This window comes from Lissotriton helveticus, chromosome 5_1, assembly GCF_964261635.1.
Source record: "Lissotriton helveticus chromosome 5_1, aLisHel1.1, whole genome shotgun sequence".
Taxonomy (NCBI): Eukaryota; Metazoa; Chordata; class Amphibia; order Caudata; family Salamandridae; genus Lissotriton; species Lissotriton helveticus.
Window position 1 is genome coordinate 1461700816 of NC_136065.1, and position 72089 is coordinate 1461772904.

Sequence of the window (72089 nt, forward strand, 5' to 3'; positions counted from 1 at the left end):
CCTTCTTTGAATATCTCTTCTATTTGAATTGATACTTTAAGCAGAATGAAGTCCATTCTTTTACAGACAAATGTGCCTTTAACCTCGTCCAAAGAGACGTATGATCTGCAAGTTGCAAGGACAGCAGCAGAGATACATTCCCTATTATCAACAAATTGCCCCGTGCCTTTTGTAGAAATGTTAGGTCAAATCTTAAACATGTCTGATACCAGTGGCATCGCACATGTATTTAAGACAATTTTTTCGGGACTGTTAGCATCCTTTGAAACAGTTCTGGGCATTTTCCCGAATGTTGTCCATTCTTTTTTTGGCGGCCTGCCTCTTCTTTTGGGACTCGGAGCAGGAATTTTATTTTTGATCCTTATGCTCCGATATGGCAAGCCAAGCCACAGACAAAACTCCAGCTACAATGGAAGAAATGATACGCTACCGAGACCAAATTACTAGAGTCCTCGGATTAGCCCGGCTCAGAGATCTGAGTGCAACCTGGTTTCTTTCATTCAGACCAATCTGGCAAGATTGCATCTTACCTGTGCTTCGATGTCTGCTATGCGGAGAAGAATACGTGTTGGACGTCTGTCTTACACTACCATCAGCAGTACCAATGGATATCGAAACTTTGCTAGGTCCGGTAACGACTTATGCAACATGTTGTCCCCAGCGGCTACCTATTCTGATGACGGCATTCAATGAGACTTCACCATTACGAGTAGGTGGCGGTGAAGTACGAGAGGAAAGCAGCACCAAACAGGTAAAACCTTCTGTGAGCATTGCTGATCCCGACATCGATGATAAAAAGTCCACATTTTGTAAAGCGCACAATCACCCGTAAGGGTCTCTAGGCGCTGGAGGCCGTCGGGAAGATTAAGCGAGCTATTGCCCAGAGTCACATGGTGATGGGCTAATCTGCCGCCGGAGCCGGGGATCGAACCGTGATCCCCAGACTCCAGCGTCAGTCGCCCTGCCCGCGGCGCCACACCTCTCCCTGATAGCAATCATTCTAACATATGCACAATTTCAGCATTTTCGAACTTGGTCGAACTTTCACCTGATGTTGTAGACCAATTTTTCGCAAGCCTGTCTGATATGATGTTCTCTCCTGAACAAAAAGAATAACTTTTAACACAACGAGTACACAGCGTTCTCCGAACTCTGAATTCGGCCTTCAATTTTGATAAACAAAACTACTGAAAACATTTGGAACTATTTTCTCTGAAAACGAAAATATTTCTTTTTCTATTTCCCAAAAATTTATCTTTTTTTGGCACTTGGTACTCTGCTTAAAGTAGAACTATTCTTAAAGAACAGAGCTTCTACTTTTTAGAGATACTAGAGACAATATTTTACCTCAGCCTCTAGCACATGTACAGTATTTTGTAAATATGTGATGAAATGGTCTCGACCTTCTTTTCTGTATTTAGAGCCATTTCATGTGTAATTTTCGCAAATTCATTCAGCTGAGATATATATATGCATTTTCTGAATGATATCACTGCTTAAAAAACGTACAGTACCAATACTCATTTTCGTGTATATACAATACACCATTTCAAATGCAATTTAAGTATTTTGGGGTGGGTTGGAAAACACATGCATCGTTATATGTTTAGTATTGCTTAGTAATTAGTAATGATGGACATTAATACGTGGAGTGGGTGTTGTGAATCTATCTAGGACCCTAATCAGATATCCCCGATTCATGCCCTTATGTGGTTATAATAAAACATATCCTTATATAGGCATAGGAATCATGTCCATATCTAGTCATAGCTCGTGCAGTCCAAATACGGCAAGGCTACTCCCATAGACTCCTAGAAAGTACAACACGTTTTTAAACAAACCAAGCCTGCAGCAGCCCAGGAGTTCCCCCTGCTTTTGTTTTGATTTGCACAAGAACTCCTGGAGTCCAGATAGAACTGTTAGTTCTTAGTGACGTCTTATGTCCAACCTTACGTCAAACACGGCACCTTTCAGGTATAAATATACCATTGTTGCCTTAAGCAAACACACGGTGGTTTGGAGCAGAGTGGCTATCTCCTTGCCCGACGCCCAGCTGATGCGAGAGCCGAAGGAAGCCGACCCTCCCTTGACGCACTGAGAGAGACGCTGTCTTTTCTCTTGCTGAGAAATCCAGCTCCGGTGTTTCCAGTCACCCTTGCGGGTTGCTGGGAGATTGAGTCCTGAGAGAGTGATACAAGACCTCCTACATTCTAGAACCAAGGTACGGAGCTGACTAAACCCTTAAGAGATTTCTTGATTCAGTTTCTTGGCAAAAAACCAACTTAACTTAAACTGCAACTTACTTACACCTTCCCACGTATTAGGCTTAGGTCAGGTACAACGGGGTAGGCGTATCTTAGAAGCACCAGTTGAGTACGATAGTCAATGTTTTTATGTATGTATATATTTTATCCGTTTTAAAGTATCATATGGCTAAGAAACCATATCAATGCTTTTACAGTATTATTTCATAATACTACTGTTACTGTACGCACTTTACTTTATGATAAGTATTGCAATTGTGGCAATTCATTTCTCTTGCATGAGAAAGAAGACTTCTCAATAAATAACAACTTTTATTGAAAACGCCCGTCTCTCTATTTCTCTGCACTCTGGTGAAACTAAGTATGCACGATTGACTGAGTGAAATATTTGTCTATTGTTTTCACACAAATCTAGAGATATACTCTTTATTCTGAGGGAGCAAAGTTGTCATGTTTATGCGGTTGTCAGAAACTAATCCCTTCTTGTCTAAATCAGGAGAGTTCACTCTTTCCTGAACATTCGAGAAAGTTTCTAGTGACCTCTGAGCTAGCTGGCAAAACTAATTAAGTCTAATACAGTCAGTAGAGACCTAGATGACCTCAGTCCTACGTCTACACTGCTGTTTATATTATTCCAATGCGCAGAACCTATTGGGAATATAGGAACTACACTACAATGCTCCCAAATCATCCACCCACCTGCCTATTTTCCGCAATGACTCTGATTAAGAATACACGCTCATGTAATGTACAGGCTAAGGCTTGAGTAACTACTGATTGGGAAGGTTCCATCAAGTCTTCCATTAGAACCTATGGTGGATGCATTACTCGATACCACACCTAGGGGCGCAGAAGTACTTTGCATGATTTTCACATCAATTAAATACTCACTTATCCCAGTACAGTCTGACTCCTTTGGTAATTACGTCACACAGAAGCACCTGGGTAACTCATGGTTACAGCACTAAGAATTCAAACTAGTAATTAAAGACGCTCTCATTGCTGTATTAATAATGTAATCTCTGGTGGGTGTTTTTTTTACCCGCATTCCCCCTTGAATGTACACTTCATGATCACAAAGAAAATAATTTAAGTATGTTAATCCGCAGGTTTACTTAAATTTCAAGGTAATACGTATGGAAAATGTCACAGTTTTAATTTCATTAGATCACTCCACGATTTGCTGCAAATGTTTATTGAGTTCTCAGCAACACTAGAAGTGCTGATAAAAATCTGGACCAATAGTAGATAGACAAGAGTACTCAAATAACTAATATTAGAGCAACAAACATTTTATACATTTGCCCTTCTAACTTTCATTTTGGTATTCACAAGGAATATATATTTCATTGTAAAAAGACATTCAAGAAAATGCCCCTCCCACCATAGGAACAATGGTCCTAGACTAACGTGGCATGAACTTAAAGGAAAAGCATTGAATGGTTGAAATGATATAATTCCAATAAGGCACATATAGTGTTTTAGGCAATAGAAAAATAGGAAAATGAGTAATACTCAAGGCCACTAGATTAATGATTGATAACACAGTTTTTTAATCAATCATATTTGGAAGAATTTCCCAAAAGACACACAGTAATTCAGAAAACAATGTTATATCCACATGGTTATCATCAGAAAAGGATGGGTGAAAGGTCAGTGCACATGTGAGAGAAAGTAGAAAAAGGGAAAAGGAAAAGCAGTTATTTTTTGCAATAAGAGATTTCAAATGACTTCCAGCATATGAGATCCAATACAAATAGAAAAAGTCTCTCTTCAAAACTCAAGCCTACCCCTATACACACAGTGAGACATAGTACATATATCTGTGTTTCCAGTGTGTGGGGGGGTCAGTTGGAGGGTGTCTGACAGATGCGGCGCGCTGTTTAGAAGCTTCGGATTTTCTAATCACTAAGATTGATGCCATCTATGACTCCTACCATACAACGCCCCCATGCCGTCTCATCATTTACAGCGGCACTGGGAAATGTTCCCACAGCCTGATACATTTACAGGATTATTTATTAAATCAAATTTAGGACTGATCGACTATTGAGGACTCACCGGACACATTCCTTGATGCCTCTTGCCCCCGTCCTGAGGAAGACCCGTCGCTGAGGACCACATTAACCCTTATGTAATAGGGTTGAAACATCGATGCCCCCGAATAGGCCTACACCCTCCAACTGACCCCCCCTTCCACACTGGAAACACAGATATATGTACTGTGCCTTACTGTGGGTAAAGGGGTAGGCTTGAGTTTTGAAGAGAGACTTTTTCTATTTGTAGTGGATCTCATATGCTGGAAGTCATTTGAAATCTCTTATTGCAAAAAATAACTGCTTTTCCTTTTCCCTTTTTCTACATTCTCTCACATGTGCACTGACCTTTCCCACATCCTTTTCTGATGTTTACCATGAGGATATAACATTGTTTTCTGAATTACCTTGTGTCTTTTGGGAAATTATTCCAAATATGATTGATTAAAAAACTGTTATCAATCGTTAATCTATTGGCCTTGAGGATTACTCATTTTCCTATTTTTCTTTTGCCTAAAACACTATATGTGCCTTCCTGGAATTATATCATTTCAACCATTCAATGCTTTTCCTTTAAATTCATGCCACGTTAGTCTAGGACCATTGTTTCTTTGTACCGACCAATACTCAGGTCCTTTGACTTTACTGGGTAACTCCATTTTTTATAATGGCCTCCTACCATGGAAAACAGTTCCCATGGCAAAGGGCCATTTTTATTTTTATTTTATATATTTTTTTTAAATCAAAAACACTTTGTGATTTTTAAATTTCTGTAAAATAAAAAAAAGCTTGACGGCCCTCTCCATCATGTTGACGGAGTCGTGCGTCAAACTTAAAAAGGAATTGACAGGAAATGCTGAGACGGATTCCGTCAATGCTTTAGAAATGAACACCGGCTTAGTGATCATTTCTAAATTTGGCGGATGGGGACTCCTTCAGGCCGATGGAGTCATTTATCCCATCGCTCTGATGGACTTATTCTCCACCCGCAAAAGTTTAAATCAGTCCTTAAATGAGAGCCGGGAACCGCAAATTTGGCGGGACTGGAGCGCTGTCAAATTATGTTGGAGCTCCCACTCCTGTAACTTGATGGGATGCAACGTTCCTAATTTGTATAGCATATGATATTATATTTACACTATGCATCATCGTATGAAACAAAATTCTTCCAGGGCGCAATTGTGAAGCCAGACAGAATTTCATATTTCTGACTGTGACGAAATATATTTAATAGAAAAATAGAATATTAAATATACAGCTACCAAAGCTCCCTGTGCATGTTGCAACGGTAAAGGTCCTTTTAGGTTACCTTTTAATTAAACAGCGAGCGACGCGAATTCTTGTAGTTTAATCTTTAACACGCTACTGTTTAGTAAACATCCCCGCTTCCCAGGCAGTCAAGCACACTTCTATGTCTTTAATGAATAGCACATCTTCAAAACATCAAGGATTCTTATTGCTAGTTCTGTGTAATCTCTTAAATAATGGGACGAAATCCAAGGGCTGCTGGTAGACTACTGCCCTACGTGCTGGAAGCAGCAGCCCAATGGAGGATTTCTTTTCTGCGAAAGAAAAAAAGGAAAAATGAACTAGTCTGTTTGCATTATTATTAACCCTATACCTAATTATATTTAAAAAAATTATTAGAAAGGGATAATGAGTTAGAAACAAAACAAAAATCTTGTGCTCATGACAATCGTCCTATGTCAAAAAACAGTGACCAGCATCTTGAATATGGAGCTATGTGGTGCAGTATTACTAAAAATATATGTAATAATCAACCAGAAGAATGGTAAAATACGAGTGGTGATTACCTTGTGGTGAAGAAAACAATTGTAATAATTCCGGTAAAGTAAAGATAATATATAAAAATCCAGTGAATAAAAAAGTCCAAACCCTAATACTGAGCAAGCAGCAAAATTAAAGGCATTCGATAAAGATCAGCCCTAGCCATGATTATGAACTTGCTAGCAAAATCTAGTGGCGATAGCCCTCATTACATCAAGATTAGATTATTGCAACAGTTTGTATGCAGGTACTAACAAGACAAAAATTACACTTGATGGACAGATTGCAGAACAATGTCATACATTCAACCCAGTAAAGAGATCTGGGCCTAAATCAATCGTTTTTTGCTCACCATGCCATTCCAGTTACGACCCAGGCATATGCAAATCAGTCTTGACCCTGCGTCCAAAGGGAACAGTCCAGTCGGAACTGCCAGGCCAGGTCCTCGCTGGACAGGAAACAAGAATCCTAGGACCGGTTTTGGGCTTTTAGCCCTCATCAGCCAGGATAGCTAGACTCCAGTGGCATGGAGAGCACAGGATCCATACAGACCACAGGGAACTCGCAGCAGCTCAGACCTATCTTATTCTGGATGCTCCAGATACACAACAGGCGCCCGGCTGGAGTCAACTTGATGAAGGTGGGTCCATCACCAGGGAGAGGCCTACACCAGTGCGGGACTAAACAGGTGAGAGCCCTCCGGTAACACTGGCGGAGGAGGTCCCGGAGAAGAAGATAACTTTTAAAATCCTTGGGGTGACGACCCATCCAGAAAGGAAAGCGCGCCCACTGCTCTTTTAAAGAGTCCTAGGACCACCCAAAGGTCGGGGTCTCAGACCGGCCAGAGGGTACACTGGTTCGGCTCTTGTGCCCTGGGGCGGTGCAATACATGAATCCCTGGCTGCAGGAGGGCACGCAGCGTCCAGGAGTGGAGCAGGTGAACTTTGTGGCTGTTCCTAGCCCTCTGCAGCAGAATATGGCTTTGCTACATGCCAAGACACAGCATAAGTCCCTGGGCTGAGACACCAAGTGAAGAGCAGGGCTGTGCCATACAGGGTCGCAAGGATCCTCAGACAAGATGAGCAGCCTGACAGCCCGCACCTCATAGCAATACTCCATTGCGCAACAGTGGATCCCACGCTAACGGGACGACAGGAGCGCCCAAAAAAGATAGTCCAAAATGGAGAGGCAGGGTGACCAATGTAAGGAAAACACTTCTCTCCAGGTATTACTGCCTATGGGTCTTTAGGGTCGCAATGGTTGGCCGACCACACAGTCCTCCCACATTTGCGTGGTCACTGCTGGGATGTCATGTTACCTTATTGGGGTATGTATCGTGCACTCTAGCCATTTGTATCATCTCATAGCGCAATAGTGTGAAGACCTGAGTGAAAAAAGCTCGAGCAGCGCTGCTCGCCTCTTCCACAGACGTTAATACCGTTCCTTTAAGTCCTTTCCAGCTAAACTGTTTGCCGTGATCAGAAAGGTCAGTCAAAAGGTCAAGTCATAACTTTGATATGGAGAACACAGGATTTCTGTTTTGATCTTGGCAATGGTAGAAATGAATGGTTGGAGCCTGAGAAGGACGTTGGGGAAGTCATCACCACATGTGTTATCGGACACTCATCCTAACATTCAGAAATACTTTAAAGTTTCTGTTTCGTGTACTTCTAGGTGGGACATCTGGGGGAGCAGCAAACACCCAAACTCAACAGATCACAGAAGTTCAGAAAGTTCATAAACTGGGGTTGCACATTAATATCACTATTTCCTCCTCCAGGGAACATTAGGTTTTGATGATATGCAATTGTTCAAATATGGCTTGCACAATGACATAGGTGGTGCTGCGTGTAAAAAGAGAACCAAAATCCAGAGTGAAAATTTCTCTCTTCAAAGGATTTGCCTTCCTGCTACAGTGCTCACCTCAGTGACGACACACGCCGTAAACAGTGCAAAGAGAGCATGTGCGCGCATGCTCAACCAGAACAATGAGAAACAGGGAAATTTCGGTGTTTAACCCGGACACTGTTTAAAAACAGGGACATTTGAGTCACTTGGAGAAAAGTGTTGGGACATGGGGATACTTCTCCAAAACGGGGACCGTCCTGGGAAAACGGGAACGTCTGGTCACCCTACACAAGGACAGAGAGGGCCTTGTGAATTTCCCTCTCACCAGCACTGCCAGTCCCGGGAGCTGAGGGACTAAGGCAAGTTCGGCTGAGAAAAATTAAAATGGCAACAAAGTGGATGAAGAGCCCAAGGGGCAGGAAAAAGCGAAGCATGCTCCCAAAGGTGTAGCCACTCACCACCTTGTAAATCCACACCAGAACAAAATCAAGGGGACCCTAGCCCCATAATGGGAAATAGCCTGCAGGTCCCCTGAGACCTTCCATGGTGCGGCACACAGGGATCCTCCTCACATCCTCAACACCCTGACCAAAGCAATGTGTCTCAAGGGGACACCAGTGGAGCAACAACCCTTTACTGAACCCTTGGACCAGATGGAGGGGAGACCAGGAGAGCCAAGAAATGACGTAGAGGGGAAGCAAGCGCAACCCAAACAGAGCAGGCATCCTGGTGACATGCTGAAGTCAAGGGTCAGGGACCACCGCAAACCAACAAAATGGGCAAATACACAGTCCCTAGACATCACCTGGAGGAGGCAGGCCAGTCTGTGGACCCATTGGCCCTCCCAGGGCCCGCCCTAGGGGCAATCATGGAGCAATACAGGACCTTAAGACCTACCTTAAATCCAAAATAGATACAGTCACTATTGAGGAGGGGCTTCTATGTGCAGACTTCCAAAAGATGTCTGAAAAGATAACAACGGCGCAGACCAACATCCGGAACCTCTAGACCTCTTTCAAGTCCATGGAGGAACAAATACGCAAACTATCTAAGCAGCAAGAGCTCTAGAGGCAACAGTCAATCAATCAATCAATCAATAAATCAATCGTATATTTGTTGAGCGCGCTACTCACCCGTGAGTGTCTCAAGGCGCTGACAGTCGAGGACCAGCAAGGGTGGTTGAGATGCAACAACATACGTATTGAGGGTTCCAGGGGAGGTGGATGCCCAGAGCCATGACCTCTTTGTGGAGGACCTGATTATAACGCATCTCCATCACAAACACCTATCAATGTTCTTCTCGGTTAAAAGGGCGCATAGGGCTCTGATCTCATTGCCGAGACCGGGGATCTGCCCCGCACTATAATTGCCCGGATTTTTAACCACAGAGACTGTGATGCAATCCTACATACAGGCAGCTCGTACACAAGGAGACGTAAAATATTACCCGACAGGTCCAGAAACAGCTTTGAGGAGGTTACGAGAGCACTCAGAGAAAATGACCTGAACTATATGATGTTATTCCCTGCCAAACTGAGAGTTCTCGCGGATCTGAAGTCCTGGTTCTTCCACTCGCCAGCAGAGGCCTGGGATTGGCTGGACGGGTGACGTACGCAGGACCGCAGAAATCAGAGGGATCCGAATAAAAAGAAACTATGGAACAGGTGAGATGGAGACCCTCCAAGTGGAGACGAAGACCAATAGGACTCAGAGCGGACCCCGGCTAATACTTTTTAAAATAATTTTTTTATTGGCTTTTTATAATATTGCATGTCATCTCACTGATTCATAAGACCTGACACAGAATGAAATTCTCCTCTTACAGGTGGTACATTTACATTTATCAGTATGTTTGCATACAATAGTTTGATCAACATATACAGTAGATGTCCACATCTGAGCCTCATAAGAGCTTGTGCTTATGTTTACCTGGGCAATGTTCACATGGTATCGGTGCTTGCTATAGATAGCTTCATAAAGTTTACTGGGATGCCAACTAAGTGTATAATATCCACAATTTAACAAAACATATAAACAAAAAGTTAAACAGTAACAATAACCAGTTGGGCTGTTGTATATGGGACTGTTGTCTAATGTCTCATCTCCACTGTGTCGCTGTCTAGGGCCGGATAGTTCTATATGGTTAGGGCAAGGTCCTCTAAATGGGATTGAATAGTTATGTGATCTCTCCATCGACTTTAGGATTGTTCAACATCATTTAACTGTCAGCTATTATGTATTTGTGTTTTCGGGGCAACTCTTGTCCTCCCTGTTTCCAGTCTGGTATCTGTGAGGGGAGTCCTTAGTCAGGGACCTAGAGTTCCTCATTAGTCCACTATCACCTCTTCTGTCCGTCCTCTAACTGTGGTTGCTTGTTCTTCATCTGACCCACCAATACTGTCTGTGGAGTCCTCTTCTCCACCTGTTTCTGGGTGGATCCACATTATCAGAACCTCTGTCCATAGGTATGCCATGGGTCTGGCTGAACCCCTCTAGCCTCCTCTTTGGCCAATGCAATTTCCACAGCTTTTGCCCATCTTGTGAAATTTTCCCTCCAAATCTGTATTCCTTGGGCTTTGGACAATTTCCAGGCCATAGCTATCCGTCTCTTTGGTGGAACCAGCCCAAGACCTATTAATTTTGTACCAACTTTGCAAAAGGTTGGTCTCTGGAACAACCCCAAAATACACCCCTCCAATGTGCAGGTGAGGTGCTTGCCTAAGGCCATCTTCAGGGCTTCAACTATCCTTTCCCAGGAAGGTCTCAGGCTAGGGCAGTGCCATACCATGTGTATGGATTCTACATCTAGTTGGCCGCATCTGGGGCATGGGTGTGACTCTCCACCCTACACCACTTTGGAGTCTAGTGGAGTCACGTGTACCTTGTGAGATAATTGAATATATTTTAATCTGGTGTTTTGAGAGATCTTTTGTGTGTAAGTCAGAATTCTCTCCCCTTCTAAGTCAGTCAATTCACGTTCCAGTATCTTATCCTGTTAGCCTCCTAGGGCTTGTAGGGGAGGGCATACCATTGTCACCATGGATTTATATATCCATGTTACTGGATGTCTTGTCAGTCCTAATGTAAAAAATAGCTGCAGGACCTCCAGTGTGTTAGGTTCCTCCCTGGTTCCCTCTCAGAGTTCTCTGAACGTTTGTAGCAATGCTTTATATATAAGGAATTGCCCTGGCGGCAGTCCATATTGTTCCATTAGGTCTTCTATTGACAGTAGAGCTCCATGTTAGTAGCAGTCGCCTACCATAGTACTTACTGCATCTGTCCATGACCTAAACTGCCCCACCGTTAAAAGTGTAATGGGTTTTCCATGGGGGAGGCCAACCAGGGGTAGTACAGGCACATATGATTTAGTTCCCATTGTCTTGGAAACACATCTGCGCCAGCATTTCAATGCTATGGAGAGTAGCACTCCTGGGTTTTGGGGGCACTCTGTGGAACAAGTAATCTATTCAGATTCTCGGTCCTAATCTTATGTCAAGCCACTTCCAGTCCTCCTTCTATCTTTCAAGCCATTGGAGGTGTGCAGCTAGAAAGTATAACTCAAAATCAGGAACTCCTAGCCCACCTTCCTCCGGATGGCATCTGAGTGTAGCTAACAACATTGTTTTGGGACCACCATCCCATATTAGGTATCTTAGTAGAGCATCCAGATGTTTAAACCATGCGAGTGGTATTCCCACTGGGAGGTTCACGAAAAAATATCATCATCTTAGGAGCATGACCATTTTGGTAAATGCTTCGCTGGTCATTACTGGTAGCTTGAGGGACCTCCAAAAGTCAACACAGGCTGACAGTTAGTGAGGAGCCATCCCCAGATTAGCCCCCCAGAGGTCCTTCGGCTAATGGAAGAACTGCGTCCCCAGGTTTTTGAAGGAGATGGGTTACCATGTCAATCCTGATGGGAAATCTAATGGTCTTACCCCTCTGAGTTGGACTGGTAAGACACAGGTTTTAGATTTGTGCTGGGTTTGCTTTGTGTAAAGCATCCTAAACTATTGTGCTGAGCCATTACGGTGCTCAATTCTGTTTATACTTTCTAGTGCTGAGCAGTTATGGTGCTCAATTCTTTGACTTTGTGGTGGTGAGCAAGTTACTTAGCTCTAACTGTTTTGACAATGTTTCTTTTATATTTGATGTTTTCTTATGATGGACCCTTAAGGTGCTGTTAGAAATGGGATCCCTGGCTGGCCAGGGCTTGCGCCAAAACCAGGCAGAAACCACCATTCCTAAGTCAGGGTAAGGAAGTCACCCGCCAAGACAACCCCTGCTCACCCTCTTGGTAGTTTGGCATGAGCAGTCAGGCTTATCTCAGAGGCGATGTGTAAAGCATTTGTGCACGCACCCACCAGCAAAAACATCCAAGGCCCCCCACAAAAGGAACTCCACACAAGGTATATGTAAAAATAGCCTTTGTATTGCAAAACACATTAGATAGAAACACACACTTTACAATATGCCAACAGGCACGGGCAGAATTTACAGGGGATTATGTACAGGACAGTGCCACAGGCACCACTGTCAGGAATATGCACTTAGTAGAACTAGCACTTAGGACATATAACAATCAGAAGCTTCACACATGCTGCATAGAACATTCAGAGGTGTAGGTAAGACACATGATGTATAAACATACATTCAGCGGTGTAAGAACAAGGCACATGATGCATCAAAACACATTCAGAGGTGCAGCACAGGAGAACACATGATGAATAAAAACAACACATTCAGAGGTGTAAGAACAGGGCACATGACGCATCAAGAAGCATTCAGAGGTGCAGCACAGGAGAACACATGATGCATAAACAACACATTCAGAGGTGTAAGCACAAGGCGCATGATGCATCAAAACACATTCAGAGGTGCAGCAAAGAACACTTTGCAGAAATCACATTAGCAGGAACTCATAACTATACCCAGGCCAACTGGCCTCTCTGGGGCTAGGACGCCCTGTGTCGCAATGTCAGGGGGGGCCTAAACGTAGCAGCTGCCCACTAAGTGCTGGGCAGCTGTAAGACCTGAGCCGGGCACCAGCGTGCCTCCTGGCTCTCTTCTGGGACTCTAGAAACAATTAAGGGGCCAAGAACCACCTGTGAGACTCGCAGGCTCGGTGGCCAAAAGAACTATGCCTCCGGGAGCCTCGTGGGCTCTCAAGCAATGATGCCAACGTTGGAGCCTCTCAGGGCTCGAGAACAATGTGGGGCCTTCGTTGGAGTCCCTCCTCTGGGGACTCGAGATCAAGGACTGCCCCCTGAGCCTCGTGGGCTCTCAAAATAATTGTGGCGCCTTGAGCCTCTCGGGGCTCTCAAAACAATTTTGGCGCCTTGAGCCTCTTGGGTCTCTGCAACTACTGTGGCGCAGTGAGCCTCTCGGGGCTCTGTGCAAGCAAGCCCCCGGAGCCCTCACACGAAGAGAGCACACTGGGGGGCGGGCACCGGTAATGTGCCACGATGCCCTCCCTCGGCACAACAACGGAGCCCCCACTCACTGGGACTCCTGATGCACCAGTCTCTGCTTCGTCTTCATTCAGGGCAAGGCAGGAGCGCGGAGTAGGCTCCCGCCGCTTCCTGCTTTGTCTCGCTCCCCGGCGGGGGCGGGACTTGGGAATCTCCTCGGGCCGGCAGCCAATCACGGCGTGGCGCGGGGAAAGACGTCACGGAGGAATCCCGGGCCGGCAGCCAATCCCAGCGCGGCCCGGGGAGGACATCACGAGGGGTCCCGGGCCAGCGGCAGTGAACTCGGGGATACGAAGAGGGGTAGGCTCCCTCGAAATAAGTAAATAAGTAATAAAGCAAGGTGGGCACTCGCCGGGGGCCCAGAAACCTTCAAATAAACGGGGCAAATGCCGGGTGGGCACCGGCTGAGATCAACAGCGCTCCCAAGCGCTAAGAAGAAGAAAAGCAATCTCAAGTGCTAGGCAAGAATAAAGCGATTCCAGGCGCTAGGGTCCCAAAAGTCCAGGGACCAGCACAAAGTCCTTCCAGAGTCCAGGACAGCAGTAGTCCAGGGGCTGGGCAGGGCCCAGGGAGGCAAGCCTTCCCCTGGGCCCCAGCAGCAGCATGCCCCTGGTAAATTCGAGTTAGAAACAAGAACATTTTGTAAGGGGACACAGCCCCTTTTTATACAGTCAAAACCTTTGTCTCAGGGTGCAGGGTGGGGGAAAAACCAGTCGCAGCTGGTTTTGGAGTACTTTGTTTTCCTCAGTCACCCTTTCCATTCACCAGGCAGGCTAGGGTCATCAGTCGCACCACAGGGGGCGGAGCCAGCATTGTGTGGGGAAAGCCCAGCCCTATTCAGGTCCCAGGTGCACCACTCCCTCGCATCACACATGCTAATCTCAACACTCACCACCGGTGCAGACCCATGGAGCCTGGCACACCAGCCAGCTCCAGCCAATCACAAGCCAGCACATTCACTGCACAGACAGGCACACTTCTAGAAGTGGCACTTCCATATTAGACACAAACACGCTGCACACACCATTGCGCAGCATTCAATCACAAGAGTCCGTACATACCAAACTCGAGCCTGCACACCCCACGCATCAGGAACTACCAGGGACACATACATTCCCCATGCATTCCTATGGGAGGGCAGGCCTATCTCACCACGCGCACTGAGTGCGCACGCACTTTCCACTGGGACACAGTGAAAGTGCGCAGAAACCAAGAATCACCATCCCCAGGTCACATATAAAAAGCAAAAAGTTCAGGGGTGAACCTGCCAGAAGGGCCAAGTCCAACAGGTGCCCTATCTTTTTTGTGCTGGGATTGCATTGTTCTTGTGTCCTAAACTATTGTGGTGGTAAATTTTTATTTTATTTTATTCAAAGTGACTTGTTGGGGGCATAATTTTTAAGCTCGTTGCGGGAGAACCTTACGCACTCATCATTATTTGCGTTTTCAAGTGATGAATTTTATTGCTTTTAATTTTACGGAGCACCTTCACTTCAACCGTCTTGTTGCCGGTTGTATTGGTTTGTGTTGTGCAAGTGTGGAATTCAATAAAAGCAGGGCGCTCAGTAGCTGTATCCAAGTTGAAGGTTTATTCTTTCCAAGAAGTTAGAGGTAGAGATACAGGATAAACAGCACAATAAGTAGAATCAATATAGTTAGCACCACTGGGAGCAGCAACCCTCCTGCTCAGTCCATATACAGCAACTGACAGATAGATTCAAACATACAAAAAGCGAAAATTCCACGACATCACTGAGACTGGCTGAGCAGCAGAGTACAGGACACAAAGAAAGGACTGAGAAGAGAAGAAAGCAAGATACTGCACCCTCCAAGCATGTCATGGCCCAACCGTCTTGTTACCGGTTGTATTAGTTTGTGTAGGGCAAGTGTGGAATTCAATAAAAGCAGGGAGCTCAGTTGCAGCTGTATCCAGGTTGAAGGTTTATTCTTTCTAAGAAGTTGCAGGTGTAGATACAGGATCAACAGCAAAATAACTAAAAACAATATAGTTAGCACCAGTGGGAGCAGCAACCCTCCTGCTCAGCCCACATACAGCAACTGACAGATAGATTCAAACATACACAAAGCGAAAATTCCATGACATCACTGAGACTGGCTGAGCAGCAGAGTACAGGACACAAAGAAAGGACGGAGAAGAGAAGAAAGCAAGATACTGCAGCCTCCAAGCACGTCATGGCCCACATAATTCCCCCAGTCCCATCTTGTATTTAAATGAGTATGTCATCTGCATAGAGGGAGATAATGCTCATGCCCACCAACCTTTATAATTTTGCCTCTGTACTCTTCTCTAATCAACTCTGCCAGGAGTTTGATATTCAGTGCGTATAATAACAGAGAGAGTGGGAAACCCTGTCTTGTGTCTCGTGCCTCTGCAAACCGCATACTGTGGGGAAAGGCTATTACCTGTTTTGATCTGGGCTGTCAGGGCTGTATACAACAGCCTAACCCTTCTGACCCAGTCCCGTCCAAGCCCTATCTTCAACATGACTTCAAAAAAGAAAATCCCATCGCACTGTGTAGAAAACCTCCCTAAGGTCAACGACAGCAGCAACGCGTTCTCGTTCTCTAGAGCTTAGGGATGGTGCATTACATGGTAGAGTCGCCTAAGATTCTGAGAGGTGTTACGCATGGGGATAAAGCCACTCTGGTACTCAGATACTGCATATGAGGAAGCAGATAACCTGCCAGGACCTTAATTAAAATTTGAAAGTCCATGTTCAGCATTGAGAGAGGGTGGACCTCAGTGACATTCGCTCCTTGTGTCTTGACCTTGAGGAGCGGGATAACTACAGTGTCTTTAGTGCATTCCAGATGTCGACCCAGGTCCTATTCTTCTGCATGCATTTTAACTAACTGCAGAGTTAAAGTACCAGCATAGGTCCCATAAAACTCAGCCAGGAGGCCATCTGGGCCCAGCATCCTACCCCTGGCGATATCCTTAATCGCATCTCTCACTGCCTGTTCTGTAATTGGCTTCCCAGTCCTTCACAATTGCCTTCTGGGAGAGTGGTCAGGGTCAGAGTGGCCAGATAATTCAGTTGTGTATCATGTGGGAGTGCGGTGGTACTGTGTACAACTGCATTTATACTCAAAGAACTCTTTATTAATAACTAAGGGTTGTGGAGAGCTCCGTTCCGCCCGCGGAGTGTGCAGAGTATTGCCTACTGCATGCTCTGCGAAGTAGGCAGAGTAGGCAAACCTCCGCACGCTCTGCAGTGGAGCGAAGTTGGATGACCCCCACCTCCCTCCCCCATATTAACAATGAAATTACAAGGTTTAAAGCAATTTAAAAGTAAAGTAAAATGGCGTACCTGAGCAGCTGTTCCCTCTTTTTCCTTCATCGCAACTTCTTGCTCAAAACTGCGTGGAGAGGCAATTAAAGAATTAAGTTTGATCTTGATTCGGTGCAAATAGGCACACCAGCACGATCTCCCATCCAGCTAGCCATCCCCCCACTAGGACAAATCTATCTTTTTTTGTCTAAAACTGAGGGTGCATGTTCAAATGGGACTCCTGTCCTCGCCCATATCAAAGCCCCTCATGCATATTCCAAATAGGAAGTGGCATAGAGTTGGCCCTCCACCCACATTTCAGCCTATCTATCTCAGCTCCCACTGAGTGTGCTTCTTGAAGCATAGCAATTTGTACTCTACTTCTACAAAGGTATCCATGCACATTATGCCTCTTAGTGGCAGAGCCCATTCCCCTGATGTTCCAAGGCAGAAATGCCAGTGCTTCCTGATGATCAGCCATAGTCTTTCACAATAAAGCAGTGTTGCCAATATCAGCCCAGGACCCCACCACCATGCCTCCCACTTCCACAACATTTCACCCACATCCCACAGCAACACATTTCACAACAAAGAGAGAGAGAGACTTTAACAGTTGTAAAGTTAAAAAGCAAATAATTGCAGCCTCTAACCCCAAATTCCCCAAACTAAGGAGAGCATGACAACTGCCGAACGTCCAAACTTAACATTGAACTAATTCCCAAATATGGGGCTCGTTATTATGGTGGGCGGAGGCACCCTTTGCGGTGCATGCTGTGGCAGAAAATGTCATTTTCAGCAAGCTAGTAGCGGTCCTCATTGCTGCCATATTACAATGGTTAAACAACAATGGGGTGACCCTGTGTCCCTCAGAACCTGGGGGATATATGACGTTAAAACGCATGTTTTTACAACGCATACCGTTACAACGGGACTTTTACAACGCCAATACTATTACCACGCATGTATTTACAACGCATTTTTTTACAACGCAGGTACCTTTACAACGCATACCATTACAACGTAAGTATTGGTAAGTATATATATTTTTTTTAATTGTATATTATTTAAAATTAATATAATGTAATGTAATTGTATTTAATTTAATTTAATTTAATTTAATTTCATTTAATTAATTTAATTTAAATTTAATTTTATTTTATTTTTACCCTGTACCCCTTTACCCAAAAACCCAAAACTGACCCTGAACCCTAATAATACCCCTTTACCCAAAAACCCAAAACTGACCCTGAACCCTAAAAATACCCCTTTACCCAAAAACCCAAAACTGACCCTAAACCCTAAAAATACCCCTTTACCCAACAACTGAAAACTGACCCTAAACCCTAAAAATACCCCTTTACCCAAAAACTGAAAACTGACCCTGAACCCTAAAAATACCCCTTTACCCAAAAACTGAAAACTGACCCTGAACCCTAAAAATACCCCTTTACCCAAAAACTGAAAACTGACCCTGAACCCTAAAAATAACCCTTTACCCAAAAACCCAAAACTTACCCTGAACCCTAAAAATACCCCTTTACCAAAAAACTGAAAACTGACCCTGAACCCTAAAAATACCCCTTTACCCAAAAACTGAAAACTGACCCTGAACCCTAAAAATACCCCTTTACCCAAAAACTGAAAACTGACCCTGAACCCTAAAAATACCCCTTTACCCAAAAACCCAAAACTGACCCTGAACCCTAAAAATACCCCATTACCCAAAAACCCAAAACTGACCCTGAACCCTAAAAATACCCCTTTACCCAAAAACCTAAAACTGACCCTGAACCCTAAAAATACCCCTTTACCCAAAAACCCAAAACTGACCCTAAACCCTAAAAATACCCCTTTACCCAAAAACCCAAAACTGACCCTAAACCCTAAAAATACCCCTTTACCCAAAAACCCAAAACTGACCCTAAACCCTAAAAATACCCCTTTAAAAAAAACCTAACATATAACATTTTAAATATAATTATATACTTACCAATACTTACGTTGTAATGGTATGCGTTGTAAAAGTACCTGCGTTGTAAAAACATGCGTTGTAAATAAATGCGTTGTAATGGTATTTGCGTTGTAAAAGTTCCGTTGTAATGGTAGTGCGTTGTAAAAAATGCGTTGTAATGTGTGTTTACCGAACCTGGGTATATATAAGGGATCACTGACATAATATCGAGTGACAGAATATCGACTAGCAAAAATATCGAGGAAAAAATATATACAGACAAAATATCGAGTTTGTATCTACAAACAGGTAAGTACAAAAATATCGAGTACAAATTATCGTTTACGAAAATATAGTTTTTAAAAATATCGACTTTATTAAAAACTGTTAAATTAAATTAAAATTAAAAATTAACTACTTAAATATACTTAAAAATACTTAAATTAACTTATAATAATTAAATAATGAATGAAAGTTATAAAAAAAATGTACAATCATATTTGTTAAAACATATATATATATATATATATATATATATATATATAAAAACATAATATAATTAAATATTATCCAATATTATAACCAGTACGATAGCAGAAGTGTAAAAAATACTATTCCCACTCCACAGAGTGCAACTGTAGGGAAAGCGTTGGATAGCGTAGGGGTAAAAATTACTATTCCCACTCCAGTGGGTGCAACAGTGAGGAAAGCGTTGGATAGCATAGGGGTCAAAATTACTATTCCCACTCCAGTGGGTGCAACAGTAGGGAAAGCGTTGGATAGCGTAGGGGTTAAAATTACTATTCCCTCTCCAGTGAGTGCAACAGTAGGGAAAGTGTTAGATAGCGTAGGGGTAAAAATTACTATTCCCACTCCAGTGGGTGCAACAGTAGGGAAAGTGTGGGATAGCGTAGGGGTAAAAATTACTATTCCCACTCCAGTGGGTGCAACAGTAGGGAAAGCATTGGATAGCGTAGAGGTAAAAATTACTATTCCCACTCCAGTGGGTGCAACAGTAGGGAAAGCGTTGGATAGCGTAGGGGTAAAAATTACTATTCCCACTCAAAATAGTGCAACAGTAGGGAAAGCGTTGGATAGCGTAGGGGTTAAAATTACTATTCCCACTCCAAAGAGTGCAACAGTAGGGAAATCGTTGGATAGCGTAGGGGTAAAAATTACTATTCCCACTCCAAAGAGTGCAACAGTAGGGAAAGCGTTGGATAGCGTAGGGGTTTAAATGAAAATTTCAAATCCAAAGAGTGCAACAGTAGGGAAAGCGTTGGATAGCGTAGGGGTTAAAATTACTATTCCCACTCCAAAGAGTACAACAGTAGGGAAATCGTTGGATAGCGTAGGGGTTAAAATTACTATTCCCACTCCAAAGAGTGCAACAGTAGGGAAAGTGTTGGATAGCGTAGGGGTACAAATTACTATTCCCACTCCAGTGAGTGCAACAGTAGGGAAAGTGTTGGATAGCGTAGGGGTAAAAATTACTATTCCCACTCCAGTGGGTGCAACAGTAGGGAAAGCGTTGGATAGCGTAGGGGTAAAAATTACTATTCAAACTCAAAAGAGTGCAACAGTAGGGAAATCGATGGATAGCGTAGGGGTAAAAATTACTATTACCACTCCAAAGAGTGCAACAGTAGGGAAAGCGTTGGATAGCGTAGGGGTTTAAATTACTATTCACACTCCAAAGAGTGCAACAGTAGGGAAAGCGTTGGATAGCATAGAGGTAAAAATTACTATTCCCACTCCAAAGAGTGCAACAGTAGGGAAAGCGTTGGATAGCGTAGAGGTAAAAATTACTATTCCCACTCCAGTGGGTGCAACAGTAGGGAAAGCATTGGATAGCGTAGAGGTAAAAATTACTATTCCCACTCCAGTGGGTGCAACAGTAGGGAAAGCGTTGGATAGCGTAGGGGTAAAAGTTACTACTCCCACTCTAAATAGTGCAACAGTAGGGAAAGCGTTGGATAGCGTAAGGGTTAAAATTACTATTCCCACTCCAAAGAGTGCAACAGTAGGGAAATCGTTGGATAGCGTAGGGGTAAAAATTACTATTCCCACTCCAAAGAGTGCAACAGTAGGGAAAGCGTTGGATAGCGTAGGGGTTTAAATTAATATTCCCACTCCAAAGAGTGCAACAGTAGGGAAAGCGTTGGATAGCGTAGAGGTAAAAATTACTATTCCCACTCCAGAGGGTGCAACAGTAGGGAAAGAGTTGGATAGCGTAGGGGTTAAAATTACTATTCCCACTCCAAAGAGTGCAACAGTAGGGAAAGTGTTGGATAGCGTAGGGGTACAAATTACTATTCCCACTCCAGTGAGTGCAACAGTAGGGAAAGTGTTGGATAGCGTAGGGGTAAAAATTACTATTCCCACTCCAGTGGGTGCAACAGTAGGGAAAGCGTTGGATAGCGTAGGGGTAAAAATTACTATTCAAACTCAAAAGAGTGCAACAGTAGGGAAATCGTTGGATAGCGTAGGGGTAAAAATTACTATTCCCACTCCAAAGAGTGCAACAGTAGGGAAATCGTTGGATAGCGTAGGGGTAAAAATTACTATTCCCACTCCAAAGAGTGCAACAGTAGGGAAATCGTTGGATAGCGTAGGGGTAAAAATTACTATTCCCACTCCAAAGAGTGCAACAGTAGGGAAAGCGTTGGATAGCGTAGGGGTTTAAATTAATATTCCCACTCCAAAGAGTGCAACAGTAGTGAAAGCGTTGGATAGCGTAGAGGTAAAAATTACTATTCCCACTCCAGAGGGTGCAACAGTAGGGAAATCGTTGGATAGCGTAGGGGTTAAAATTACTATTCCCACTCCAAAGAGTGCAACAGTAGGGAAAGCGTTGGATAGCGTAGAGGTAAAAATTACTATTCCCACTCCAGTGGGTGCAACAGTAGGGAAAGCGTTGGATAGCGTATGGGTTAAAATTACTATTCCCACTCCAAAGAGTGCAACAGTAGGTAAAGCGTTGGATAGCGTAGGGGTAAAAATTACTATTCCCACTCCAGTGGGTGCAACAGTAGGGAAAGCGTTGGATAGCGTAGGGGTAAAAATTACTATTCAAACTCCAAAGAGTGCAACAGTAGGGAAAGCGTTGGATAGTGTAGCAGTAAAAATTACTATTCCCACTCCAGTGGGTGCAACAGTGAGAAAAGCGTTGGATAGCGTAGGGGTCAAAATTACTATTCCCACTCCAGTGAGTGCAACAGTAGGGAAAGCGTTGGATAGCGTAGAGGTGAAAATTACTATTCCCACTCCAGTGAGTGCAACAGTAGGGAAAGCGTTGGATAGCGTAGGGGTAAAAATTACTATTCCAACTCCAGTGAGTGCAACAGTAGGGAAAACGTTGGATAGCATAGAGGTAAAAATTACTATTCCCACTCCAGAGAGTGCAACAGTAGGGAAATTAAATACTTCATATATAATTTCAATAAATATAAATTAATATCTATCAAAAATTAATTAAAAGTAATTACGAATTAAATATAATATAAAAATGAATCAATTAAAATTACAAATTAAATTTAATTATTACAATTATTTAACTATTAATACAAATTAATTACAAATTAACAATTAATAATTTAACATTTAAAAATTAATTTACAATAATTTCAAATTAAATACAATTAAATAAATTTATTTATTTAATTAAATATAAATAAATAACTTCCCATCCTATTCCCCTATAAACCCACAACCCACTACAGAAAATAAATTATTAAATTAACATATTTAGCAATTAATCAATTAAATAAAATTAATTAGCAATTCTAATTTAATTAATTACCCCAAAAAATTAATTAACAATTAATTCTAAAACAATACCAATAAATATGTTAGCATATTTAATTAGTTATAAAGAAATTACTTCCCACCCAATTCCCCTATACACCCACAACCCGCTACAAAAATAAATTAGTAAAATTAACATAATTAGCAATTAATCAATTAATTTTAATTAATTGCCAATTAAAAGTTAATTAATTACCAAATATAAATTAATTAACAAATAATTAAAAATTAATAATAATAAATAAATTGACATATTTAATTAATTATAATTAAATTACTTCCCACCCTATTCCCCTATAAACCCACAACCCGCTACAGAATTAAATTACGCAAAAAAAAAAAAAAAAATATTTCATTAATTACAATTATTTTTAAAATAAATACACACTTTTAACACATATAATAACATAAAAAACACTATAAATAATGTTTATTATTAAAAAATCGATAATTTTATTAACCTATATTATATACTTCGATATTTTAACTGTCTATATTTTTAACATTCGATATTACATTACTTACCTTAAAAAAGATATTTTTGATGTCTATATTCTGTCCAGTCGATATTTTGTCCTTTCGATATTTAAAACTCGATATTATGTCCAGTCGATATTTTGTAGTCGATATTTTGACTGTTCACCATATATAAGTAAGCAAAAGTAGGTTCTATCAGGTAGAACGTGCTTATATTCTGGAGCACTGTATGCCCTAATTTATAGCAACCATACCTCTATCGCCTGGACAAAAAAAAATGTATTCATAAAGAACTGAAACATGACTCAGGATAATTTCTACTATTTTTGTTTATCAGAATTAATTCATTCATAGATATTCACAAATGTAGTAGTTGGAGGCTGTCGACATACAATGAATATTTATATATAAATGTGTACAATATATACAAAGTGGTAGAGGGTTTATATACATGTGAGGGATAGGCCAGGCAATCATGTAACACCTATGACTGTTAACACTGGTAATATTCTCTTGCTATGTGTAGAGCCTTGATCAGTCTGGGCCTTGCGTGATCGTCGACGTTTCAACCCGTAATGTGCCCCATTTGGAAGTCACATAGGGTCTTCATCAGGACAGAGTGGGGGATGGGGAGGTAATGACAGCCTAAAAAACAGGAACGTTTTAGACTAGTTTTGAATTAGTATGGTTTCATGAGAGGCTACAGAGATACAGAATGAGTGGAGGGGCAGATTACTCACCCTGGACAAAACGGACACAGTCCTGGCTGTGGTGGAGGCCCACTGACTGTAGACTCAGAGTGGACCAAATTGTCGGTTTCTCTATGGAGAAGGAGGTGGTAGTGTTAAGAATTCCTATACTATTCAAAAGTTGGACCAATTATTATGCCAACTATGGCGCTTACAGGACAATCTCGTAGAGTGCTATTGGAGTGAAGGAGCCAGCGCAGCGCATACAGTTAAACGTCAGTGATGGTGGCCGTGAGAAGTGAAGGCACCAAGGTTGCGAGCCCTCATTGGAAATCAGCGCTTGATGTGAAGGGTTGGAGTCGATGGCTGTGGGGGGTGTAAAATGTCGATCCTAATGCACAAAGGTAAATTAAGCCTGGCAAAAGTACCGTGGTGTTGTATAAATCTATTTTTTAATGTTAAAATGTATGTTTTTATTGTATTTACACTTACTTTTAGGAGCAGGATGTAGGGTTTATAGGGGATAAGGGTAGGGAGTAATTTGAAAAAATATTTATTTAAAGTATTAATTATTATTTTATGATGAATTTTAGGAGCCAGATTTTGGGTTTATAGGGGATAAGGGTGGGGAGTAATTAAAAAAATATATTAATGAAAAATTAAAAGAAATTCTTAAATAAATAAAAAAAAAATGTAAATTATGAAAAAACTTTGAAGGTTTTTTGGTTGAGGTGTAAATATTTTCATGTAAATAATATAAGAATTAACAACAATGGGGCATATTACCAACAAATAGTGATATTTATCGCTAAGTAGGTTTAGCGGCAATATTTTTATTGCCGCGCATCACCGGTTTTTATCGCTGAGATAACTTGCTATTAGCAATGTTTATCTCAAAAGCGATAAAAATCCAGGCGATAGCAGCGAAATGCGTGAATATTGCTGGTAATACAGCGATATTCACGCATTAGCGACGAAATGCTCTTAGCCATGTTATCCACCTCCCATTGGATGACAAGGCTAAGAACTGGTCTGGGCAGGTGTTAGTATTTGGAGATATTCGCGCTTAGCGTGAATATTTTCATCGCTACGCCTGCCTTGCTAATAGGCGATAGCGAGATTAGCGACTGCTGTCAGTCGCTAACGGGTTGGGTACGCCCACTTTGCATGTCATTAGCGATAAATATCGCTGACTTGCAAAGCGGGGCCCAAACCGCTCGCTATCACCTACAAGCTGTCGCTAACTGCTGTTAGCGACAACTTGTTAATGGGGCGATAGAATTATCGATAGAAATATCAATAGAATTATTAAAATATTTTTTTACATAACAAAAGTAGAAATTTACATTTTTATAAAAATAAAGGGAAATTTTGAATTAAAAATGTACATTTATTACATTTTTGTGAGAAGAGAAAAACCCAAATTCTATTTACAATGTTTAAAATTTTTGAGTATTGTAACTTATAATATTCAGATTTTAATTTGTTTTTTTTCAAAAATGTTTTTAACAATTTTTGGGAAATGTTTGTTTTAAAATTTTAAATAAAAAAAATAGATTTGTACATTTTTATACATTAATGTATTTTTTTATAGTTTTAGAATTTTACAATTTGATATTTTTAAAATGTTTACAATATTTAGCACGTTCCCTTAGTTTATTTGTTTTGCAGTTTAGATTGTAATTTATTTTATTTATTATACAGCACTTTCCCTTAGTTTAGTTGGTTTGGAGTTGGAATAGTATTTTTTTATGGCTTATTATCCAGCACTTTCCCTGAGTTTAGTTGGTTTGGAGTTGGAATAGTATTTTTTTCAGGGTTTATTATCCAGCACTTTCTCTGACTTAAGTTGCTTTTGGAGTAGGAATAGTAATTATTAATGGTTAATTATCCTGCACTTTCCATGAGTTTTGTTGGTTTGGAGTTGGAATAGACATTTTTTATGGTTTAATATCCATCACTTTCCCTGAGTTTAGTTGGTGTTGAAGTTGGAATAGTAATTATTCATGGTTAATTATCCAGCACTTTTCCTGAGTTTAGTTGGTTTGGAGTTGGAATAGTAATTTTTGATGGTTTATTATCCAGCACTTTCCATGAGTTTAGTTGGTTTGGAGTTGGAATAGTAATTTTTGATGGTTTATTTTATAGCATTTTCTTAGACTTTATATGTAAATAAAAAGTAAAAAAGGAGACGCATCTCAGTTTTTATTGTTAACATTTTTATTCACAAAAATGTATTTATTTTAGTTGCTCACAATTAAATAGTTTTTATTTAGTTTTATTATACAATTTTTGAAAATATTGAAAAACAAGATTAACACATGTTGATGTTATTCAGAACACTTTATAAAGCATATAACATTTTAAGATATATTTTAATGTACATTTAGAACATTACAAATATATTTTTAAATCTATATTTTTGTTAAACAGTTTTAAAAAATGGTAAATTTTTATGCAACCATAGTCATGTAGTAGTAAAATAGGTATATTTTCAGTACTTTTCTTTTAGGTTTTTTGATATTTGTTATTTATCATCTATTTTAAAGAAAAGTAAACATTTAAGTACATTTTTTCTTACATTTTTTCAAATAAATTTTAGATAATTTTTTTTTGTCTTACAATTATATAATATGTATTTTACACGGTTACAGTTTGTACATCTAGGGGGTTATTATGATGGTAGACGGACTTAAGCCCATATAGTGGCGGCCCTGCTCATGCAATTATAATGTGACGGCCACAGTGGGGGTCACATCGTGCATGTTTAACATTGCGGTGGGTGCTGCTGGCTGCAGCATCTGCTAGAATGGCAAAAATGCATGTTGTGCATTCCCCTGCACTACATGGCAGGTACCAAACGGTGCCTGCCACTTGTGCAGGGAACTGTAGGGGCATAGGTGCCCCCAAGTGCACAATTTCCATGCCCCTTCACAGGGCGGCCCACAACGGGCCCCCAAAGTACATCTCTGCCAGCCTTTGAAAGGCTGGCTTGAAGCAGCATCCTAATGTGGCAGGCGGTGCCTGCTAAGCACCTCCACCATTCTAGGTATGTTGGCAGGATCCAACAGGCAATCGTAATGATTTCCTGTATTGGACCAGTGGTGGCCGGGATTTCCGACTGCCAGCACGATAATGGTGAACCCACCACTGGCAGCCTATCATAATGACTCCCTTAGTTTTTAATATTTAGTGTATTAACTATTTTTATTTAAACATTAATAATATTTAATACATTAAATAATTTACAAATGTTATAAAGAAAATATTTTTCTATCATATATTTTTTTACTTGAGCATTACTATAGTGTTTGCACATTCACAATAATTTTCTTGTAATTGTATATGTTGAAAGTGAGTTCATGAAAGAAATATATATATTAATATGTATTTTATATTTTTTGCAACTTTTTTGTACATTTATATATTGTTTTTTCAAAATATAAAAATATATATTTAATTTTTGGGAGCTTTTATTATTTCTCCATTCTTGTCTATGGGGAGGTAGTCTTGTTTAATTTTCATTACGCAGCCATTTAAAAAAAATATTTGCTCATTTTTTTGTCTATCTGTTTCGTTTTTAGGTCATTTTGGAAAATGGAACCTGGCGGATGGGAGCTGTGTTTCGTTTCTTTAGGTAAGTTTGATTTAATCTACTTTTAAGTTAATTTTAGGGCAGTTGGGAGGTAGTAGTAGTGCAGTTAGACTTATTAGGGAGTTAAATGTTTGTTTTTTGTGCAGTGATGTGTTTGACATAGTTACTAGAGTATTATATAGTGTTAGTTATGTGACTTTTGATTATGTTATGTTGTATTTATTGTTGTAATTAATGTGTGTGGGTTTGTATATGTTATTGTGGGAGGGTTTTTTTTGTTGCAGGTTTTCTGTTTGGTTAAGGGATGGTGCTGAAGACAGGTTTCATTTTTAAAAAGGAAAATGTATTATGTTTCTTTAAAACAAATTAATTTTTTACATTTCGTTTTATTTTTCGGGTTTGTTGCAGCCTTTTTTTTACATTCCCTTATATTTTTCGGGTTTGTTGGAGTGTTTTATTTTCAAACAAATTTTGAGGTTTTTGAGGGTTTCATTATCAAGAGGATTACATAATTGGAGCCTTTTTTCTACAGTGGTATTTTTGCAATTTTTTGAGGCGCATTCCATTTTTTATTGGAATTGTGTTTCGTTTTAAATACTTTGGAATTATTGTTTTTTGAGGACCAGCTACTGCGACACAACTGTAAGTTATTTTTTAATATTATGGGTGGGAAATGTTTTGTGTTAACATTTTGTTTGCTTGTTTCTTTTTTATTTTAATAATTGCATTATGTCATGTCTTTTTATGTACATTTATAATTTTTAAATTACATAATTATTAATTTAAAAAGAGTAGAAATATGTGGCTTCAGTGTTTTGTAATTTTCATATGCTGCATGGAGTTTGCTATTTTCTTTTGTTTAAAGTATAGATTTGACTATTGTGTCTAGGTATTCTAGTCCTTTAGAGTTTGGGCAGAGTCTGGTTTTGTGTTGTAGGTACTCGTATATTGTTTTTGTTTGTTTACTAAGTTTAAGACACAGTTTAGTGAGGGATTGTTCAAGCCTTAGTTCTTGCTAACTTTTTTTATAGCTGAAATTTTTAAGCCAATATATCAACTGCCGATTCCCACTTTTATAGAGGACTGGACTAAAGATAACAGTATTGTCTTACACTGACATATGTTCGTCGCTGCATATTTGCAGATGCAAAGCCTCAAATATGTAGCAATCATTGTACTTTCAAAGACAGTCAGATTTGAAATACATAAAGTGTACAATGAGGGACAGATCATGCCTAATGCTTATGTCACATTAATATTCAGCAGAAGAAGAGCAATTTGCACCAGATGAAAACACTCTGGGCCCGATTCCGATCCCGTCCGAACGCCCTCTGTATGGCTTGGATCCGGAGGGCTTTCCGGACGAAACGTGCTCCAGGCATCCGAGCAAGCGAGTACAATGCGTCCGTAAGCATACAAACTCCATTCGCTCGGACTTCCATTGTAGTCTATGGGAGCCTGCCTACAGATGCGTACACAAGCTTCAATTGCAGAAAATAGGTGGGTGGGGAAAAGCGTACACCCTGTGGTGGGAAACCCATGGTGCTCACTAACCCTGGGCAAAGCACTACGCTATGCTTGTGTAGTTTGCGAAGTTTGTGCTACTTCACACTACAGAAACTGCACGTAGCACAGTGCAAACACGCTTAGCGTAGCATAGTGCAGCTGTCATTTTTTGCTTGCTCGAGGTCTTCAACGTCAAGTTGGTGACCGCGAGAAAGCAAAATGACATCCCGGCAAGACTTTTTCCTTGTTCGCGATTAGCAACATCAAGTTGCCGATCGCGAGCGTGGAAAATAAACCTCCCGGAGAGATTCTCAATGTGGGGAGGCCAGGTTTCTCATTGTGAGTGGTCGCATATCGTCGTGATCGCTCGCGATGAGAAACTACTAGTCCGTAGCGGCAGAAAAGTACAGCTCGCACTGTGCAAGATGCCGTTTTCAATGATTGCACAATGCCAGATGCTTCTCCGCACTGTGCAATCATTGAAAATGGCATCTTGCACTGTGCGAACAGGGTACTACGCAGTTCACGTAGTACTACGCGTAGCTCACGTAGTGCGAAGTGCACTTCGCGTAGCTATGCGTAGTGATACTTCGGGAACTCTGCCCACCCCTAGTGCTCACCACACTGTGCATGCTGGGAAAGGGGGGACCCTTGGGCATACTCCGTGATAGATTTGGAGGGCCTCGGGTGAGGGGGGCCTGTTACGACCCCCCAAAATATGTTTCCCGCACCTTTTTTGAGTCAGAGGTTCCGACTCGATCCGCCTGCTCTACGTGTGCATCATACTTGGTTGCTCGAAAATCGGACACATTGCGCTGCTCGAGTCGACCATGTTGTAGTTATCCGGAGGGCTTAGCTGACGGGTATGAGTGGCTCGGAATGTGAGGCGATCTTAACTTCGTACTTGCTCTCACAAACAGCGATACGAGTCATTCGGAAACCGGAGCTACGAATCGGAATCTCTCGATATGGATCCCATTCGGAGCCCTTCTGAGTGAGATCAGAATTGGGCGCTCTGTGGTGCAAATGTGACACACCTTGTGGGACTTGGCCCTTTCCCCAGAAATTTTTCGTTTTTTACCCCTTTTAATTTAGAATGCCCCTATTGTAACAACAATGTATAGGCCTTGTGTAGTGAGGAAAGCCCTGTGTACTGTGAAACTGATGTTAAGATGCAGGTGTCTTATACCCCTAACATGGCTGCCACTGACCACTGCTGCTGCAGTGGGGTTAGTGGGCGCATTCTAGTGGCTAAGGCCTGGCTGGAACCCTCCAAACAATGTATCAACTTAGCCTGCCAGCCTGCCCACAGGTAGAATGGTGGAACCTCCTAGAACCCCCTGGAACCTTCTGGAACAGGTGAGGTGACACCAACTGCCACTGCCAACTGTCAACTGGCACTGTATAAGGAAAGGAAGGAAAACTTTCCTGTCAGAGTGACTGAGGGGAAGACCTGGGGAAGAACCTACGCAGGAGGATAGGCAGTGGGGGTCAGGGCAGGGTCTTATGATGCTGGAAATGACAGGGCCTAGAGTGCTGCTTTACAAGTATTGAGGCATCCTGTACCCCCCCCACTGACCTAACCCCGCGGCAGGGAACCCCCAGGGACCACTTGGCTGAGGAGATCTAACACCAGCCACCAACTTAACCCCCTTCAAGGAAACAAGAAACCAAAGGGAGCAAGAAACATCACGCCAACAAGAAACTAAGCTTCTATTTACAAGGGCGCAAGAAACATCACGCCAACAAGAAACTAAGCCTCTATTTACAAGGGCGCAAGAAACCTAAAGCGCTAAGAAGAAATTAAATCATCACAGGACTTTTGAAGAAGCAAACAGGTATTGGCGCGGTACTGACCCTGCGTTTCCTGATGTCACCTGGGGTCTCCCTTGCTAACCTGCTACTGGGGTGTCACCTGTCCTGTATATCTAGCGCTGCCCTTGCTGACCCTGTGAAGAGCGCTGAAGTAATGGAGGGGGTTGCTGCCTTCTGAAGCGCTATATTTGCCTGAACTGCAGCACCCTGAACTGAATGTTATTAGACCTGCTGGTCTTGCCCCCACCTCGTGTGGGCCAAAGCGCTATAGCCCTGCACCCTGCTGTCTGTGAAGCGCTAGAATCCTGGGCGTGATTCCTGCCTGAAGCGCTATATTCTGTGGTGCCCTTCAGCAGCGCTACCTGGAATGAACTGTCTGCCGAGCGCTACCTCTGCTGTGAATTGCCTGCTATATCGTAGCGCTGTGAATCCTGAAAAGCGCTATCCCCCTGAAGCGCTGTGTCACCAAGAACTTCTGTGGCTCTAGAAGTTGCTGCCTTCTGAAGCGCTGACTCCCTGCTCCCCCAACGCTCCTTTGCTGTCCCTGTGAAGAGTGCTGAGGTACTGAAGGGGGTTGCTGCCTTGTGAAGTGCTGTACCTGCAGGGTGCTATTATCTAAACCTGATTGCCTGCTGAAGCGCTGTCCCCAGCATTGCCTGTGGCCAAGCGCTGTCATGTGAGGAACTGAGGTAGTGCCCAGGGAAGCGCTGTAATTTCACTCCAAGCGCTTTCTTGAATGTCCCATAGAAGCGCTGTAATTGTGCCTCCAAGCGCTCTCTTGTAGGCCCCAGAGAAACGCTGTATTTTTGACCTTAAGTGCTCACCTGTTGGCCCCTATGTGCCTCTAGTGACGTGGAGGCCATTAAGTTACTGTTTATGCCTGAGGACAGGCTTGCCATTCATTAACTGTTTGGGCCCTGGTTCCGGCGTAGGCCTAAAGACATACTGAGTTCACCTGCGATGGCTTAGCCCTGCATAGGGGAGTCCAAGGCATAGTAAAATGCTCATTGAGAATGCTTTACTGAATTGCTTATTGAAATGTTCACCTTAATTAACAGAAATGTTTTACTAATCTAAAGCAAGGCCTGTGCTTGCTTAATGAGATGTTGCTCTCTAGCAATGAGTAATGTTCTATTTATAAGTTACTTAATGAAATGCCTATGCCTGATTCCTTCCCTGTAATGTTTACTCCTGATTAGGGGGATGTTACCTATGATTGGGGAAGAGTTTTGAAGTGGTTATTCCTGCTTGGAACCAGGATTATTCTGAACTATAGAAGTTTTATTACACCCCTGCCCCAGTGTTATAACCTCTACTTATTTACAGGATTACTCTTGGGTGCTGAAAGGTTTATGCCTGCTTAATGTAGGAATTAGAATGTTGATCCTGGCCTGGGGGTGGAAACGCCAACAGCTGCATAATGAACTGTGTCTGCTGACTAATGAAACATTTATTCATGTTGGTTGAAAGGTGGAGCACATGCCCACAGTTATGGAGTGAGGTGCTCCTTGCTTTAAAAGAAATGTTTACATTTACTAAAAGGCTTTACATGCATAAACCAAGTCTTCTAAGCTCAGGCTTGCCTGTTAAAAATGGTTATCTCTGCCTTGAAGAGTTGTTAACTGTTGATTGCTGAGTAGGGGAACATTAATGCTATAAGGATATAGTTACACTGCCTAATGAGATGTTTTATCCGCAGTGGCGTGTTTTTATTCCTGCCATAGGAGTTTCATTCCTGCCTAAGGAAATGGTTAATGAAATGTTTTACCCTCAGTGAAGTGTTTTACTTCTGCTAAACTGATTATCTCTATTGCAGGAAATGTTTTACCTGTAAGCTCCTGATTAATAGGGGGAAGGCCCTGCCTGTTCAGGCATCAGGTAATAGGATGGTGTGTGATGCCTAAAGAAATACGTTATGCCTAATGAAAGGTGTTGACCTCATTTGAGGCAATGTTTACTCCTGCCCAGGGAAGGGTCTCATACCCCTGCTATAACAGAGATCTACTTACACCTGCTCAATGTAGGGATTTCTACTTCCCTGATGGAATGTTGGTGTAGCCCTGATACAGTTAAACCTGCACAAGGGGATGGTTACCTAGATTGCAATGTTTTCTCCTAGTTAGTGCTGGCTGATGCAATGGTTAGCTGGGCCCAATGGGAAGTTCTCCCAAAGGGATGCCCAACCTTGTTATATGGAATAATTATTCTTAATGAAATGTTTAATTCCTATTACAGGAGGAGAGTTACGTCCACATACTTTTGTGGCAAATGAAATGTTTCATATTTAAGGAAATGTTTGAACTACACTTAACGAATTGTTTATTCCTACAGCGGGAAGATGTTTCTGTTATGGAACTGTCCCTTTGTTTACCTGAGGAAATGGATATTGATGCTTAATGCAGTGTTGTTCTTATGACTTTGAGATGTATTCCTTTCAGGTACTGACCAAGAAGCAAGGCGTAGGTCGGGCCTGTGTCCCACTAAAAATGTATTTAACTATTTATTGATCCAATATTTAATATTTATTGCAGAACGGATATTTATTCATCCAATATTGATTGCAAGTCTTGAGACACATGTATTTTAAATGAATTTATGATTTCCCTGATCCTGCTCTATCTATCTGATTATTAATCTTAATACAAATCACTTGTTTTATACAAGCTCTGGAGTGGAGTCATTTATTGCGTGCCCAGGTTTCTGTCTCAGTGTGAGTGTGTGCTGCATGATCGCTTAACACATGTGCTTTCGGATGCCTACCCGCTCGTGCCATGCTACCCTAGGGGACTGGTGACCCCAGTTCCAACACACCTCATATGGCAACAAGCTACCCATTGCATCACTGACTCCAACACTACATAGAAGTGGTCACAAAAGCTAGATTATCCTACTTATTCTATGGCCATACACAATCGATGGGGGTTTTGGTCCTTGACTGAGATGAGTTCAGACTTAAAGTCTGAGTGTGACCCTATGTTGAGGGCCATGAGACTGTTCAATGTCTAAAGTCTGGTCCATATACACCATACGTCAAACCTTAACACAAATAAAACACATTGTTTTATGACAACTGGTCAGCACAACTGGTGGTGTTCATGAAATCGCTCTATGTGGCACTACCTACAAAGTTCATAATTAGACACATTGATGTAAATGTCTAATACATTCCACTGAGCAAATAAAAGAAATAAACAGGTGGAAGAGCCCAATAACAATTATATATAGTTTTGTGCACAGATTGCTCTGATGTATTGATCTGAGAGAGTTGGCCAGCTACTTTGATTTAAGGGCACCCAATGACTCATTTCCCTACATCCATATTTGCAGGAGGTGATATCACTGGTTTCACACCAAACTACTTTTAAAAGAAGGTACAAGCAAAACTGACTTCATTACCCAGGATCCATCCCCAGAGGAAGCGGCATCACTGCAGTTTCCAACATCCATCATCACAGGAAGTGAAAATCACTGCATTTCCCAGCATCATCTCCATGGGAAGTGACTTTACTGGTTTCACCCCACAAACTACCTTTAAAAGTAAAAAGCATACAATCAAACTTAATTCCAAAGCATCCAACTCAACAGGAAGTGACAACTCGGATTTCCTGCCAAAACCAACTTTAAACAGAGAAGCAAGGCAAACTGACTTAAGTTCCCACCATCCATCTTCACAGAAAGTTGAACCCTTGCAGATTGCAGTTCAGGGCGGGCAGAGAATTCCACTCAGCCAGTGGAGTGTGTAGAGATTTGCCTACTCCATGCTCTGCTAGGAACGCAGAGTATAGGGCAAAACTCTGACTCCACAGCAAAGCTGAGTTAGCCAGCTCCCTCCCTGCTAAATTGGCTCCCTGCCTCCACACCCCTAATAACAAATATTTAAAAAAGAAATTAAAAAGAAATAAAACACACCTACCTGTACTGTGGTGTACCCGGGCTACCCTCCTCCTCCTCGCCGTCTCTCTCCTGTGTCGGACATACATCTTGCGATAACTGCGCATACATGCATGCACAGTTTTCGCAAGATGTATGTCCAATGCAGGAGAGAGATGGTGAGGAGGGCAGCCCGGGGACGCCGCAGTACAGGTAAGTGTGTTTTATTTCTTTTTAAATACATTTTAAAATATTATTTATTAGCGTGGTGGAGGCAGGTGGTGGAGCGGAGTTCCACAGAGATTTTTCCCAACTCCATGTACCTCCGCGCAGTGGCACTACTCCAGCTCCGCCCGGGGATAATTGCAGCAGTCGTCTCTGCAGGAAATGTCATCACTTTATTATCTGAAAGCATCTATACAGGCAGTCACATAATATCCTGCCTTCTCCCTGCTTCAAATAACTACACAGCCCTTGCCAACACCCAGGACCCAAGCCAGGTGTTCTGCAGTACTCCATTATCCTTACATTGCAGATATAAACACCTGATTCACTCTTCATTGCAAAAAGATGGTTCACCTCGCATTCCTAGATTTACTTCTTCCATATGCTACGAAATCCAGCATGTGGAGTATTTTCATGCTAAAGGTGGCAATGAAGTAACTTAACTTCATGGAACCACTCACATACCAAAGCTTACACTTTGTAACATAGCCTGCCACCTTCTTTCTCACTGACAGGCCGCCTGGACAGAATATGAACTTCACAAAGGGATTCATGGAACTTCTCAATAATTGATTAATCAAATATCCAAACACCCCCTTCCTCGATGACTTCAGACTTAATGTGTGTCACCAATCAAGACATTTTGAAGGTCACATCCTGTCACTTGTATTTTGAAATCACCAACAATGCAAGGCAACTCAATTTTCAGAAGACTGACAACCTCGCTACCACCATCACACTACTCTGCATCTAAACAACACATTGAGGTCAAGCGAAAAGCGAACAGCACACTTTTCGATCCTCCAAAGATTTTTCCATGAAGAACCAAAGTCTTTACCTCATCTATCACCATTCCATCACCATGTCCAATATCATGAAAATTCTAAACAACTTCAGTACATTTCTGGTCAAAAACATGTGAACGCTTCTGCTCCAACAAAAACACAAAAACGCAATCAGAACCCTTCAGCGCCCTGGTAGTTTAAAGATTTCATCTACAACAAACATTCCATCCAGAGACAGGAAAGAAAAAAGAAGTCATATTGCTACCATGATAACCTTACGTTAATGTAGACCTTCAGCACTTCACACACAGAATTCATTACTTTAGCCGAAGCCAAGTACTATACTAACACCATCCACAAAGCTGCCAATAGCAGCGGAGGATTCTTGAAAATAATTAGGCACTGAGTCAACCCCATTCCTGAACCAACTAACCAATCTTCACGTTCAACTGCAATGCTGTGATCCTCTTATTCAATGAAAAAATACAAAAGACACAACAGCACATAAACAATACCAACCCTGCTTCTTCTCTGGCACCTACTTCTCTGCCCTGAATCCTGAAATGGAAATTCTTCAGAATCCTGTTTCTCAAAAACCTCCTGTAAATCTAGCCTCTAAGGAGATGGTCTTCCTCCCTTCCTTCCGTAGAGGCCTCTTTGGAGAGGCTCTCTCACTGATTCACTTCATTGTCAACAACTGCCTCACAACATCTGCCTCAGAAGATATCATTCCTTAATCTCTCAAAATATGCTGGATGTACAACTTAAGGTCACATCACTGCCAACTATTATTTACATGACTTTTGTTCTCCACCATTTCCTGTGTGATGATAATTCCAACCCTCCGGCATGGGAAACATACTCGAGGGATTGTCACTAGGCGTTTATTAGATTCACAAAGAGAACACAAAGATACACCCTAAATAATCGGTGGTCGCTTAATGGACATATTGAAAGTTGAATAAGTAAGTTTGCCCACGCCGGAGGATCATGTGTAGGTTGAAATTATCACCACACAGGAAATGGATGAGAACAAACCATAAGAAATCAGAGCCTTGAAAAAGTCGCTGGATTTATTCCCACTGTGGTTACGAAACACGTGTTGGCTAAGATCTTGTCGAAAGAAAATAAAAAAGGAGAAAAAGGAAATAAAATAAGAACCCATTGTGATTTATGTTGCATTTTGAAATCTGGATTTACATGTGCTACTGCTGACATTACATGTTTGAATTTGAAAACGTGTGCTGGGGGTTGCTGATATGTTGTTTATAGCCCAAGCCACAAGATTTGGGGAGGCAGGTGGTTCTCTCCACCCTTCTGCACCGTTGCATATAAGACCAGTTCAAGATATTAGGTGTATTCACCCTGTAGAGCGCCGATTTCCATATATAATATACCACTGTCCTTTCCCATATATATATTTTCTAAATGACTATCAACTGGGCTTAAGATACACCCCGCCGCAAGAAGACAGCTAGATTAGAAATCATAAATGATGCTCCTAACCACAAATAAATATGAATTCTGCCTGATAATTTTACAGGAGCTCTCAGTTGCCTTCAACATAATTGATCACCCCACCACTCTTTATATCCTGAAGTGTTGATAGAAATTCAGTGAAAATGTCCTTCAGTGATTCTCCGCTCACCTATTCAATCAACACCAATTTGCTCATGTGGGCACCTACAGTTCCCAGAAGATTCCATTACTTCTATTGTTCTCTAGCATTACCTCTTGCCCCGTGTCATGTTGAACTCCAGCATATAGCACTTGGTGTTCTGCTCAAAGATAACAACATGAAATTCACCAATATGATGACAACACACACACACACCAGACATCCAATGTTGCAAACACTACCTGCTACTGATCTAGACTTGAATGTCCAGAGCCTACTTAAAGCTTGACCTCACCAAAGTTCAAAAAGTAACAACTATTCTGCATATGGCTCAACATGAACCTTGATTGATAAAAACTCCAATTCCAACAACCAGTGCAAGTCACTCAGATTCACTGTAGAGAGAGATCTTGTCCTGAAGAAACACATTGGTAAGACATACAAGGTTAACACTAGTTCTCCCTTCTTAAGAAAGTAAAATAATTCCTTTGAGAAAGCAACCTTAAAACTGGTGTTTAAACCCTGATACTCTTGCATCTGGATAGTGTCAATGTCCTGCTCCAAGGCCTCTCAGACTCCATGATGGTCACCCTTAAAGGCTTTCTACGGGCTTTCCTGCCTCATGAAGGGCATGCAGAAATATACCAACATAACCTCCATCATGATTCATCCCCACTGGCTCCCTTTACCAGCATGCACATTCTTAAAAACCCAGCTGCATCATCTACAAACCTGTTATGACTGGTTCCCTCTACCTATTTGGCTTACAAACTAAGCACTTCTAGTGGCCTTCAGTATACCCACAGCCAGGACACTATCAGATCTGACATAAAGCGAAAAGAAAAATCAGGCAGCATGCACCTGGACACTGTAATGATATACTAGAATACATTAGGACTGCCTCAACCTTGTTCAAGTTTAGAAAGAAGATGATAACTCACCAATTAGAAAAACCCAGCATTATGATGAAGTAACAATCCAGAAAAGAACTATCTTTCCTATCAATTATTGACTGTGTCTTTATTTTTGACCCAGTACAGAGCTCTGCTGCCTTTTTATCTATGTGTGCACTTTATGAGTATCAAATACAAGAGGATTATCCCTAAGGAACCATGACGTCCAGAATTTGCAGACACTTTCTTAATGTTCACATGCCATTTCTCAAGAAGTGCTGACTGTGAAAATCTGATAATTAAAGATGTGTTCCAATTACAACATCATTGGAACTACATTCCTTTTAATATAACCAGTAAAGAAAGTGATATCCTCTTACTCACCACCAAAAGGATCTCATGAAGATCTAGAGCACTGATTAATGGGGAAGGCATTCAGTTACAAGATATGGTAAAATGCATTGCAGAAATTAGACATCAATTATTCAACATTGTACCCTACACACAATTGCCAAAAGAACCATTATGGAGATTGATTGATTTGGAATAGCATTGAAGATGCTCACAAAGACAGGTACCTTAACAACAACAAATTTGAAAAACGTAATTATAAATATCCCAAACCAGCAACATGTACACTGCCTATTATTCATAAAATCTTAACCCCTTCCACTAGTTATATAATAGTTTAGGGTTGCGGCTACGCTCATGAACCACTGTGTTAATATGTGGGTTTTTTTTATCGATAAATGTGTTCCTTTGATCACAACTTATGTACGTGCGGTGATGTATTTAATTTTATAATTGTGAAGCTTAATTTCTACAAAGAGACTGAACTATTAATAACCATGGACATTTATCCACTTTATGTATAAAATCCTCATGGCTGATGCCCTGACTGTAGTTTAAGAATTCTTCAACAACCAGCACAGATTATTGATGTTTAGTTCCATGTGCGGTCAGCAGCCCAGTGACCTCCATGCTGCTGACCTCGCATGGAACTAAACCACAATAATCTTGCAGTGCTCTGCCTTGATCTAGGGCACATTATGGCCTATAACTAGAGGTTGATTTATGGATTTGTACTGGGGTGAGCATGACATAGATACCTAGGATCGACTGTATCACTACCAGGGATTGACTATAATAAATCTCTAGATACCCACCCCTAATTCAGGGGTAGGGAACATATTTTTGGTCCTGAAGATACGCTAGGGATCCAGTGATGGACCAACATATGAGGTGAAACATGTCGACCTGAATAGTGAAACCACAATAGTTCACTACAACAACACTCACTGAGTAGTGGCATATCATGACCTTGCGCACACTACCGCATATTAGTTTTAAACTTACCGAATGGTCTCTGAATAAAATGTGATCTCCTTTAGGTAATTTTAAGATCACACTCTCCACCTTACGCATTATACCTCACACACCCACATGCACCGTCACGGCTGATACAAGAAAATATCTCTGACAAAGAGCCCTCAGGTGTAGCCTGGATGTAGCTGCACCATGGACAACCAAGCGCCAGCTAGGTGCTCTAAGTCGGCACAGTGGTTTGATGCTGATTTAAGAGCAGCCAAAGTGAGGTGCAAAGGGCTAGAGCTTATCTGGCGAAAAAAATATGAGGAAACAGCTAAACTCGAATATAAAAACAATATAAAAGACTATCATAGGATGATCAGAAAGGCTAAAAGAAACTTTTTAAATAAAAGAATTGAATCTGCTGAGCATTCTTCCAAAGAACTCTTTGTTATTTATAAGGAACTCACCTCACTTGAGAGGACCATAGCCCCAGATGTCCACTCTATAGAAACCTGTGAAGCAATTGTGGACTTTTTTGTCCAAAAAGTTGAGACCATGTACAAATTCTTTCCCGGGGAAACTGAAGGTCCGCCTATAGACTACATTACTCCTACCGAACTGATAAATACCTACTGCCTTAATCAGTTCACAGTGCCGGATAACACTGAGTTGCTGAAAATCATCTGCAGCATTCTATCAGGCTCCCCCAAAGATGTAGCTCAACCTTAGATTTTTAGGAATCAGGCTGAACTCCTTGTAAATCATATAAGCCACATGGCAAAACTGTCCTTTCAGACAAGTCATGTCCCACAAGATTGGAAAATAGCACAGGTCATCCCCATAAAAAAAAGCCAATCTTAGTGTAGCCCAGTTAGACAACTTTCGTCCCATCTCTCTTCTGCCTTTCTGTGCTAAAGTAGTGGAGAAGATAGTTAATGCTCAGCTGATGAAACACATAGAAGAGGGCCATTATCTTCACCCCTCGCAGTCTGGCTTCAGAGCGCACCATTCCACTGAAGCAGCCCTCCTCGTCTCCACAGAACTATTACGAGGAAGAGTAGATGAGGGGAAGACAGCCGCGCTACTGCTATTAGATCTTAGCGCGGCATTCAACACCGTCTCGCACCCCCTACTGCTCTCCCGTCTCAGTGAACCCGGGATTGAGGGTCTGAATGGATGCGCTCATTTCTTGCAGACAGACAGTTTCAAGTACACTGTCCCCACCATAAGTCGGAAGTACGATCACTGAGGCACGGGGTTCCGCAGGGCTCAATCTTGAGCCCTACGTTATTTCATCTATATATGGTAGAGACTTATGGGGTGGATATAGTGTCCTACGTGGATGACACCCAATTGGTGGTGACACTATCCCAGCCCTCCGAAGAAGCCTCAAAAAAGTTCTCGGCCTGTCTAGGCAAACTAGCTGGCTGGATGAATAATAACTGCTTACGCCTCAACGCGAATAAAACTGAGCTTCTTGTGTTGGGGAAAGCACCATCCTTCTGGTCCTCCGCGTGGTGGCCATCGGAACTAGGCTCCATCCCTATACCATCGGAGCAAGTGAAAAGCCTAGGGGTCAGACTGGACAATAATTTGTCCTTTGAACACCACACATCCTGAAAACCCTGCGTAAAACCCTGGATTCCCTCCCTACAACTAGTAGGAGAACTTTGATCCATACCCTTGTGACTCCCCATCTAGATTACAGCAACTCACTGTATATGGGCTTGAGTAAAAAAGGTCTCCATCGTCTATAGTGTGTGCAGAACGCAGCTGCCAGACTGGCACTGAACTTATCTAGAAAGTCCTCAGGGAAACGGGCCTTAGCCACCCTTCACTGGCTGCCTATTCGTGAGCGCATTGTATTTAAAACAATGTGTATGGCTCATCGTATTGCGAAAGGGAAGGGGCCAATCTATCTCCAAAACCTTCTGACCAAGTATCAACCCAAGCGCCATTTGAGATCTCTGGGTAGTATGCTCTTCCAAGTACCCAGAATCTACCGGGCACGTATGGGGGGAAGGTCCTTTAAATATCTGGCCAGCAAACAATGGAATGCTCTACCCATTGAACTCCGCATGGAAACATCGGAGACAAGGTTCCGTAAAAAACTAAAAACACATCTCTTTCCGAAATTGTGAGACTCTCTGACCGACCCCAGTCACTTGTAATTTCTCTGATACGGCTCACTTCACTGTCTATACAGCGCGGGGACACACTGTTTCCTAGTGTAACCAGGCACTATACAAGCTGTTTTTATTATTTTATTATTAGGTGGGGCCCATGGGACTGAATTTAGTCTGCTCACAGTTGACACTAGCATTTTTAAAGGTCCAACCAGCTGGGAGCATACTTTGTGTTTGCTCTCGATTGGCTGGAGCTTTTAAATTGCTCACGCTAAGCGAGAGCAAGCACAGTTTCCCTGCCCGTTGCCATCAGGAAAACTGGAATGTCCTGGGGTGGGCACCCCGGGACATAACTGGAGCTGGCATTGAGGGATGTGGTCTCAATTAATAGTCCTGGGAGGGGGGCCGCACAGTACCCCTCCATTTTCAAAATACGTCTTAGCACTGAAGGAAGGGGTACCCAGGACCAAAATCAGCCAGGGAGGGGGCTAAATGGCCCCCGCACCTTATGTACTTTGGCCTTGCCCAAGGGATGCCCAAAATAGACAAGGGAGGGCAGTCCACATTTGTGCTCCCAAAGAAAAATGAGGTCAGACCTCATGGGATGGGGTCCCCGGACTAATATTGGCCCAAAGAGGGGGTTGTGAGATCCCCTCTTCCCCTAATATCTGCCAGGTCCCAGAGGATGGGATCCCCAGGAACAACATAGGCCAGAGGAGGGGGGCCACAAGCGTCCCACTCCCCCAATTAAAATACTGATTATCCCTCGGGACGTGGCCCTTCCTGAGGACATTAAAAGAGCAAGGGCCCAAGGCTTTTTTTGTGCACGATTTGCAGCTCCTCAGTAAATATGTGGTAAACTCCGCCAGGCCTTGGTTGTCAGGGTATGCCTACCCAGCACACTTCTGGTTTTTCTGGTTTTTGGGGTCATAGCGCTAACCCCCGAGTCCCAAGATGGCTGTTACCACATCCTGGCTGAAGTGGTGGCAGCCAATCAGATCTCAAAATGAGACCTGTCGGGTATGCAAAGCATTAGCGTCCCTAGATACACATAAATGTTTTTTTCTTAAATAACTCCAAAACTACTTAACATATTTACACCAAGGTACAAAAAGTTCTCTTTCTGCATTTAGTGTAATTCCATTGTGAGGTTCGCACTGTAGTCATGTCTAACATCCCTCTGGGAAATTGTATGAGGATACATCATTTTGGAACCCCTGTTTTTCTCGGTCCCCATTTGACATGTCACCCTGAAACTTTCCAGACAGCAGTTGATGTGAGAGACAAACTAGATTTTAAAATTACGTGAAGATTCACCAAATGGCGCAAAGTTATCAGCAAAACCAAAACGCTTTTCCTATGGAAACTAGTGCCTAATTATAGCTACCTACTGGCAACCATCAGTGGGTTATATATATATATATATAACAATCCTCCCCGACTTCACTGGTACGGAAAGAACCACACTTGTTAGGTATGCTTCAATTTTTTTTATTCTTGGCAACAAAACAAGACGCCTTTTGACCTGGGTCTTGGTCAGAGCAATATATATATATATATATATGTATATGTATATATATATATATATATATATATATATATATATATATATATATATATATATATATATATATATATATATACATATACATATATTCACTGAAAAAACCATAGGTTATAGACCATATATAGTTAGGAATTAGCATTTAAAAAACCTTATTTTACTCACACAAAACCATTGAAATTCCATATATAGTTAGTTGCACTAACTATATATCGCGCACCCGCAATCCACTGCTGATCATGTCACATATTACATCATTCATGACATGGTCAGTGACATCACTGATGACATCACTGATGACATCTCAAATGACATCACTGATGACATCACTGATGACAACATCCAGTGACTGTATTTTTCTGTAAAGTTAAAATATGTCTTGAGTGGATGTATAAGTGTCTGGATGAAGGATTTAGTAGGTGCATGACTGACTGTATGAGTGAGTGATTAAATGTGTCTCACTGAATGCATGGGTTAGTGACTAAACTGTCTTAATTTGTGCATCATTATGTCTGTTGTTCTGTAAACTGCTGCATGTGTTGATCATTAGCTATACGAGAGGCTATATGTGTTATTAATTGGTTGCCCAAGTATTTCTATGGGAGATTGAGTTTGTGTGGGGGTGGCTGGAAGGTGTGTGACTCTATGCATAGATGTGTGAGCAGTTTATTCACTAGGTGTATGAGTTCAAGAGTGCATGTGGAAACAGCTACATGGGCAGTTGACTGTGTGCATGAGTGTATTGATGAGTGAATGGATATCTCAATGCTACATGTCATAGTAAGTACATATGTAAAACACAGTACATGTGAAAGTTGGCATATATAAATAACTGTGCATGAGAGCCACTGAATGAGTGAGTGGTTGTATCGATCATTGTGAACTTGTATCAGGGATTGTATAAGAGAGTAAATATGTGTTAGTATATGTTTCAATAAGTAAGGTGTGTTTAACTGTATAGTTGAAGAAATGGAGGTGAGATTGTTTCTTTGCATGACTGACTGGGTGTGTGAGTAACTCCATGGATGAGTGGCAGTGTGTGAGTGTCTGTTTACACTGAGTGTATCTAAGGTTATATTAGAGTCTGAAGAGGTTTATCGTATTAGCACAAGAATGATGTCAAATGAGATGTCATCAGTGATGTCATCAGTGATGTCATTTGAGATGTCATCAGTGATGTCATCAGTGATGTCACTGACCATGTCATGAATGATGTAATATGTGACATGATCAGCAGTGGATTGCGGGTGCGCGATATATAGTTAGTGCAACTAACTATATATGGAATTTCAATGGTTTTGTGTGAGTAAAATAAGGTTTTTTAAATGCTAATTCCTAACTATATATGGTCTATAACCTATGGTTTTTTCAGTGAATTTTCAAGGTTTTGTAAATGCTAATTCCTAACTATATATGGTCTATAACCTATGGTTTTTTCAGTGAATTTCAATGGTTTTTTAATAGCAAATATCATAAGCTGTCGAATGTCAAGTACGTGGTAAGTAAAAACATTTTCGTGTTTATGCACACTGATCTGCTTTGAATACTGCCCCCCACCCCTCATTTCTATTAGGAGTACTCTCTCTTTGCAGATAGTGAAGGGTAGTTAACGCAGCCCTTTGCCCCCTTTGTAATACGTCGTGCCTGCTTCTCTCTCCATTTGATTGATTGTTCTCTTTGGTTCATTCTCTATTTACAAACAAGCACAGAGTCGCAATACTCTGTTTAGTCTTTGCAGATAGCGAAAAATCGTGTAAAAAAACAAAAGGAATCGAGCAAAATCAGTAGGCCACTAATGGGATCTCTTTTTGACCTCGCTAAAATAGAAACATTAGGAACAACCTGTTGAAAATAGCAATGCGTATGTACATAAGCGGCGTTCATTTGTGTTCACAGTACCCCTTGTTGATTGTTTCAATCGAGCATTGAATTGTTCGAAGTTAATTCTCTTAAGGATCTTCTCTACCTGCAAACGAGGAAGAATAGGAATATTCTCTCTCCCTTTGCAGATAGTGAAGGGTAGGTAACGCAAGCCTTTAACACGTCGTACCTATTTCATTCCTCATTGATTGATTGATTGTCCGAACATTGACTGTTTGGGAATTAGTTCTTTTTGGAGGTATTCCCTGTTTGCATATAAACGTAGGAAAATCTTTGCAAGTAGTGAAAGGGTACGTAATGCGGACCTTTCTCCCCCGTTGTAATCTGTCATGCCTATCTACTCCCCACTGATTGATGCACCTTTTTCACCCGGACCATTTACTAGAGATACGTCATCTGGCCCGACCAGAGAGCACCCCTAGTGAAAAGGACATATGCAATAATAACGAAGTGATCACTGTATCCTGTTAACAGAAACTTTACCATGAAACAACCTGGAAAGAAAAAAATAGGAAAACGAAAATCAGTAGGCCACTGATGAACATGAACATGAACTTTTATTAAACAACAAACAAAGAAACGATAACATAACGTAATGATAAAACCTATTAATGTCCTAGAAACAAGAAAACGTTAAAGTATGCCAGTGGTGAGAGACCAGAAAAACAGTCCGAGAAACCAAATCACCCCTCGCTGTCCCAACTCATGCACTCTGAAAGTTCAAAGTTTTGAGGAGTGCTTGTAACATTGTCTGAAGCCTATTTGCAATTGCTTCATCTTCACTATTCTTAAAGTAAGTGGGGGCTGTTGTGATGCGGTGCCACCCTGAACCGCTTGACGGAGGCCCCCGAGGGACGGTGTCATGTCGCGGACTCGGAGGGGGCGCTTGGCTCCGGCCCCCTCCCCAAGTCGTGTTGCCCTGGTGTGGCCTGAGATCGCCCCCGACATAGGTGGCCGGCTCCCGGGGTCAAGCGGAACTTTTTTCCTTTTGGTGACTCTTCCATTCTTCACCTTGTCCCACAATCCGTTTCACCTAAAGACACGCTGTAGTGGGGCACCCCTTTTCCATTTCATTTGCCATTCAGCCCGCTTTTGCTACACTGTGCCTCTTCCGCTATTCAGCTGTTTACCGCCCGCTCTTTCGACTACAGCGTCTCGCTCACCATGTACTTGAGTTGCTCCCGCTCTTGCGGTGCAGCGATAGGCGGCTGCCACAGGACTCTCAAAATGGCGGCCATCTCTTCAGATTTGGGCGTGGTCCACTAAAATGGGCCTGCGACACCTTGGAACTCGGACGCTTGTCTGCTAGAGCTTGGGCTCCATTCTCGAAAGCGTCCCCTCATCCTTGAAGATTCTACAAAAGTCTTGGGGGCCCCCGACTCCCGCAGGCTTCTGGTGGGGAGCGCCTAGCATGATTGCTCGTGGAATGGCCACGACGGAGCTACGAAATGGTGGTGCTCTCATGCTAACGCCAGCTTCAGTCTGAAACATCCAGAAACACTGTAGACTACCAATTCGATCAGTTCCGGTAGCGCTCCAACGTGACCCGGTAGAGAAGAACTTGCCCTCCCCTCTTTGACTGATGGTTCTTGTTGCCTGTCCCTTCTGTTGTCATTTAACAGAACTATTTAGCCTGCTGAAAGGGGTTGTGTGCCGTCCGCTGGTTGGTGGAGACATTTTCACTATATTCTGGACCTGCGTTGTCGCGTAATGCGTCATATGACGCGCCGCGTTAGAAAGTTTAATAAATTATTAAACACAATAAACAATCCTTAAAAAATAAAAAAAAATAAAAAATAATCAACAAAACCAACAATCAATTAACAACAGTATTTGAAAAGTCTATCATTCATTTTTCATTGCAGTACGCTGCCCAGAAAGCTTCCCGGTTCCCGGACCGGGCGCTACCCACGCAAAAAAACAAAAAAAAAATTATTTTTTTTTGCCCCGCGGGGCCGTTTTAAAGCCTCCACATTAAACCTAAGGGGTCAGGGAGGATCTACTATGCCCCCTTATGGTTATTTGCCCCTTTGTTTTGGCCTCCTCTTGTCTCTCGATCCTACCGAGAGACAAGATGGCGGCAGCTACGGACTTTTTGGAATGTTGACAGACGCCAGAGAACCAATCAGCTTCGCTTCACAAAGCTCCGTTGCGCGAAAAGTACGCGTCCTGGAGCGCTGCCCGGTCCGCTGCTACAGATATATATCTTTTTTTAAACGTTAATTTCTCAAAATCCACTGGAGCACATATATTGAGACCTACAAAAGGCACATCGGGCTACCAGTCCCTACAATTTTGCCAAGTTTCGTGCAAATCTATTCAGCCGTTCGGGCTAAAAGTGAGGCTAACCGCCCTATGGAAAAATCAATGTTAAAAACACGTTTTGGGACCCCCCTTTTTTCTCGGCCCCCCCTTGACGAAACCCCCCCAAATTTTCAGGGGCTGCTCAGAAACAAAATGTGCCATTTTCCTGAAAATTTCAGCCAATTCCGTCCACAAACGCCAAAGTTATTAGACATAGAATTTTCAAAAAACCCATAGGGAAAAAATCCTAACTATATATACCTACTGGCGACCGCCAGTAGGTAATATATATATATATATATATATATATATATATATATATATATATATACATATACATATATATATATATATTCACTGAAAAAAACATAGGTTTCAGGGGTGTTATAGTTAGTTGGGCATTTCACTCATACAAAACCATGGAAATTCCCCCGTTATAGTTAGTTCAGCTAACTATAACTCGCGCGACTGCAATGCACTGCTGATGACGTCATATATTACATTGCTCATGACATGGTCAGTGACATCACTCATGACATCACTGATGACATCTCATATGACATTACCAACGAAGCGCGGGAGCCCGCGCTTTGTTTTTTTTATCGGCAGCACCCTGCAAGGATTTTGCAGATTTAAAAAAAAATTTAAATAATAATTTTTGGGCTCTGAGGGTTCTTGTGGGACCACCTAAGCAGGCCTAGGGGGTCAGGGTGTTTCTACCCTGCCCCCTTTTTGCATTTTTTCTCTGCTTTCTAGTGCCTCAGTTCTATCGAGGCACAAGATGGCTGCCAACACTTCCTGATTTGGAGTGTTGACAGCCAATTAGCATACAGCTTGTGATCGGGAGGGTGCGCGAAGGGTGCGCATATTCTCCGCGGCCTTAGCTATATATGATTTTACTTTTGATGTTCTCAGGAACTACTGAATGGACTTTACAAAAAGGCACAATTCTGAACCAAGGACTACCTCTTTGCCAAATTTGGTGTAATTCCGCTCAGTTCGGGCTGTAGCTGCGGCTAAAGATTCCTATGGAAACTTGCATGGGGGAAAACGCATTTTGAGACTCTCTCTTTTATCGGCCGCCGCTTGATGAATCACCCCGAGACTTTCAGAATAGGAGCGGACCGGAGCGGGCCAAAAAGTTCTGAAAATTTCACGAAGATTCATCGACCGACACCAAAGTTACTGGAAATAGAATTTTGCAGATTTCCTATGGAAAATAGGTCCTAACTATAACTACCTACTGGCGGCCCCCAGTAGCTAATATACATACATACATATGCAGATAGATAGATAGATAGATAGATAGATAGATAGATAGATAGATAGATAGATAGATAGATAGATAGATAGATAGATTGATTCTCTATATTTATGTTCTTGTTCTTAATTCAGGTTATTTTTTGGAAAGTTAAGGGATTAGTTAATCCCATTAAAAGACAGAGTGTACTCTTTTATTTAGCAAAACCTATGACTGGCATATCATTAATTAAAGAATCACATCTTTCTGAAATAGAAGCTTTAAAACTGGAAAAATGCTGGATAGGTAACTTTTTTTCCCCATTCTTTAGAGAAAAGCAAAGGTACTATGATTTTATGTAGTAAAAAAACTTGGCATATGAGTGATGTTCTGTGAAAGCGAATTCAGATTGTAGATGGGTCGTTGTTAAATTATTAGTTGATAATATATCACTTGCAATTTTCAATATTTATGGCCCTGTTTTGGTTGATTATTCATTCCAGAATACCATTTCTAAGAATATGATGATGATTGTTCCTGAAAGTGTTTGCAACCAAGTACATGATAGAAATGAAAAAGTCACAATAATTCCAAACAAAATGCATAATCAGTTACTTATTTGACTCAAACAACACTTAGGGGCCAATTGGGATGTTGCTAGGAACCTGTCCCGAACGAATCGGCATTAGATTTGTTTACCACTGAATCAGGTCCTGCTAGTCCAGATAACTGATTACGATGCTTCTCAACATCGTTTGGTCGGACTCACATTGGCTTCGATAGGATCCTGTGTTCTGACAGAACATAGGATCACATTGAAAAAAGGGGTTATTAGGGAAAACCAAGCACCCTGTGGTGGGCACCCCATGGTGCATGCCACATTTTGCATGGTTGAGTTGAGTGGTCCCTTGGGTACCCCCATGGGCTACATTCAGTCACATCCAGTAGAAGGGGGGTCCACAACAGGCCCCCAAGTAATGATTCCAAAAGCCGTTTTGTTTCAGACAACCCGAGTCAGAATAGTTGTCTGAATGGGTAATCGTTATTGCTCGTTCGGAAACCATGCCCATAGAGCTGAATGAATCGGCTCTGAAATACTCGGACCGACCTAATGCCTTTCAGGATTGATTCAGACTGCTCAAACAGTTTCCAGACATCGTAATTGGTCGGTGGGAACACTGACCGATTCGGTAGGAAACAGGGGTTCCAAATCGTAATTGACAATACCGAATCCCATCTGGAACCCTTCCTACAACATCGTAATCGGCCCCTTAATGCTGAAATAGTTCTATTTTAATCTCTGATCACACACCTATTACCTTAGACTTTCAATATATGCAGTTTCAATCTCACAAAGGGAGATGGATGTTTAACACTCTTTAATATCATATTTTAGTTTTAATTCAAATTTGAAGTATTTGCAAAATAATGTTTCCACATTAATAATACTGCTGGTTCTTCAGACTTCATTCATTGTTTGGGATTCTTTTAAAGCTGCTGCTTGAGGTTTTGTTTTTAAATATGTTTCTCTCAAGAGAATAATAGCCAAAGAAACATATAAAACCCTCCTAAAATAGATGAAGATACCTGAATATACCTGAATATGCTTACTACAATTCTAAATCAGAAAAGTCACTTAACTAATTAATGAAAGCCAAGGTGGATTTTAATTGTCTCTCTACTGATTCCATCTCTGCATATTTATTAAACAGTAGTGGGCAGAATAGCAAAAGGAAGTTACTCGAAAAATATTTAAAAGTTAAAACTGAAAGATGTTAAGTTAAATACTTATAAAAAATAAAGATCACGACTTGTTTAAAAAAAAAAAATGGAAATAAATGTGTTACTTTCTACAAAAGACCCATATATCCCAGAACATTTTCCAACTAAAATAGAGATCTCTAAATATTTACAATCTATTATTTGTCCTCAAACACACAACATTGATTTCATTGTCTTACAAACGTGAGATCTCCAGGCTATATACATTAGAATAGATATATTTGCATATGTTTTTGACAATGTTAATGTCCACAATATATTTTTTTACAATATTTTTGTCATTTCCATCAGAAGTATAGGAACACGATATTGCGGCAAACATTTTTGACACAGCATTTTGCTCAGTGATTTTATTTAGCACAATATTGTGCTATTGAACCCCTAGAAGGCCTTTGACAGGATTGGTTGAGATTTTATGCTTCAAAATTTGTAATGGTCTGGCTTTCTGCGCAAAATGGTCACATTATTTTTTTATTATACAGTGCTCCCAGACCGTCCATTTTTGCCAATAGTATTATTAGACAAGACTGTCTCTGATCACCCCTACATTTATTTATTTTTTTGGAGCCTTTTCTAACCAAAATCAGGCGGGCTTATGGTATTTCGGGGTTTCGTTTTGGTGAAAAACAAATAAAAATGTTAGTTTATGTATTGCTATGATTTTGAGATATCTTTTGCAATGCTTTTAGATCAGGTTTCAATGTATTCTTCACTCTTGTAATATGAATTACATTCTGAGAAATCAGAAATATGACCTCTTAATGCACTTTGCACTAAGAAAGCTTCTGCTTCTGTGGATTTTTTGGAAACCTCATAAAAAAAATGTAGGCCTATGGTCCTCTAAAATAATTATAGAAACTATTAAAATATACTTTGAAAGCTTAAATAGGAAAACAGATTTCCTAATGAGATGGAATCCTGTACTTCTTTCATGGTGGGGTTGATTGGACTCTATTACAATTATGCTAACTCCCTTTTATACTTTGCAACATATCCATGGTTTTGGTTCACTTTTCGATTTACTATTTTACAAAAATGTAATCTATTCTGGCACAATTTTGATGGAATAAGAAAAAGTCAACATTAGCTTTATCTATGTTTTGAATAAAGACAGGCAAGGCCCTAGAGGGAATGTTTCAATTTTAAAACATTATCATCCTGCTTCCCCTTTAACACAAGATGCTAGTTATCATAATTATGTTGAATGTTCCACACCTCCTTTGGGTGTTTTGTTAGATAATTTTGTAGTTTTTCTTTTAGGTTTTAAGCAGGTATTATCCTTTAAAACAAAGATTGTAATTCTATTTTTCCCTGTGATCACTCAAACACCAAATATGTTGTAACCTTTATTTTCTCTACCAATTCATTAATCAAAGACTTTTTTACCAACATTCATTTTGGTACAAAAACATTTTTTTATTAGGGGCCTGTTTATTGGAAATTTTGAAGAGAAAACGGAATTTGTGGTACACCTGATACTAGACAATATTATTCTTCCCTTTTTAAAATTTCAAAAGAATTTATTTTACCAAAATCATTTCAGGAAAAAATATGGCTTGTTATTTAATGATATATCTAGTTTATATTTGGTGTTACAGCAAGGAGTCACCATCCCTCAAAATACTGATGGGATCATTCAATTATTATCCTCATATCTGATAATGATATTGTAAAATCTAAGGTGGAAATGGCCTGGGTGATTGATCTAAATGTTTGTTGGTTGCTGTATCTATGGAAAAAAGTTTTGGTTTAAACACACAAATCATCAAAAGCAGCTACAACTATACAAACACTTTATTTTATGTATCGTCATTTAGGGGTACATTTTGATGTTTGGTAGGATCACTTCTGCCTGACACTGAGTTGGTCATGGGACCGACCGACACCTAGTCGGTGGTCCTAATCGCACCATTAGGATGTGGTCCAGGAGTGTTCTAAAAGTGGGTCTCGCTATCTAATATTTATACCTGTTGACAGCTTTGAAGTGGGAGAAACTTCTAGACTCCCTTCGCATATGGTTTGGGAATTTTCTCCCTTCCCCTGCCCAGGCCTAAGATGTCTGGGATGATAAAAGGCTAGTCCTTTGTGAGTGTGCTGAGGCACCTTCTTTGAAGTGCAAGTGTTTTAGGTGACAGCACCACCCCTTCCATCAAGTCAGGAAAGCCCATCTTTCAAACAACCAGGCCCCCTTTGTGATACTGTCTGAGAGGAATACGCAAAAGCCAGCAGCTAATTGCGCCTAGTCAAGTGACCCAGGATACAGGCTGAAAGCACCAAATGGTTGGGACAAGAAAATGGCAACTTTCTAAAAGTAGTGAAGAGCAACACAATTATGGATTAAATACAAATCTGCGACTGGCAGTGAATGTTTGATTTGTTCAGCATTCTGTCCATCATTTGTTCTTTTTACTTTCTAAATGAGGCATTTTCATAATTGTGACTTAAAATCCGACTTTACCATTAAAGAGGTGCATGTAAAACTTAGAAGAAAGTGTCCGGCTGTTTAAATTCAATGCACTGTGCCCATGAGCTGTTTAGGGCCTACCCTAGTGGTTACTAGTATGCATTAAAAAATAAGCGTTAGGCCTGTCAAAGGGTTGGTTTTGCATCGTGAAATGGCAGTTTAAAGCAACACATAGGCTGTAATGACCTTTTTCAAAAGGGTTAAGTGGTTGACACAATAAATGCTGCACGCCACTATGAGGATTTAATATACAGGCCTTCGGTACACGATTTATCTCTATACTATGGAAGTAATTAAATGTAATGTTCAAATTGGGTGTAAGTCAATATCACCATGTTTAAAGGAGAGAGTAAGAGCCCTTTAGCACTGGTTACAAGTGGTCAAGTGTACTAATGCCTAAAAGCCAACCAGAATGGGTTAAAGAAACTGGAGGGATGAAGTCAAAAAGTATGGGGATGACCCTGCATAGAGTGCCAAGTCCAACATCCTCTCTACCAGACAATTACATTGAGAATTATATAGCAAAGTACACATGTCTAACTCCAACACCCTGCAACAAATAATCCATCTCCTCTGAGGTTAATTGCGTACCATTGTCTATTACTAAAATTGATGTAGCTAATTGTTACGGTACACATGAATACCACCTCCACCGATTTGACAAGGCTTCCACAAGGACTGTGGCATACTTTTCTTACTCTAATAGAGTGAATAATGGTCCAATGAAATCCAAACAGACCTTTTCCATTACTTGGCGTGTGTTGCACATGCATTGTTCCTTCAAACTTGTTCTAAGCCCTACTTTCAAAGGTTTCTTTTATCTTATGAAAACTTTCAGACTCTCCCACCCAATCCTTCATTGGCTTGTCCCTTGGCGGCCACCGAAAACTTTTTTTAAAATCTCTTCACTGTCACTTCCTGACCCAAATGCCCTTCCTGAGCTAAGGCTATAAGTTTATGTCTAACTCCATATGGATACACAAATCTGTCACTCCTTAACATCACATGCTTGCTAAACAATGATAACTCATTCTTTATTTTCACAAAGTGCGCACCACAAGGTGAATAGCACTTTCCCCGCTCATGACTCCTTTGGTAAAATCAATGACAGCTGATGACACACGATCAGTGCACATAGCAGTTATCCAGTCTTCTCTAGGCAAACAGCTGTACAACCCTTCAGTTGCATCAGACACCACCCACAATCATTTCTTTCTAGAGGACAATTTTAACGTGCACCATCAGGTAAGCGATACAAATAGTTGACTGCATTTTTCTTCCACCCTGAGATATACCATAGTATGCAATTGTGATCTTGACGTTTTAAGACAGTCTATCTACCCTACCAGAACAGTTTTTGGCCCCACCAAGAAGTGACAAAAGGACAATTGGCTTGTGAGCTGTATTGAAAAGAACTCTATTTCCCACGAAAACGCCCTGAAGTAGTTAACAGTCCACACAGAAGCCAGCACCTCACATTCAAAATCAGGAATGGATAGTGGACAGGATTCACAGCCAACTATCCTCTCTGCTGTCCCATGAATCTGAGAAAGCACCACCCGGAACCCTTCTCTGTTTGCATCCACATTGAGGATCGTCTTCAACCCTGTTTGAAAAGGGACTAGCCCCCACATGCATCAACCTATTTAGGAAGTGCAAACGGTGCGAATCGGTAAATTCGGCCGTTTGCACTTCCTAAATACGTTTTTGGGATGCATGAAACAGAGTGTCAAAATTCGCTATTTTTTGCATTTCTTAAAAATGCGAATGCAATTAAGGAATCGCATTTGTGCGATTCCTTAAATGCAATGCATCATTTTTTTAAAAGTTGCGAATTTTGAAATAGGAAGTGCAAATTAACACGAGATTGAACCTCGTGTTAATTTGCGAAAATGTTTAAAAATGCATTTTTTAAACTTACATGTTACAGACACACATGTCCTTAGGACATGTGTGTGTGAAACATGCACTTTAAAATACATTTCAGGGGTGCAGGGGGGGGGTCCTTTGGACCCCCCTCCGCACCCTCGCAATGCATCAACAAAATGCAAAACGGCATTGATCAATGTAATGCCATTCCTTAATTGTGATTCGCAATTAAGGAATCGCAATTTCCGAAAATTAAGAAATCCTAAAAACTTTAAGGATTTTTTGATGCATAGGATTTTGCATTTCCTAAATAGCGATTCCTTAATTTTCGCTATTTAGGAAATGCAAAATCCTAGATTGATGCATGTGGCCGTAAAACTCCAGAGGTAGCCCCTCCACAAACACTGCCTGTTGAATTTCACCCCACTCAAATGTTTCCCTCTCCTGAAACTGGAGGTGGTTAAGACATATACCTTTTTAGGAAAAATAATTTCCGCTAACCTGAGTGAGAAGCCTCATATTGACAATAATTCTCGTAAAGCCAGGACCCAAGGCAAAGGGCTGAGCGCCCTCTACTACACCACAGGGAGAAGACACTTTGCTTGTTTACTGGAGGTTTTTAGGGCAAAAATTCCTCCAACGTTATTGTATGGAATGGAACTGGTTGACATAAAGCATTGGGGCTTTCTGCAGAAGGTAGAAGGAAAATTTTTAAGGTCTATTTCATCTCTTATCCCGGCCTGTTCTGTGGCTGCGTGCAGAATGGAATTCGGTCTCCGTAGCAGCTGGGCGCAGGGCCTATCAGCTTTAGTTCGATGGGTTGTTAGCCTCGCTAGAGGTGAAACGGGGACTTTGAGATTCCTTCTTAAAGGGGAATTGCTGGGTAATCTAAAAGAGTACTCCCAAATTGTTAAGAACTTCAGAAAGTCTGTGGCACTTCTCGAATTAGAAGAGAGTACTCTTTTTACTATCTCTTCTTACAAGTTAAAATCCCTTTTGAAACAGGCGTCATGGGATTTATGTTTTATGTTGGATAAAAAGTCTATGCAAGCAAAGAGGGGAGGTGATCTCATATTCTATAAAGCTTGCCCAACCCTATGTCGCCTGGAATCTACCCCACGGTATTCGGAGATTCTGGTTCCTGTTAAGGCAGGACTTGTTACCCTTGAATAATCTTTTAGCAAAATGGTATGGTTCTTCTTCTAGATGTAACTTTTGTAACACATCTGTTCAGGATCGTTCCCATATATTGTTCATTTGCCATGCATTGCGTCCACTTCGGTTGAAGTGGATAAAACCAATATGTCTGCAACTGGGTATCCTGAATATGAATTCTTTTTTACAGGCATTATATTCTCCTCCAAATGAAATGTTTTGCTTCAATATTTTTAACTTTTTTAAATGTTTTTTAGCTATTTATTGATGAAATATGGAGGTTTGTGACATTGATTCTCTTGTTATTGGAAAATGTTGTAGCTGTTTTTTCACTTAAGACAAAATGTGTGTTTGTATTTGTTATATTTCTGTTTTATGTGGCCCTCTTTCGAGAGCCAAAACATAATAAAATAATAGAATTGAATACTCTTTCCCTCTCCTGAGTAACAATCTCAAGGGTTCTGTTTTGTGGACAATGTTTTGTCAGCAAATTTGGATTAGTATATGACTAATCCTATGGAACAAAACAATTCATCTTTGTCATCAGGTACATTCGTGTTTACAATTAAATGGTGCTTCCCACGTTAAGGTTTGGTTTGACCCCCCCATCACCTGTTATGAAATACTCTAAATACTCAACCCCATGCACTGACAGCCTACATTTAACTTTTACGAAGTGTCAATGAGTCCCTGATTTTTCTCACAACTGCTGCAATACTACTTTGTGCATACCTACACCAGTATGCCATCTTGGAAGAAGATGACATTTTTAATCCCTGACAAATCAGAAGCCATGTCTCTTTGGAAGACACTGGCTGCTGAAGCCAATCCAAATGGTAACCTCATGAACATCCCATCTGTTATAATGAATGCAGTTAAGGCCTCTAAGGCAGGGTGGAGCTTTATCTGATGGTATTCCCTCCATAGATCAACATTTTCACCCTGACCCTATCAGTATTAACTTATTAATGTTGATGAGTGGAAAACAGTTTGAAACAATATTACCATTGAGACTTTGCAGGTCCACACAGAAACTGAACAAACCATCAGATTTCTTTGTTATAAGGATGGTTGCTTGTTTTACATTACGCTGACAGCGCTAGCATGATTTAGATGCTGGCGCCGATGTATTTTTAAAAACTTGTCACTTACCAATTTTAATATTGTTTTTGAGCACATCACTGCCAGAGCACTCTCTACCTCTCTGCGGCGTCCCTCGCCCCGTTCCACCGCGGCTGATTGTGCCGATTGTGTGGAGGGCGAGGCGCCATTTTGGGTTGTGTCCCGAAGCTAGGTTGGGCCGGAGTTAGCGGTCTAGCTTATCGGGGGAGCACACCATATAAAGCACATGTGTCACCGTGCGCGCAGTGGACGCGCGCAGTGGGCACGACGGTGGCACGCCGAAGGTGCACCTAATGTAAGCCCGTCTGCGCCCGTCCACGCATCGACAGCGCACAGAGCCAGAAACGCTGGATCTAATGAGTCAGGGGCTGGGGTCAACATATTAGGCTACAGCCGTGAGTCGTTGCTTATGTTTAACAACAACTCATGTACCACCAATAAGCACTGGGATGTATTGGATTCTATGTCACGGACCTGCCCCTTTTGCCACTTTCACTTTAAGACATCACCTTCTGCCTCGCCCTCTCCCGCTCGCATTGAACACAAGGCTAATATTTCGCGCAGCGCTTATCAATGCACGCTCGTTGGCTAAACATACAGAAGATGTACATGAGCTGGTTGTGGACGAGGAGCTAGATCTCCTCTTTATTACAGAAACATGGTTACATGACTTTTGTGCACCAGTGATTGAACTTGCAACTCCACGGGGGTATAAGATCACCAGACTTGATCGCAAGTCAGGCCGAGGAGCGGCAGTGCCGTGATCTTCAGGGACAGGTGGACGTTGTTAAAGGAAGGTACAGGAGAAAAGTTTGAAGGGGAAGCGCTGGAGTTCTCTCTAGCCCTATCCCCGCATTTCACTTTGGGTGGAGTTCTGATCTACCGCCCCCCTGGCCCGTCAGGCACCTTTATTAAATCCTTAGAGGAAGTCATCACCCGAGGGGCGATTAGGTTCTCAAGGTTCTTGCTGCTAGGCGACTTTAACATTCATTTTGAGAACCCCCTGGCTCCGGGGACAAGGGATATGTCTGACCTCTGTGAACTAACCCATCTTACCCAGCATGTGCGCCATCCCACCCACACTTGTGGCCACATTTTAGACTTAGTTTGCTCTAACTTTAGTCTTGATTTGGGGGATCCGCGGCCAGTGACGTGGTCGGACCACCACCTGGTCAGTTTTTCGTGGGATATTAGCAGTCCCTCCCTGCCGGGCGGGAAAGCCCCTGGCCCTCCTCCAAAAAAGATTAACATCCAAGCCCTGACCACAGCCTTGACTCTAACATCCCCTGTCAAAGCCTCCAATTTAGAGGGTGCAGTAGAGAGATTCTCTGAATGGATAAGCGGGGCCATCAATTCTCTCCCACAACCTTCTGTGAGTGGTCGCATACGGGACCTTCCATCGAGACCATGGTTCACCGACCACTTAAAAACATCGAAGCTAGGATGCAAAAAATTGGAACAGGCTTGGCGTCGGGAATACTGCCCCCGAGCTAAGGCTGCTCTTCGCACCGCACAAAGAGAATACTATGCTGCCATTAAGGTAGCCAAAAGTAATTTTTTTGCAGAGAGAATTTCCAGAGCCAACAATAACAGTAAAGAGATCTTTGCTGTTGTTCGCAGCTTTATGTCACCGGTGGCTGAATCATCTTCTGTCCCCATCTCTGCTGAGTGGTGCGAGGAGTTGTCTACCTTCTTTATTGATAAAATTCAAACAATTCAGGCAAGCCTACGGCTTCCTACCCCGGCTCAACACCTCCCTACTTTTTTGTCACCACAGAATAACATGCCGAGTCAGCTCTTCGCGCATTTCGACCGGGCCGAAGATAAGGACGTTCTGTCCATTTTGAAATCCCTAAAATCGGGGTCACCAGCGGACCCTTGCCCTGTGAGGGTTCTGAGCGGGGTGGCTGAAATAATTGCAACTGTGGTGGGGGCCTTGATTAATGAGTCACTTCAATCAGGCATGTTGCCCCCTCAATGGAAACACGCCAAACTCCTGCCCCTTATCAAAAAACCTACGGCGGATCCGCTCCTACTATCCAACTACCACCCCATTTCCCTTCTTCTAGCCCTGGCTAAGGTGTGTGAAAAGGTGCCCTTCAGACAGTTGGAACATTTTTGGGAATCTTCGGGTGCATTGCACCCTGCTCAATCGGGATTCCGAACATCCTTCAGCACCGAGACAGCGTTGGTGGAGGTTACTGAAGCCATTAGAGAGTGTCTGGATGGGGGCGGCAGAGCGGCATTGATCCTGTTGGATCTCTCTGCGGCGTTTGACACGGTACCCCACCTCCAGCTTCTCGCCAGTCTGTCAGATATTGGTATTACGGGCAGAGCCCTTGCCTGGGTCAAGGCATTCTTGGAAGATCGGTCCCAACAAGTATGGATGCCCCCCTTTAACTCAACTGACAATAAAGTTGCCACAGGGGTCCCGCAAGGGTCAACGCTTTATCTGACCCCCCTTATTTATCTGGCGGAGAGAATGGGGGCCAAAATTATGGCTTACGCCGATAACACCCAACTCCTCCTCACCTGGAAGGGTGACGACCTCCAGACGGCTGAGGCCCAGCGTTGTCTATCCTCGGTCTTTGCCTGGCTGGCCCAGGCTAGCCTGAAATGCAACGAGGACAAATCAGAAGTGCTCCTTTATGGTCAATTTCCGATGGCATTCAGGGAATCCCTGTGGCCCAAGGGATTTCCCTGTCCCAAGGGGGACTGTGGGGTAGCCGAGAACCTGGGGATCTGGTTCGGAGCCGATCTGAGCTTCCGCGAACAGATCATGAGACTCTCAGGAGCCTGCTTTGGTACCCTGAAAGCCCTCAGGAAGTTCTTCCTCCTTCTTCCTCGTGTTGCAAAGGAGGCTGTAGCCAGGGCGCTCATACTCTCGCGCCTGGACTACGCTAATGCCCTCTACATCGGCTCTCCTGGATATCTCTTGGGAAAATTACAGGTTGTGCAGAACGCGGTGGTTAGGCTCCTCTTTGACATCCCTAGGAGACTAAGTGTCCGCAAGCAACTGAGCGATCTACACTTGCTCCCGGTTGTTCAGCGAGTACGCTTTAAAGCCCTGGTCCTGGCACATAAAGCTTTTCATGGCCCCTGCCCCTCCTACCTGAGTGCTAGGTTTGTGTTTTAGCTCCCGACCCATCATCTGCGCTCTGCTGCGCAAAGGTGGCTGGTAATCCCTAGGTTTAGAAGAGCCCACCTGGGAGGTCAGTCCCTGGCGGTGAGAGCATCCACCATGTGGAATGCCCTGCCCGATGCACTAAGACACACAAAAGAACTAACCACCTTTAAAAAACTTCTGAAAACATATCTGTTTAAAGAAGTGGTGTAACCGCCCCAGTCTGCTTTGTCACTGTTTTCCCCAACGCGCCAGGACACTCTTCAGTAGCAGTGCGCGATACAAATCCATACATAACATAACATATATAACATAACATATCTACTTCACAGCGTTCACTGTCTCAATCACTCTATCCTTGACCATCGGATTCAAAAGGGTTCCACATCCTCCCTAATGGCAAAGGGAACCCTGTGGACTGCATGACTGACTGAGACTATACCCTTTCTCAGAAGGATTGTGTGCCCATAACCATGTACCTCACCCAACCTGTCCTCAAAAACAAGATTTACCTTTGATTATTCACCTCTGCATCGTCAACAACTATAACTTGATCATTTGCCCTGGAATCGACTATGATGTGAAGGTCACATTCATGGACTCAAAATGGATTGGCAGACCCTTATATACTTTTCTCTTTGTTTCTTGATCCTTAAACTTAATGTTAGCTAGAATAAAACCAGGCTCACCAATGGATGCACTTTGATATCGCTTCACATTGACATGTGACGGTAAATAGGTATTTTGACAGTGTTGTGTACAATGAGCCAGTATCCACCATTAAGCAGAATTTTTTTCTTCTATGAGATAAATGGCAGTGGCAGATCATTAGCCTGACCCCCTAACGATCTCAACAACCTTAGACCTATCTAAAACCTCCAGTTCCTAGCCAAGACATTGGAGAAATGTGTTTTACAGCAACGTAATCATCATATACAAAGATTCACCCTTCTGGACACCTTCCAATCTGGGCTCAGAAAAGGCTGTAGTACTGAAACGGCCATGCTCAATATATATGATGACGTTCGCAGTTCTCTAGACGAGGGGGATGCTTGCCTACTTATCCTTCTTGACCTATCGGTGGCGTTCGATACTGTTAATCATACAGCCCTACTTGAATCTCTGACACTTTGCTTCGGCATCAATGGCACAGTCTTAAAATGGTTCACATGATACCTACAACACTATTCGCAACAAATCAAAATCAACTCATGTCTCTCTAATGACACCCGGCTCACTCTCGGAGTGCCTCAGTGCTCAATTCTATCCACCTCCCTTTTCAATCTATTCATGGAACCCCTTACAGTCATCTTGAAGCAGGCAGGGATCAAATATCACCTGTATGCTGATGACACGCAACTTTACTATAATATCAAATCACCAAGTGACATTCAACATGTTAACGCCACATTGATCAAGTTACAATCCTGGTTTCACTCTAATAACCTGAAGCTAAAACATATCTAAACAGAAATAATTCTGTCCTCCCCAAAAGCAATCACCTACCAATCCACAAATTGCTGAACGACCTATATGCCTTAAATTGCTCTTTCAATATATCCAACTATGCAAAGTCCCTTGGCTTCTTCTTGGACAACAACATGTCAATGAAAGAACACCTAACAAATTCAGCAAAAGGAGCGCTGCACTCACTAAAAACATCAAGAATATCAAACCTTTCATTCCTGCTGATGATTTCACAATTGTGGTGCAATCTTTGGTCCTTTCCAAACTAGGCTATGCAAATGCCACAAACATGGGAATGCCGAAAATTCACCTCAGGCCCCTTAGATGAGTTCTTAACTTGGCTGCCCAGCTCATTTCAGACATCAAATGTTTTGAACACATCACTCCTGCCCTCAAGACCCTCAACAGGCTTACCATCGAGGGAAGATGTACTTACAAGACTGCCTGCATCATCCACAAAGCTCTGAACTCACACACTCCCAACTACCTAGGAAACTAACTGATGAAAGCGGGGTCTACCAGATCTTTGAGAAGCTCTAACACGGGTTTACTCATACCTCCCAATCTAAACAAATCAGCAACCAAGTCCTTTTCTTTCCCAGAAATGCTCTGAGCATATGGAACTCTCTACCTTGTGACCTGAGATGCATCCCCTCCTTCCGTAGCTTCAAAAGGAACCTGAAACAACTCATCCTCAAAAAATACTTTAACTCCTAGGCCATTGACCTTGGTTAACTATTGCATTTACAGGTCTAGTCCCTTTGATCTCAGTGGGGGGCTTATCTGTTTATGCTGTCCTTTTAATCATCTAAAATCTGTTTCTCTTTTTTTGGTATTGCTTTTTTCATTAATGTCTGCTATTTTGAATGTTCGCCTCTTTTTGTGTTTGCATGCCTGATTTACTGTATTTGTGTTCACGATTTTGTAAAGCGCTGTGATAACTTCAGGTGTAGCTAGCGCTATATAAATCTTATATATAAATAAATAAACTTTTCTTTCTGCCAGCTACCTTAATAGCATAATTTCCAGCATGTATGTTCTCTCCCATACAGCCTTCTACTACAGTCAAGACTTTGTGTTCTGATTTAGATGAATCTTGATCAACAGGTGATATTCTTCTTCTGCCTCCTGCTCTGCTCTGTACACTCTCACAAAGTGTAATTTCTGTCCACATACGCAACATTCTTCACCAATGACATAGAATGTTTTGGACTCAGCAGGATGGAGATTACTACCACACCTGTAACACATTTTAAGAAGGTGTTGACTTTGGCAGTTAGTTGCTGTTAAATACTTTTGTTGTTTTTGGAGAAAGCAGTTCTTCTTGTTACAGCATTGACTTATTGCAGAATGTCTTTGACCTGAATGATACATTTGTTGTTTTTCAATTCTCAATATTTCAGGCCCGATTCACAATAGTAATCTGAGATAAAATCCTAATTTTACGACTTTTAATATTCACAGAGGTCATTTAGGAGTACTTTAGTTAGGATTTTGTCTGTTAAACTTAAGTTTTAGACATAATTTTAACTTAAAACCAAAATTTAAGATTGACTGAGACAAAATCCTAACTTTAGTACTCCTAAATGACTTTTGTGAATATCGAAAGTCGTAAAGTTAGGATTTTGTGTCAGATTTCTATTGTGAATCGGGCCCTCCATGTCACGCACTTATGCACTTTACCAACCTTGTTAATGATGATTGCTACTTGCAGAAAAGTCTTTCTTGCATCTATGTTTCTCTAGCATTGAACTATAATCTGATATTTTATTAAGTATACTGTCATCGCACTAAACTGGCATTAAGGAGAAAGTTGTTATAATATGGCAACAAACTCATCTACTGTCTCAGCCATCCTTTGCAGTTGCACATATTTGTGCTGGTTCATAGCTATGTAAAAGATTTAGCAAATCCAGTATGTAGGCATAATGTAGCTTCTTTAAACACAACCTGTATGTTATTCCTCTGCTCATCACATGCTGGTGGGCACCTATTTGAAAGTGTGTTGCCTTTCTTTTCCTTGGGCACTGAACAATTGTGACTTTTTTCTGATCGCTGGAAAATAGAATCCATCCATTGTTCGTAGGTCATTTTCTAAAGTCTCTGTCAAGTCTTCCCATTGAATAGGAGAATTGTGTGGATCAACTAGAAAACTAAGGATACGATAATTGTGAACTATGGTTGAAATAAAATCCTTGGTGAAGTACTAGTTCGTGGCGCTAAGTGACATGGTTGTTCTGTAAAATATGTTCGATTTCCTTTTTGTTTTTGTTTTATTTAGTTCCAGTCGGACAGTAAGCTGCTCCGGTAAAGAGAGAACGCTTGTGGAAAAGATTGGTGGTTGGCGATCTGCACTGAAAGTAAGTGTGGTTGAGTTATTTCTTTAACTGTTCTGAATATTGGATGATCGAAGTTGGAGGAGTGTTGGTGTAGATGAGTTATTTTGCTTATGAGGCTTGTAAGGCTCATGAGGTTATGCTGACAACTGGTGATGGAGCGTGCTGACAGAGGGCCTGAGGAGAGACAGAGCACAGTGCTGTGAATAAACACAGAGCACTGAGAGCAAGGTCGCATTGACAGGGCATGTGTCCAATAAGCTAATTCCACAAACTAGAAACATTGGTCGCTTTTCAATTCATTGCAAATATGGACAGTTGTCAATGGATGAGATATAGCCTAACGACCAGAGCTGCCAAAACTGGAACTGAGGATTCAAGTTGGAACCCTGTGTTGGCTCAGCACCCTGTGAGTCTGGCAAATCAGTTGATCCTTCCAGCTTAGCACAAAAACGTTATGTGATCTGGTGCTCATGTAAAGCACTCTAACACCCTTGGGCCAAGTTAGTGTTATATACTACTTTCCTGGCGCACAGAACAGGTACAGCACAGTGTAGCAGAAGAACAAGCTGGCCTCATACAGGGAATATGTACCTTTCAAAGCAGCTGAATTGCAAGATTCTCTCACACATAGGTCATGTATTGCAAAGGCTGCTGCAATTCAAGCTTTCCACACAATAGAATAGGTATAGGAAAGTCATTTGTTGTCAAGCTGTTGTCAGAACAGGTACACCATTGCCAGACGTACTTCAAGGCTCCTGCTCATACAGTCAGCTGAAAGCCAAGAACAGAACAGGCTGCAGAATACATATAGTGGGGGCATGGGGTACTGGGTTTGCAAAAATGGTTAAATAAGCAATATTTCTTGCATTTAACATCTTGGCATTTTACGGGAGTTAATGATATAATTGCCTCTTTTATAATAAACACCACGAATCTCAACCATCAGAGTACATTTTCACATTTGTGTTAACACCTTAGGAGCTTCGTAAATATACCTCCCCAGTGCTGCGCTGTCCATTATCCAGTGCTGAATGGACGTCCAACGGTCGCACGCAGCACTGGGGAGGTAGTGCCCGTGACGACCGTTGGCCGACGGCAGCACTTAAAGGGTTAAAGAGTTACAAGAACATATTTATTTACTGAGTAGTTGATGTTCACTTTTCAGTTAAAGATGTAAAGTTCCATGTTACCCATCCTCTGACCATGCAGCATGTTTTTCTAATTTATTCTGTTGGCAACAGGCTTCCGGGACCAACTGGAGCACTCTACATATACAAGTATGAGCACCTGGACTTCTGCAGACCCGACATCCAGCCACAGAGCACATGTGTAATGAAAGTGCACACTACAGGCTTCCTTTGGCAGCCCCTTGGAAGTGCTCCAGGGCACCCTTGTCATTGTCCACAGTCTATCTCATATCACTGGGGGATTCAGAACTAGTAGTCAGACAATGCGTTTTCATTTTAGGCAAAGGAACACCTAATTTGCGTAGCTGATCCAGTGGCTTAGCTAGCCTTAGTGCCACCTGCAGTGGCTCCTAAGTTTGCCTCCTGATGAAGGTAAGAGCAGGGGTGTCGTGACCTGACAGATAAGGACTGGAGGACACTAGGACCCTGTGGGTCATGAGGGAGGTGACCAGGTCACCAGACACCACATCCGGTTAGGGGGACAGGAAGGACATCAGATCGACCAGGACGGACAGAGGGGAAGGACGTGTATGTGACCTGCAGCAGATACAGTATAAATAAAGGAATCTTGAATAACCAACCTTTGTGCAGAGTGCGGTGTTTATCCAGCGCACGATAGCGCGACACGACAACTGGCGACGAGAGTGGGATGAGCCGACGCGCAGATCGTCGCACATCGATTGACGGCGACATCGAAGTATCAAGAAGAACCAGGTGGCCACCCTGGATGTGCCAAGCAAAGAAAAGGAAAAGAGCGACATCGGAGCCCACCCGACCGCGTCTGAAGAATCGCCTGGCAAACTGCGGTAAGCGCGAAGGAACGCGTGATTTCAAAATAGAGAGTCTCGGCGGCCATTTTGAGATCAGGCGGCTGAGCCAATCAGAGGCGAGATCGGGGAAGCGGCCATTTCCAAGCCAGGCGAGCGAGATTTCGATCGTGAAATCTCGCGAGAAGAGCAGCGGCCATTTTAGAAAAAGGACAACACAAAGAGGGGCCATAGAAATCAATAGGGCGGCCATTTTGAGGTCAGGCAAGGAAGAAAAGAAGCAGAAAAAGAGAAGAAAAAAAGACAGAAATAAAGAAAAAAAGGACTAAGAAAGACCAGAAAAGGATAAACAAAGAAAAACAAAGGAAGAAAAAGAGGCAAACAAAGAGAAAAGAAGGAAAAAAGGCAAACAAAAATAAAAGGGAGGAAACAGACATAAAAAAAAAATAAAAAAAAGAAGATAAAGGCAAAGAGCAAAAGAAACATAAAACAACGCACAAAGGAGCGAAATAACAAGAGGAGGAAAAAGTAGATAAAGGCAAGAATGGCAGACCCAAAGCCCAGCGCACAATACAGGAGACCACTGCCATTCAACTTATCGGAGCCACAAACAGGAATTCGATGGGAGAAGTGGATCAGACGGTTTGAAAGATACATGGAAGCAACAGATGTTACAGATGGAAAGAGACTAGGGTTACTGCTGAACTTAGCAGGGGATGACGTCGAAGAACTTCTGGTGACACTGCCGACCGAAGAGATAAAGACATACGAGAAACTAAAGAAATGCCTGACGGCCAAATTCGACCCACAACGGAATATTGACTTTGAACGATACACCTTTACTATTGCGTGTCAACAAGTAGGCAAAACGCTAGATGACTTCGCGACAAGGCTGAGAAAACTGGTGACACATTGCGAGTTCGACAAGTTCGATAACGAACAAGCAATAAGGCTACGGATCATAGAAGGCTGTCGCGACACAGGATTCAGGGGAAGAATACTGAAAGAACCGACCTCGTTGGAGAACATCCTGTCACTAGCGAGAGCAGAGGCGAGAGCAACGGAACATGCCAAAGAAATGGAAAGAGGGAAGAACGTTGAAATCGAAAGCGCACACCTCATGACAAACAGACATCGCACAGGCCGATGGAAGAATGACTGGAGGGAACAAAAAGAGAGGAGACAACCTGAAGGAACATGCTACAGGTGCGGAATGGAATTTCCACACAGAGGCCCGTGCCCAGCGTTTGGCCAGACGTGCAGAAGATGTAATGGAAGAAATCACTACGCCAGTATGTGCCAAGGCGTCCAACTCAGAGACGACAGAGGAAGACAACAAGAGTCGACAACAAGGTACGTCAGGTATGTCGACAGAGAAAGGAGAAGTTCATCACGAGGGTCAGGCGAAGAAGAGGAAGAAGAGATAGTGGAAAGACTATACCACATGTCGGAGGTACACAGAGAGCTAAGTGGGGAAGACGAAAAAGGAGAAACAACACACCTAACAGACAGAAGCACACCAGGAAAGACGGACTCGGCAAAGATAAAAGTAGGAGCGCATGAAGCGGAATTTGTACTGGACAGTGGTGCGACATGCAATGTCATGTGTGTATCAGAGTACGAGAAGATGGAAGTCAAGCCGACACTGAGAGCGTCCAAGGTGAAGGTTTTCACCTGGGGGTCAAAGAAACAGGTAACAAACCTGGGAAAGTTTACAGAGGAACTGAGATATAAAGACAAAAAGAACAATGAGGACATCCATGTTCTAAAGGACGATGTCCCAGGACCATGCCTGATGAGCAACAGCACCACCCAAACGATGGGCCTTATAACCATGACATATGAAAAAAACAAAAGACACACTGAGAGCAAGCGAAGAGAAGACGCAGGGACCAGAGAAAAAGGAAGAGAACGAAAAAGAATTACTGAGGGAACAAACACAACAAAGTGCCGCCGTAGAAAGAGAGGAGCTAGAAGCAAAACTGATGGCAGAGGACAACGATCAAGACGAAGAGAGGCTGGCAAGCGGAGAGCAGACGGAGGAGACCCGAAAAACAGAAGCAAAGCCGATGGCAGAGAACAACGACCAAGACGAAGAGAGGCTGGCAAGCGGAGAGCAGACGGAGGACAACTGAAAAACAGAAGCAAAGCTGATGGCAGAGAACAACGACCAAGGGGGGAATGCAAGGGGACAAAGACACTAAGTGATAAGACGTAGGAGACAGAGACTGGGAGAAGGGTCGACCAGACCTTTGGACACTCTCTCTCTCTCTCTCTCTCTCTCTCTCTCTTTCTCTCTCTCTCTCTCTCTCTCACTCTCTCTCTCTCTCTCTCTTTCTCTCTCTCTCTTTTTTCTCACCACAACAAAGAAGGATACCATGAACATTAGTTTGCAACAAAGGGGGAGATGTCGTGACCTGACAGATAAGGACTGGAGGACACTAGGACCCTGTGGGTCATGAGGGAGGTGACCAGGTCACCAGACACCACATCCGGTTAGGGGGACAGGAAGGACATCAGATCGACCAGGATGGACAGAGGGGAAGGACGTGTATGTGACCTGCAGCAGATACAGTATAAATAAAGGAATCTTGAATAACCAACCTGTGTGCAGAGTGCGGTGTGTATCCAGCGCATGATAGCGCGACACGACAAGGGAGTGGTGGCCAATGGATGATCTGTTTCAGGGGGGCCTACGAGGGAGTGGCGGCCGACAGACGACTTATTCTTGGGGGATGGTGGTAGTCAACAGACACGACTTACTCACATCTGTCACCCCGGCAGCTACTCCACTGAGCAGATCTCTTATGGATGAAACAGTCACCTCTGGGCCCTAGTGCAACTGCACTATCTGAACTACTAACAGCTATGCCAAAGGGCAGGATACAGTTAGGTACAGTGGTGGACTCTATGCTTACAAACGTGAGCATTCACACTGCTGCAGATTTGTCACTCGGCCACTTAGGACATATCGATTAAAGTTATGCTGCAGTCTTGCTTTAAATTGACCCCCGAGGGTTTGACTCTAGTGTTTCTAGAGCGAAACCCTATGTACTACAAGCTCCTGTACACACTTCCTCCTGGTCAAAGTCTGGGGCCAGCAACTGAGGGGCTCAGAAACAGCTGCTACCCAGGTGTGGAATAACACCTATGTTACAAACATACGTGCAACTGCTTTACCACAGAAGCTGATCTTGATCTTGGTTCAGTCAGTCTCCTTCCACTTCCAGGCCCTGGTGCTAATGATAGCATTGTCACTGACATCTAAAGTACTTGGAAACTATTAACAAAGCTGTGTCAGAGGCTTGTTTGCTTTTTAGTACCTTTTAAATGTACACAGATACAGTGGCGGCCTCTTCTTTTACCATGGCGTGGGTGCACACATATACACTCATTCGCACTCATGCATTTACACATGCACACACGCCTACAGGAGCTGGGACTTCTGCAGACCAGCAAAGTTCAGCTTAGGCAGCCAGGAGCCTGCACATTTAGCCAATGTCTAGCTCCTGGCTTGCTGACCTGAAAATAAAGAGTCACTGTCAAGCTGACTGTTGCTCAGCCTGACAGACATTATTTCCAGTGGGCAAAAGGTGAGGGGTGTGGCCTCTCAAACCATTAGGACAGGCCGTGGCTGCACAGATGATAGACACATTCACATCCATTACCAACAAAACCACATGTGTACACCTCCTCCTCCTATGCTTTGATTACAGAAACAGCCTGTTCTAGTCACTCTAAAAATCTCATTGCCAAGATCCATAGACATGGCAAGGGCACATCCAGCTTATGCCTAAACCGCGGTGAGATCCCATCAGTCCAGCTTTATCCAAAACTGTAGAATATATTAATATAATCTCAAATACAGACTACAACTTTCTTACCTGATACTATCAAATCACAAATGTAGTTATCTTAGAGGGCATTAAAGCATCTATTTTAGGTCTGACTAAAAAGATCCCGGAAAATAGTCGAACAGAATACTTATCTAAACAGATAAGAAGCTACAAAAAACTATATTTACCACAGTGTATTTCGAATATACAGCACTAGAGATTGACTGTTAGCTGTGCCGAATTGATTGTATTTTATCTAGTCGAACAAACGTGCCTTCAGAGATAGAAAAAAAATATTTTTCTTATCTCGTTTGCATTAGAAAAATTGTCCTCTCGCTATTGCAGTTTATTTTTCTCAATGTCAATACATTAGTGTGCAGGGATGGAAGCCAAACTAACAAAACATGCCTTCGATGTGATTGTTTTTAGTAAGCGAGTAAAATAAATCAACTTTTAAAAGCCAGCATTGTACACAAATAACAGCACCTATTGAAAACATTTACCATGTGTATAAATGCAACCTTCTTACGACTTCCTGGGGTCCAATGACTTTTTGCTTGTGTGATTTCCGTTTCCTTTTAATGACATCATTTATCCTTCACTTCTGTCTCCAGGCACTTTGGGCAACAGGATGCCTTCTAGAGCCCTTCTCTTAAAAAATGTCCAAATATCTTTGAAGTAGACGTGTTTTGTAACTGGTAAGCTGTGGAAACGCAAGGACAGATTCACTAGCCCTTTTACAAACCATCTCCCAGATTCTAGCAAGAAATCGACTAGACTATTGATAGTAACAAGGATTTCAAGGTTTGAACTGGTTTACCAAATTAAGAACACATTCAACCATTTGGTAAACGTAGATAGGGCAAGTTGGACTTGGCCCTTGTTGTCCTAACATTTTTCACTTTTCCCCCTAGCCTTTTTACTGACATGGTGTGTTTCAACTGAAAATATTAAATGTTGTGCAATAGTGCATGCATCTTTATTTCCACCGTTGTAAAAATGCACCTTTGTTAAATGTCACTTTTAAAATGGAGGCCATTTATGTCTGCTTGTGCCACCTGCCTGAGGTGGGTTGGCAGTCTAGTGTTTGAAGTGACAAGGTGCTATACACTTCCCCTAAAGTAACAGTTGAGGCTGTAACTGCCAGGGACCTTCCAGAAGCTTCCAGCCCTTTCTGGTAGGTGGGAGGAGGGGTGTATATGAAGAGCAGTAGAGATGCCATGTGCTCAGACTGAACGTGGAGTTGATTGAGAGGGGACACTCTGCCAGGAGGTACCGCCACAAGGGCCTGTGTGCTGGCCCCTGAGCCCATCTGTACCCCTCTGCTGTCAACAGGGCCAGTGAGAGCCTTTGTTGGAGTGAAGGCTGCTATGTCAGGAGGAGTGCCACTTTATGGGAGATGACTGTTTCTAGGAGCTGCTGTCCTGTACTAATGAGTGCCCACTGTCTGCTGATCGTGCCCAGCCTGGCCTGCCTGCTCTGCTGCCTTAGCGCCTCATGAGCACTACTCTTTGACTGCCTGTATTCCCAGGAGGTGAGGAGAGTGGGCACTTCTTGCTTTTGTGGGACTCTGGATCCTCGCCAGCTCCCTAGCGCCTGCGAGGCACTACTTTCCTGATTGTCAGAGGAGGAGCTGACGCCTGCATCTCAGTGCTGTCATAGCGCTATATCTCCATCCCCAAAGAGAGGAGGAGCGTGGATCCTGCAGCTGACATCTGGTGAGGGAGTCCCCCTGCATGTTCCCCTAGCACCTCGTGAGCGCTATATTTGGAGTGACTGGGCTCTTCCTGCTGCCTAGCGCCTTGTGGGGGTATCCAAGCCCCTCAGAACGTTCCTGCCACCTAGCGCCTCATGAGCGCTATCTTCTGGTTGCCTGCACTCCAAGGAGTTGAGGAGCGTGGGCGCTACTCCTTCGGGTGGGACCCTGGGACTGTGAGCGATATATCGCCTCATGAGCGCCGCCTCCAGCCCCTGCCCAGGACAAGAAGGTGCATGGGTCCAGCAGCGCTGTGCTGCCAGAGTGCTATATTTGCATTGACTGTGCTCTGCTTGCTGTCTAGCGCCTCGTGAAGTGCTACAACTGTTTTCCAGCCCCCAGGACTCTTAGTCCTGCATTCCTGGACTTAGCACTGCAACTTTACTCCTGCATGAGGAGAGCACTTTATCTATACTGCCCACCTGAGAGACAGCTACTTCCAGGGACTGGTGACAATCTTTGCAACGTGTGTGCATGTATGAGGTTCGCCCTTCTGACTTGAGGCCTAATGCATTTCTACGCGCAGTGTAATCCTGCCATGATGTTCATGCTCTTATGCTAATAAGGAATGCCCTAATGATGCCTAATGTACCTGCAAAGATTCATGCCTAAGGAGTTTATACCCCAGGATTGGTGCCTATTGTATTCGATGATGCCTAATGCCATGATGTATGCCTAACGTGTCTTTACACTAATGATATTGCTTTTATGCCTCATCTGTTTTAATGCATAAGGTGGCTGCAGGCTAATGCTATGCATAATGTGTTTCTAAACCTAAGGTTGATGCCTGGTGTTCTTTTTCCCCCAAGGCTTATACTGTTGGTGTTCTGCCTAATGATTATGCTCCACGCTCATGACTCATGC